This window comes from Thermobia domestica, chromosome 8, assembly GCF_964235325.1.
Source record: "Thermobia domestica chromosome 8, izTheDome1.hap1.1, whole genome shotgun sequence".
Lineage (NCBI taxonomy): Eukaryota > Metazoa > Arthropoda > Insecta > Zygentoma > Lepismatidae > Thermobia > Thermobia domestica.
In genome coordinates this window covers 88,896,131-88,957,078 of record NC_137461.1, presented here as the reverse complement: position 1 = coordinate 88,957,078, position 60,948 = coordinate 88,896,131, and the positions used below count along the sequence as shown (strand labels likewise).

Here is a 60,948-nt window from a genome sequence, read left to right as displayed (position 1 = left end):
TACAGAAGCTTGACCCACAGGAGTATCTCTTCTAACAGCACAACACTGGAAACAACGTCTAGCATGGGCAAAGGAACACTGCCTCTGGAACGTAGAAATGTGGAAAAAGGTTGCCTGGACAGTTTCACCTTGATACATGCCGATAAACCGGTAAGGGTGCGTCGCCGACCGCAAGAGGAAATATATCCATCGTGACAGTAGGGAACTGTGCAGGCCGGTGGTGGTGGTATTCTCATCAGGGGCATGTTTATGTGGACTGAAATGAGTCTCCTAACACGTGTAACACAGTGCCTCACATGTAAACGCTACCGCGATATTCTGGACGACCATGTCATGCCATTTTTTTCGGCTGCTACATCCAGGTGGTGACCTCATCTTGCAGCAGGACAATGCACCGGTACACTGCTCTAGGATGGCAGCAAACTGATTTGATGAGCACTCCTCTGATCTAGCACCACGATCATCGGACCTCAATCCTTTCTAACGCGTCTGGGACATCATGGAACGACGCCTTCGGCTGTATATCCTCTTCCAACTAACCTTCAAGCTCTATGGCAGATGGTCTCAACTAACGAGCCACAACAACACTTCAGGCGTCTGGTGGACTCCATGTCACGGCGGGTAGCCGCCGTTATCAAAGCGAAAGCTTGTGTTACATCCTATTAGAAATGAAATATTTGAGTTTTTCGCCCATGGTTATGCCGGCTAGGCTAAAGGACACGGTGATGATGAGAAATGAATGAAATGGTGGAATCAAGAAAGTGGGAGGAAACGGGAGAACCACGAGGAAACCCACGCACACGGTGTTGGTCCACCACAAGATTGACTTGACAAGAACTGAGATTGAAACTGGGAAACCAAAGGCCAGAGGTAAACGCTCTATCACTGAGCCACCGCGGCCGCTACATGCTATTAGGTAGGTGCCTATAAATTCAACTGATGATCAGTGTATATTGTCTTCCTTTTTATAACTACAATACTTTTAAGTTTAGCACTTTAATAGATGCGCAGAGGATCCTAAGCACAATTATAAAAGCTAGTACCTATAGTGAAATAGTGAAAATTATGAAACAGGATATGATGGTATTTGCTGTAAATCTGATACAAAATTCATCTCAAATAATTCCAGTAAGTATATTTTCCTTCATTTTTAATAATTAATCCCTTGTTTAAATCCCCATTTTTATTTTTTCGTACATCTATATTTTCAAGCACTAATAGATAAAACTGGTATACTGAAGGTACATTGAACTTTTGGTAACGCGCAGGAGGTCCGGACCCTCCTTTCGAAACCAGAAATGGCACATAGACCTACATACAGAAGGCTGGTGCGAAAGTCTTTCAGGGTTCTTGTGCACCCACTGACGACACAATTATTTCCGAACTATTTATTAAACTAACCGGAATTCCAAACTTGTTGATACTTAACGAAAATTGCAATGAAAAGCCATCTCAAATCACTAAATATCTTTTTCTTAATGTTAAGTGATTCTTATATATGTTTCTACAGTAATTGTGCGCACTCCGATGACGTTTAAAGCTTCATTGCGAATCTCTGACATTGTATGTAGTGACAATATATACATCGTTTTAAAGCTTATGAAAGTTCAAACAACTTTTATTCGAGCACTTTTTTTATATTTCTACTCTCTTAAGTTGTATGAGGCAATGAAAAAAGTATGTCCCCTAATAGAGATCCCAATTTATCACTTTATCCTGAAGACATGCAAAAATGGTTACTCGGAGGAAAATGATAACTTGTTACATTGCCTATAATATTAGAAGTATAATAATAAGAAAGAATGATCCTTCTACGTTAATTAGTTTTAGAAGTTATGTGGCATAAACTAAGTGAATGTGTGAAATCCAAGATGGCAGACTATTTAAAATGGAGGAAAACCCGCAACTGGATTTTTTATATATATATATATATATATATTCTGCAGGTTAATGAGGAAGAGATCATGAACAAATTCCAGAAGGTTCCATCTTTTTATTCTAAATGTCTACCTCAAGTCTTATTTTGACTGCACTATAATGTAAGTATTGTATTCTCACTATAGCTATAACATGTTCGAAATGTCCAAGGGCGCTATGCTCAGACTACTACCACCTTATGAATCAAATTTGCACCAAATCGATGAACTCAAATGCATTGCTTAAACGAATTTTTTATACATGTGATAATAATAATAATAATAATAATAATAATAATAATAATAATAATAATAATAATAATAATAATAATAATAATAATAATAATAATAATAATAATAAAGCAGTTACGTGAGCATTGCTGAACACGGTATACTCAAAATCAGGAAACAAGGTGCACGTCGCAAAGTATAATGGAAAGACAATAATTAAAGTCGTTTTATGCTATTAAACAAACATGAATTTCCGTCTTTCACACGACGACACGACTGAATCACAAGATGAACAGATCTTAGAACTCTCATTATCATTAATAACATATTATATTTTTCCATATATTACTTTTATATTAAAAATCCATATAAAATATGCCACTTTTCCTTGAGGTATGAAACTGTAATTTGAGGTAAGTTTGTATTTATTAACAGATACACACAACACTTAAACCAATAGAAAAAAAAAGGGTTAGTGTTCTTCGTTGGGAGATCGGAGTCGATATTCTGGTGTGAACACAATGATTTCGATCACATTAAAATGTGGACCCACGTACATGTATCACTTACACTCGGTGTTAAAAGAACATATGACCAACCAACTAACTAGAAATAGCATAGTAGCAGAAGTGATAACATGATAATGATGTTTGAGTGTCTCTGGCAACTCTTTTTAAGACTTTTGATTTATACTGGGAAGTTGTTCTCTTTTGTTTGAAATGAAATTGAATCTTAATGCTTTGGCCTTGAATATGAGATCTCCACAGAGCGTAATAAGGGTGTGTATGCTGTACAAGTTCAACTGGGGTCAAACGCCGCTGCAGCGGGCGGAAGATATGCCAGGCCTTTGGTGAGGGTGTCATGAATACGCGGACAGTGAAGGTGGTTTAATAAGTTATGAAACACTCGAAGATGCACCACGTGCCGGAAGACCAACACATGTACAAAATAAAGATCTTCAGGCAGCAATTGAGGCGAACAGTGGCCAGACATGTGAGGAACTGGTTCTACAATTCAGTGCGAGTGGAGAAACCATTCGGCAGCGCCTCCATCAACTTCGGAATCACTACAAGTTGGATCAATGAGTCCTACATGATTTGACTCCGGGCCAGAAGGCAACGCGAGCAGCCACCTGTGTTTCTTTGCTGTCTCTCTGAGGAAAGAGCCATTTCTGGACAAGATGTTGACATGAGATGAGAAGTGGGTTTTGTACGAAGCTTCACGGCGCTGTCATCATTGCTTAGCATCTCATGAACCGGTTCCAAAACAGCCGAAACCAGCACTGCACCAGAAGAAGGTCATCCTGCGTGTATGGTGAACTGCTCGCGGCTTCGTGCATCGGAACTGCTACCAGCTGATCAGAGCATCAATGCAACTGTGTACTGTCAGCACTTAGGCCGGTTTATTCGTCTTATTGGTTTCAAGTCCTTTTAAATGACCCTTATTTTGTGAAACTAAAATTCTTTGGTATAAAGGGTGTGCAGAAAGAACTTCATTTGCGAAGAAGGCGGTTTTAAAACAACGCGTTTTGAACAAAACATCATTCAAATAGTAGCTTCCACTCTATTGATACATTCTCTTTACAAATCCTTAGCTGTAAAGATATGATGTTCTTCTTACCACGCTATGATGTACACTGACAACGGTACGTACACCGCTGTTCAACAATGTACTACTCTCCACTACTGTAGCATCCGGCCCCTTCTTGAAATAGAATTCTTCGATGCAGCAGAACGGTTGTATTTACAGATTTATGTCTCACACTTGAACATATGATAGTTAAGCAAAATCAAAATTTAAGCGTTGATCATTGAAGAAAATTATTATAACTTTATGTATTATTATTATTATTATTATTATTCAGTTTTTTTATCAATATAATATTCAATGTAAAAACTGCTGTTGTTATTAGTCATCAGTACTCTAATACTACTCTCTGTTACTTATTTTCGGTGAGTTTTCACATATTATTTCATTCATTCTTACATTTCAGAAAAACACAAATACATAATTAAGACTATATTAGGATTAATCCAATGTTCTCGGGATTGCTGCCAGAGTGAGTGTTGCTGTGCTGAGCTTTCGCTACTACACAGCGGCAACATCACATAGCTCTGAAGATGTTGCCGCTGTATGGTAACGAAAGCTCAGCACAGCAATACTCACTCTGGCAGCAATCCCGAGAACATTGGATTAATAGTAGACGCCAGCAAAGCTTCAAGATCATATATTAGGATTACCAACCGTCTGGTATTTTACCGGACAGTTCGGTTTTTGATCTTTTTCGAGTCCGGTACGAGCTCAAAACCGGACGTTAAATGTCCGATAATTTTTCCTCTTACTAGTCCTATTCTGTTCTATTCAGATTATTTTTTAATTCCGTGGAAAGTAGATTTTGTTGAATCAGGATTCTAAACTGAACCGCATTTGACAACCGGCTGATCACGGCCATAGCGCAATTCATTTCCGCAACTAATTTGTTGTTCCGTCGCAGTGATGCTATCGTTTGCCATTTGCTTTGATATCGACCTATTGTGGGCAGAATCTGCTGAAGAGTTGAAGGCAGGAAAATTTACTGAACTTTTCATATTGCTAAAAGTCAACAAAAGTACATTTTCAAGAGCGCAGCTAGCACTGCTTCATTCTCAGCTTTATCTTCCAATTATATAAGGGATCCAGACCCAGTAAAAGTATGTAGGCATTATGAAACATTACCAGTCCCACTGAAGTAATATGAATGGTGGGATAGGTTTTCCCAGAGGTCGCTAGTTTTAGAGGGGCGAGAGATGAGTATTCTCACAGGAACAGACACCAGATCTATGTTGCGCCAGTGGTGGGTAACTAAATCACGGCTTGTCACCAATTTGATGTATTTGAAGCGCTAGGTAGCGGTTAATAAGTTGAGTAACTAAGACAAAGTAGACATAATAACTAAATTCATCAAAGGGAACATTCTTATGTAGTTCTATAAATTATCAGTACTTCAAAGACACGTACAATAAGGGATTTTCAAAACAAATTACAGAATACTTGAGAAAGTGCTCCCCTTCAGTTAAGCGACTTGATAATTAAGGAATGCAAAAATTAGGTACATCGATATACAGAATGGAAAACATAAGATCATAAGATAAATGGTTGTAACCCATCTGAAAACGCATTTGTACATCGTCGTCTCTATAAATTTCAGATGGAGAACTCCTGGGTTACTATCGACGTCACTGAAGCCGTTTCGCGACCACGATGGTAGCACAGATGCAATTAAATCACTTAAAACACAGAAGGTGATGGATGACTCTCACTTGTGCTTCGATCGGCAGAAACACAGGTGATGTCGTTAGGGTGCCTTTATTAGGACTTCGTACGGGATGACATCTTCACAGGACTTTGCACGGAATCAGGAAGCCTTCTTCTTCACAAGACTTCCTACGGGATGATATTCTCCTGGTCTCAGCGTCAGAAAGAGGTAGTGTTAGCTGTTGGTAGAAACGCAGCATCCAGCATGGACAAAGGGCGGTTAGTACCTTGTTCAAGAGGGTGTTCCGCTTCCCCAGTGGACTTGCAGTGTTAATACCACGATGGCGGAGGCATATACTATTGACGTTAGTGTTAAAGTGAAGAGGGTTTGGTGACGTGTACTTGCTAAGATGAAATAATGTAAGCTACGCAGGAAAATTTGGTGTTAAAAGAACTTTATTGAGTTGCTGATTAAGTCCGTAGACCAAGGTACAATTTTAAACATCTTCTGTAAGATCCAAGGAAAGGTTATTAGGTGAATAATGACAGCGTTAACTGCATGTAAGTTAATTAAGAAGTAGCTTTTAGAAATGCCATGTGATACGAAGTATCGCTGAGGACCGTAACAGATCCCGAAGCAATAAAGTTAATAAATAGCAGACTGAAAGAATCGGCTGTAACACAAATTTGAACTTCCAAAATAAAATTCACTGACAAGATGATGAGCACAACACTGTTCGTTGAGTAAGCAAGTGATGTAGTTCTTGATTGACTAGCGACCGTAACATGAAAGCGATCCACTTTATAGTACAGACGCCTAAAGATGTAAACTTGCAAAATTATTCTGAGTCCATACTGACACAAAAAGAAGTTATTTACGAAATCAGTCGACGGCGTCGCGGGAAGATGGAATATTTCTTCCTGACGAGAGACAGTATCTCATCGTCTGAAAGATGACTGACTTTCCCCCCGACTCACAATGGTTCCAACAGGCCTAAAACCTGGACAAAATTGTAATTTTTAAAGTGCGAATATCCTCATTTTTCGATTGCGTATTTTCTCTAGTATATGTGGCAGTAATAAAACAAAGGCCATTGAGAGATAAGCCTCTCGCCAGAGGGCGCTGATAGCTTGAAGTAGTAGGCTGTGTGTTATCGTTTCCTCTGCAGCGTTAGTGTGGTAAAATAGGCCTACCCGTTGCTTCAATACAAGATACTCTCATCTGTGGTTATTATTTCTAGCGAGTAACGTGTTATGTGATTGACTTGTATATTATATAATGTTTACACCTTATAACTTTCTGAAAACAAGAAAGATATCTCCACCTATGCAACACTGCACTCTAGTAGACAAATAGTGAACCCAATAAAAACATGTATTTTGGCGCGCTTCTCCTCCCCGTCCAAAAGTATCCGTTGTTTCGGAAGCGGCGAAACTTTTTTTTTTTTTTTCTTTATGTAGCAAGCAAGACGACTCAGAAAGCTGTATATGGTTTGACTCCTTATAAGATGAAAGTATGTCCCTTTCAAGACTATGTTTACATGGAGAAATATTGTAGGGTTAAAAGATTTATTTTTTATGACAAAGATTCTTGTAAAGTGACAACCCAGTTCAATAAACATTTGGGTGTTTTCGAGGCGGCTAAAGGATTTTCACATGCTTCGTAATTCTCTGGCGCGTATGCGTGTTGAGAAAAAGCAAATGAAAAATAAACACACAAGCTGAACAAAAATAAAAACAAAATAAAGGAACTGAATTCTGTTATAAGAGGGATATCTTTATCATGTGTTCTTAATAATCTTTTCTTAACATATAAAGCTTAGCAACATTGTCGAAAGGAAAGCAAAATAATGGAGCGAGGCAAACATTTTTCTAAAAAATTGGCATGGCGAATTTGCCCGCTACACATTATTATTAAATAAACATAAGTCTTATTTTGGCATTCAAATTACCTAATGCAAACAAAAAGTAGCTACAAAAAAGGTATTCAAAAATATTAAGCTGCATGGAATTAACATTGAACAATAGAACATAAGAGAGAATTGTATATAGTTAATGAAATAATCAATGCAGATCCAATAAAATCTAGCTATCGAGTGAGAAATGAACTTTTCTGACATAGCTGTCTGTGTTCTCCACAGTCCCCAAATCATCCTCACTTTACAGATTTCTAAAATGTCATGGTAATAACTGTAATTAGACTACGTATAAGCCTACGTGTAAGATGTACCGTATACTCTGTATCACCACTCCCAGACTACATCCTCTTTTTCAGGTAAGAAAACTGTAAAATGTCCTAATTAATTTAAATGCTAACAAGCGTTTATAAATTTTATAATTTTATATATATATATATATATATATATATATATATATATATATATATATATATATATATATATATATATATATATATATATATATATATAAAGATCAATGATATGGTTGTTTGACAACGTTACTTGCGAAAGAGCTTTTAACACCGAAAATCCCTGCCTCTTTTTACTCGTACCGGGATTTTTTTTTTTTTTAATTATCGAAGTTAAGCCTCTGACAGGCTTTGAACTAAGACTACAGAAATCTTGAGTATATCACTACAATTTCCCCTCTACATTTACTATATATGATTTACATACAGTACATGATATAGTATATTCTAAACTCTATGCTATAAATACCTGGTGAAATGGAGAGCTGCACTTCAGAAAAATCACATCACTTGGTTCATTTGCTATCAAACAACCATAGTTTCGCCAGTCACCTGTTTGTTTTCGTGTGTGCTGGAGCGTGTTAAAATTGCTGCGCGCATATACAATCCCGCCAGATGAGAGGTCCGCTCTTTGATTAAATTTCTTCATGCCAAAGGACAAAGTGCTGCTGAAATTCATACAGAATTATGTGCAGTGTACGGCGACAGTGTAATGAGTGAAGGAAAGTTACGGCAATGGTGTCGTGCATTCAAAGGCCGTACAAATATCGAAGACGAAGAGAAGAGTGGAAGACCAAGCATTCAGACTGACGACTTGGTGCAGCGAGTGAATGAAAAAGTTAAAGAAAATCGTCGCTTCACCATTACCGCTCTACACATCGAATTTCCAGAGGTTCTGCGCCTAAAACAGTGGCTTTCTTTTCAACGATTTGAAGAACCTGATGAATTGAAAACGGCAGTGTTGAAGTGGCTAAACTCCCAGGCAGCGAACTTCTATGTAGAGGGTATATATATATATATATATATATATATATATATATATATATATATATATATATATATATATATATATATATAAAAAAAAAAAAAAAAAAAAAAAAGAAAACTTGTGCCACGGTACAGAAAGTGCTTGGAAAATAATGATGACTATGTTGAAAAATAAAGTGGATATGTACTCGTTTTAACCCAATAAAACAATGTTGCTAAACTTACTTACCTGTTTCCAATTAAAAATCGGTCCTTTCTTTTGAAATGTGCCTCGTACTTTTGCAAACTTGCACAAGTTTTTGATATTTCTTTCTATGAGGTATTGCGAAGCTACGGATGATGCAAAATTAGACATACTTGCTCTGAATCGCATTGTTTTAAAGGGACCGAACTAATCTTTCATTATACGAGGGTCACTACGAAAGTTTTGATATGTGAAATAACTTACATACTTAAAATCAATATAACACTTACATTTTCTCAAAGTATTCACCATTACACTGTACACACTTTTGCATCCTCGAAAACCACTTTTGGAACCAGTGTTGCCAGTCTTTTTCTTCAAGTGTTGAAAATCATTCTCGTAAGCCACTACAGCTTCTTCAGAGCTGCAAAATCTCTTCCCACCCATGCAATCTTTGATCCTGAAGACAGAAAAAAATCACACGGAGCCAGGTCAGGGCTATACGGCGGATGAGTCATAACTTTGACCTCCGTAGATTCTAAAAACTGAATTGTGATGTTGGCCGTGTGTGCGGACGCGTTGTCATGATGAAGCAGGATCCCACGCAATCCAGTTCTTGGACGCCGTTCCCGAAGCTTCTGGAACACTTTTGTTAGACAAACAGTGGTGTACCACTGAGCACTAACAGTCCTTTCTTCTTCAAGTGGAACAGTTGCAACATGCCCAGATTTGGAGAAGAAAGTTGTGACCATCTTCTTCCCCACACTTCGCGGTCGCTTCACTTTCGTGGGTGGATTTTCGTCTGGAAAGATCCAAACTGTAGACTGGCGTTTATTTTCAGGGTCAATTGATAGATCCAAGTTTTATCACCAGTAAAAATGTCAGAGATGCGTGGAGAATTCCCTCTATCAAATCTTACAAGCATTTCTTTACACCATTCCACACGCATGCGCTTCTGCTGTTCAGTCAAAGTGTGAGGCACCCTACGAGATGAAAACTTCCTGAGCCGAAGATGATCATGAAGAATTTTTGTTACTGCTGGTGATCCAATGTTCACTGTAGATTCAATGTCCTTGAAAGTTATTCGAGGATTTCCTCGAATCATTTGTTCCACAGCGGCAATGTCTTCATCTGACACAGCTGTTGCCGGATGTCCAGCTCTCTCTTCATCTTTAAGCGATGTCCGGCCTCTTCTGAATTCACCAAACCACAGGAAAATTGTAGCACGGGAAGGAGCAAGGTCCCCAAATGCCCCCTGCAAACGGTCAAGGCTTTGTGTCTCGTTCAAACCACTTTTGAAATTGTAAAGGATCATTGTCCGAAAATGCTCCCTTTCGAAACAGCCGAATAATGCTCACATCAACAAACAAGTGAAGGCGATACGAAATGAAATGAAATAAAATCTTTGAGTTTTACGTCCTACGGTTATGCCGGTTAGGCTAAAGGAGACGGTGATTATGAGAAATGAATCAAATAGTGGAATCAAGAAAGTGGGAGGAAACGGGAGAACCCCGAGAAACCCACAAGCACGGTGTTTGTCCACCACAAAGTCCACACGGCGCGAGCTGGGATCGAACCAGGGACCCCAAGCACCGGAGGTGAACGCTCTACCACTGAGCCACCGCACCCCCTGAAGAAAGCCACCGATAAGCGAGGCGAGTTCAAACTTGCTTCGCTTCTTCGCTCTGGATACCACTTTCGAAAGCAATTGTTGGAATTCAAATACTGTGCCACAATGCGTATCTCAGAACTTTCGTAGTGAACCTCGCATGAAAGAAGTTTCAAAAAAAAAAAAAAAAAGTCAAATCGGGTTTATAATGAACATAATCTTCCATTTTTTTAAAAAAAGGGCATTTTTTAAGAATATGCGTGTCAAAGTCAAAAGTAAGAATCTTACACAAGCTTCTATGTGTATATCATTTATTGCGCTTTCAAAAGCGCTTTTAAGACAAAACAAAGAGATCCTGAGAACTATATACAACTATTTCGTGTATTAAAAACAAAACAAAAAAAAAAAAAAAAAGAGGAGAATTAAACCAGTTATTTTAAAGATCAATTAAAAATCGGTGGCATTTCACCAATCAACATTGTTATTACATCTTTAAAATTCATCATACGGATCTAAGTATTTCAAGGATTGTTTACTCCCAGGAAACCAACCTTTATGAACTGAAATGTGTGTTGCAATTCCATTGATTAAAGAAGTTACGTATATCGTCTTTAAAGATGAATGAAATAGAGTTTATCAACATTCTCAAGGTTTGTAATGAAATTTCTAACGAAACTTTAGAAAACAAGAAAAAGTAAAATGAAATAACAATGTTATCTATTAATTACTAAGAATATTTGTGCTTATCAATACTCCCAATGAACTACGATTCTTATTTCACCTTTGATAGCATAGGCTGGTGAAGTCTCGAGAGTCTGATTAGTTGACGGTAAACAAATCTCTCACAAAACACTTATCCTTAACGTTTGTCAGTTATTTCCTCCTTACGCTACGTCTGAATCAAAGAAAACAAAATGTGGAAGTTTGTAATATATCTTGGCTGTTCGGATGTATAAAGACACAAATGTTATGAAACTTTATATGGAATATTTGACTTCTGTACTCTAGTTATTAAAAAAAAAAAAAAAAAAAAAAAAAAACTCACGAAATTATCCATTGTGATTTACTTGAAATCATTAGAAGTAGCATATGCGTCGATGTTCGGATCAATAAAACAATATATAAAAATGTTACTTAACAAGAGGACACGGTGGCTCAGTGATAAAGCGCTTATCTCTGGTGCGGGGTGTTCCTGCTTCGCTCCCCCGCCAAGTAAGTTTATGATGGACAACATCACGTCCGTGAGTTTTCGCGGGATATTCTAGTTTCCTTCCCCACTCTCATTCCACAGTATCTTCTCTCATCAATCATTTGCATTAATTATCGTCTCTTTTAGCCTAATGAGCATAATCGTTGGAAGTTAAACTGAAAGATATTTTTACTTAACACCCAGTACACTGTATAGTTTAACAATATACAGTGCGTGATATACAAGCAATCCAAAGGAACCGGCTGAAACTGGTCAACAGAAAGAGTATCGTATACCACGCTGACAGCGTCAGACAGCTCACATCTTTAACGACCTGTCAAAAATTAAGAGAACTTAGATGGAAGGCTTTAATGCTTCCCCCGAATAGCCCGTACTTGGCACAATTAGACTAGTATTTGTTTTGGTGTCAGCAGAACTCCGTAGATAGTGTTAAAAGAAGCTTGTGAGAAACCACGTGTCATATATATATTTTTGACTAGAAACCACAGCAGATCTATGGAGACGAAATTATGGTGTGGCTGAGAAAATAACAGAAGATCATCGAACAAAATTATGTATACGTATGTGGCTTCGTAACGTTATTTTCAAGTTACAATAAATGCATTCTCAATTTTGACCTCCAAAACCTCAACACCTTTTAGATAACCTGATATTTATTTCTTTGTAAGTTTCGTATTCAATTAGCTGCTTAAACTTTAGTCAAGGGAAACTCTTTTCAACAAAAACATAAATAAGATAAACGGTATATTGCAAAGAGTAAGTTCTCAGAAAGTTATTGAACAATGTCTGAACTACGCATTAACAAAACCATAAGATTATGCAGGAGATCAACGTATAGAAATGGTATCACAACATTTTTTTTTTAAAATAATTATTTATCTCTCTAATGAATGAATGTATTACACAATTCTGTCAATTTGCGTGTGTTGAGAAATAATTATTATCAATGACAATGAACGTAAGGATGAGTATTTTCCTTAAACTAATTTACTATGCTACATAAACACTCCAAATAGTCTGGCGAATAAAGTACAAAATTGTCTATAGACTTTGGTCAATGAACAAGGTAAAAAGAATTATGATCTGTATATAAATGAGGAATACACCTTGACTAACCGCAGAAGACAACAACATTCAACAGCAGAAGAATAATAGTGTCACATACATCAAAACACACAGCAGTGGTAAGTAAAATACTCATTAACATATCTAAGTTGAGAATAAGACGAGTATTAATTCTCAGGTTAGGAGCTGTATACTACCAAACGGAGTTAGGAGCTTTATGTTATCAAGAGAAAATTCATTAAATTTCTAGCTAACTTCATTTCTACCAGTACGACATTATTTCTCTCTATGTGGAAATTGAACCTAAAAGATGTGTGTTTCACTAAATAACACAATTAGACAGAAGTTTCTGTACATCATTGTTGAAGAGCATCCTCTTGCCGAAAATATTTGTGATTAGAATCCTCGTATTTTGCGGGAAAATTCGATTGCTAATGGCTTTCGAATTCCTAGTTAGTCCTTATTTAATACACCTTGCTCTCAAAATGGGCCTTAATCCTAAAATATGAAAACAAACGAATTCACGTGCGGAGATAATTGAACATTCAATGTGTAGACAAAATAAATAGGATTACTTTTCACGTAGACGTATTTGTGACCTTAACTTCCTTCTTATTGTGTGTAATTTTTCAATCGCAAATTGAAACAGTGAAGTAATTCATGTTTGAATAGCTTTACAGTAGCGATCTAAGAAGATTTTAAGTATAAAACTATTGTTTCTATCAAGTAAATAAATAAATGAAATTCAGTGAGAAGTAGTAGTATCCTTAAATGAGATGTAAAAGGAAGACAGATAGTTGATGGATGTAACAAAGTATTTTCTGGTATGTTCGCAAAATGGAATTCCATAATAAGCAGACCTAACATTTTCATTTATTTAATTAATACACATACCATAACCAGTTTCTAACAGAGCGAAATATTTAATTTCATACTGGGAACAATGAGATTTGAGTAGCGATTATGAAATGAAGTTGGCTAGGGTACATATTATTAAATCTTGATTATTAAAAAAAAAAATGAATCGGAATGAATGAATCGGAACGAGGGATTTGAACCTGGAACCTCTGGATTTCAAAACAAAATCACTAATTGTTTATCTCTGCTCTCTCGGTAGTCCTCTACAAATTATTAGAATGTACAGTGCATAAAGAATATATATTTTGGACATTGGCCATGGCGAATCACTATTCTATATAGTATTTTAGCATTTAATGTGAGTGTTCTCCATTATAAGCTATTACTGCAATTACATTGTATAAAACATTAATACAAAGTAACATTTTATGGAAGATTTGAGTTTTGTAAAAGTTTATAATATATTCCCAATAATAATGAATACTTGAACTTGGAAACAATTCTTTAAAAAAGTAAATAAGAGAATATATAAATAAGGAGAAAATTTTCATCTAATGAACAAACAAAAAAGAAAACTTATCAGATACTTGCAATGCAATAATATGTAGACATGTATATTAAACTGTATAATGATTTCAATACTAGTAAAAAATCAAAATGTTATAAACTAAACTCCCCAGAACTACTGTCTATGAAATACTATAGCTAACTATAACGTTTTTATTTGGGTGGTATGCGACCAATACGCACGCTTCCATCGCCATCATTTATGGTTTTTAGATATAAATTTGTCACCTTTTAATTCAGGTAGCTTTTTCGATTTTGCTTCATGATTGCACACACAGAAGGCATATATATTGAACCTCCAGTTACAAGATAGTACAAAGTAATTGATAATATTCATAAGCATAGCCTTTCTGTTAATCAGAATGCAAAAATATTTCAAACACTGAGTGTGCTGAAGTAGAACAAATTAATTGATATCTTCACTAGAGATCGAACTGTCTTCTTTCTCATATTATATATATATATATATATATATATATATATATATATATATATATATTTAACCTGGATAGATAGCATGCGACTCTTTCGCCCCAGAAATTGAGACGTTAATCTGCCAGCTTTAGATAAATAGGAACTTATCTGTATTAATAGATAGCAAACTCCGAAGAAAAAATGTAACTTTTATAGTTTCAACAATCTCACACCGTCTAATAAGTTTTCTGGATGGTCAGAGCTCATCTTTCCCTGTTGTTTGTAAACTATACCCATGTATTACCGTAACTTACAATGTACTAGTCAGAGAATTATTTACTAGTCAGAGAATTTAGCATGGAGTTTAACAAACAAACAAAATTTGAAAATTAAGTGTAATGAAAAGTTGTGTTTTTTTTTTCTTTTTTGTACTATACAATGTAGACACTAAATTCACAGTTCGGAAAGTTAAAAAAAAACACACACACAATTAAATAAGTGCGGAGTATCTTTTTCATGCAATTTATTTGGGTATTACGTATCACATCGAATTAATTTGGATTCAAATAATGTTCACTTTTCAATGTAAATTGGATTTACCTTATTATCTCTTGTTCATAGTTCATTTTTGTTCTCTTCTATTACAATTCACATAAGTAATAAAATATTCTTTATGAAATGAGTAAATCGATAAATATTTCACTACATTAACCCTCGAAATAAAAATCAACTTTTAAGAAGTTGCACCCTTAGTTCTTAACTATAGTAGCACTTTCTATAAGAAACGATTTAGTAGACTGTTGATGTACCCACTATTTTGGCCTCCCTTCAGTATATAGAACCAAGACTACTAACAGTACATTTTAGGAAAGTAAATTCTAGCAAAATAAATAGATAGGATGTATATATATTCGTTCGCCAATTTATGGGTTAAATAATTTAAACCTTCACAAATATTCATGCCATTTCTTTAATTGTTACTGTGACGATTACTTAAGTGTTACAATGAAATTATATCAAAGTAATTATTTTACTACGTGGAACACAGAAATTAAATTTAGCGTTGTTTTCTCGTTATAGAATTCCTAAAGTTACATTTCCGATATGTACAACTTTCAATACTATAATATCACTACCAAAGTTGTATAACAAATCAATAACCATGAATGCTTAAGATATAAGCATAAGTCGTTATCACACAGTTCCCGATACAGCGCACAAAACATTTAGTACAAGCATTGACAAGGTATCAAATCAACACTCTACTCTAATATTTATTTGTCCGTGATAGTACAAAATCAAGAAGATAGCTCTAAAACTCAAATGAGCAGAAAATTATTAGTGAATGAGCTGGACATTACTTCATTACCAGCAAATGTGTTACACCTAGTGTTAAGAATTGCAAGTACTTTAACACTATTGAATGTGTTGCATAGGGTGGTGTTTCTAAATAAACAAACAATAATTCTTTTTTCTTATTTCAGGCTACAAAATAGTATTCTGCTTATTTTAGTAATCCATACAAAATGGAGACTTGTCACTGTGACTTCGCCGATACTACAGTATGGAGCAGTGTGTGTCCTCTGCCTTTTATGCTCACTTTAGAAACTCTCTTTCACGTCACCAACAGTATATCCGACTCATGTAATAGACTAATTCCCTTGGATGAACCAGATGATGATTATGATTTCATCGTAGTTGGCGCTGGTGTGGCAGGAGCTGTTGTAACAAGTAGACTACTAGAAGTTCCCGAATGGAAAGTGCTACTAATAGAAGCAGGGCCTCTAGAACAAACACTGACTCATATTCCGTATTTCGTTAGTTTTCTTGTCAATTCTTCCTTGGACTGGGGATATAGTACAGAGCCAGAAGAAAAAGCATGTTTAAATAATGTGGATAGAAGATGTCCATGGCCAAGAGGAAAGTCAGTTGGTGGAACATCAGTGTTTAACGGGATGATGTACACACGAGGTCATCCTGATGAATTTAATCAGTGGGCCAATGATAAAAATATTACTTGGGATTATTGTAACACTCTTCCCTATTTCAAAAAGTCGGAACAGAATCTAGGGAAAAGTTTAGATAGTAACTATCACGGTTTCACAGGACCTTTACCTATTAACTGGTATGAAGAGGAACCACAACTAGCTCAAGATATGATTAAGGCTGCTGAAGAACTGGGATATCGACACAACAAAGATGTTAACCATGGAGCACAAGTAACAGGTTTTACCCGTGCACAATTTGTAACTAGAAACGGAACAAGATTTTCCACGGCTAGAGCTTATCTTCGACCACACAGAAGTAATCCCAATTTTAATATCATTGTTAACACAAGAGTAACTAAAGTTATTATAGATCCAGATACTAAAACGGCTACTGGTGTCAATATCACATACACGGTAAACGGAAAACAAATCTCGAAAATTGTAAAGGCTAAACGCGAGATTATTTTATCAGCTGGCGCAATTAACTCTCCTCAATTACTTATGTTGTCTGGTATTGGGATAAGTGAACATCTCACTGCTCACGGAATACCAGTAATCAAAGATCTTCCTGTTGGACAAAACCTTCAAAATCATGTAGGAGCCAGGGTAAGATTCACAATCGACGATACATTTCAAATGGAATTAAATGATAATTCTGTTTTACAGTATGTAACAAATCACACGGGACCTTTAGGTTCCAATGGGATAACACAAATTACAGGATTCCTTACTTCCTCCTACGGTGAAAAGGGACATGCAGACTTACAGATCTTTATGGATGGCTATGTCAGCGGTTGTCCAACAGAATGTTTAGATGGAGAAGGACCTAAATGTTCAAGACGACCAATTGTTATAAGACCAACACTTCTCGCTCCAAGTAGCAGAGGAAATATAACATTGAAATCTTCAGATCCATTTGATCCACCCCTTATTTATGGTAATTACTTTCAAAACGAGACAGATTTGGAGGTTTTGAAAGAAGGGGTTCATATTATTATGAACTTAACACGTACACAGGCATTAAAACATTGGGACTTTCAATTAGATAATTCAACAACAATGGACGTCGCTGGATGTGAACATCTTACACAGAACATAACAGAATATATAGATTGTGCTATAAAGCGAGACACAGTTCCCGAAAACCATCAAAGTTGTTCAAACAAAATGGGATCACAAGGGGATCCCACAACAGTTGTTGGCACTGATTTCAAAGTTCATGGAGTGAATAATCTCAGAGTTATTGATGCGTCCGTCTTTCCATTCGTCCCCCGTGCTAATCCTATTTCATCAATAATTATGTTGGCTGAAAGAGGCGCAGATTTTATAAAGACCGATTACCACAAACCAATTGATACTGATTTGAGTGGTCTAAGTACATGTGTTTACTAGAAGCTGCACTAACTATTTTATTCATTTAGCTGGCTGATTTCGTATTTAGCGTTCCTTCCAGTACCGAGCATAAATTATGAAACGTGAATCTACAAGAGGTGGGATTGTAACTAGACGAGCTTCCACCGGGAAATGAAGTCTGGTATTCCGTACTAAAGTGTTAATTATTTAATATGAGAAAGATGATCATTAACTGGATTGTAGTTTTTTTGTAATTACAAAGTATAGAGACTGCCAATATAAATCAAAAAATTTCTGCTATGAAGCATACATTGTAATGTAATAATAGTTTTCTATATACTTGTATCTACTATTGTATTTATTCCTAGATAGTCGTACAATATATATTTATTGTGTAATTTATAATTCTTCGAGATCTTCCTTCAGAAAAAAAAAATAAACGGTTAAAATTATAAGTTTAACTTATTTTTCAAAGGTGTCACAATTTATCTAGTTATTAATTATGATTAATAATATGTCGAAAATTATCTTATACTTTGTGAATCAATTTCATGATGTATTCATTTTAAACTATGAAGTTGAACTCTCAACAAAATTCTGACATTGGGTTAGCATCTTTACACAATTATATTATCTTTACATAATTTGAATGTCAAAATTACTATTCTATAGAAACACAAAAACATTACGAGGCTTTAAAAGTACTGTTAATGTAATTTTCAAATGATTATACATTTTATAGAATGTTATAAGAAAATTATATATATATATATATATATATATATATAAATTTTCTCACAACTAAACTTTGAATGGCTGTGTGCATTGTATAAATATCTTGTAATATATCATTTAACTAATAATGTTTATATATATATATATATATATATATATATATATATATATATATATATATATATATATATATATATATATATATATTACATAAAGTTTTATTATACAAAGGACTTGTTTTGAAGCACTATTTATTTAAAATATTGTGAAATGTACTCTGCATTTATTTTATGATAATAAAATTGTCTTATAAAATGATTCTGAGTAATTATAATTCAGGTGTTTGTATAAAAAAATTACAACTTATAAATTACTCCCAAAATAATCAGTATGTTTCAAAAGAACATCAATAACGTTTTGGAAGTGGTTCTTGATACCAAAATAAGATAAAGATGAAATATAGTAGAAGCCCGATATAAGCGGTTGGTGGATGATATGCTTTACGTCCGCGTTATAACCTTACTGCAGTATATCAAAATGTGACCGTAGTGACAAAAAAATTGATCTCATGGAGCAACCTAATATTGCGTTGTTTAAAAAAGTCAATAAGTTTTATTTGGGAGACTAGGCACTACGTGGAATATAGTGGTCATAGTCAACCTGAGGGGATGGTGCAAAAGAATCTAACGATGTTGTAGAACCATTCCTTACAAAATTTTTACTGCTTAACTTAAGAATATATATTAGGGATGGCCAATTCCGGAATTTTTACTTTCCGGAATCCGGAAAGTAAAATCGGGAAAATTCCGGAATTCAAAAATTCCGGAATTCGGAAAAATTCCGGATTTCGGAAAAAATCCGGAATTCGGAAAAATCCGGATTTCAGAAAAAAATCCGGAATTCGGAAAAATTCCGGATTTCGGAAAAATTCCGGAATTCGGAAAAATTCCGGAATTCGGAAAAATTCCGGAATTCAGAAAAATTCCGGAATTCGGAAAAATTCCGGATTTTGGAAAAAATCTGGAATTCGGAAAAAATCCGGACTTCGGAAAAATTCCGGAATTCGGAAAAATTATTTTTTCTTTTTGTAATCCTAAGAATTTTGTTCAAATGCAAACGAACAAATTTCCTTTTTGTAATATTAAGAATGTATGATGCAAGTTAAGCTGAAACTTACATCCTAAAGTATACACTACTCAATCTTCCCATGGTTAATGAGATGTAGTCCAAAAGTACGATGTACTCCTAATATTTAATTTTTGTTTTACTGTGATATTGTCCAGAGGTAAGACATATATCACACTGAGATAAACAACTTGACATAATGAAGATGTTATCATACGTAGTTTTCCAGAAAATCGTGAGAAACGATTTTTTATGAAGTTAAAATATGTGTCGCTTGTTGCCAGTGTGATGCAATTGATAACTTTTATGCTGGAATAGTCTTATTATTATTATTATTATTATTATTATTATTATTATTATTATTATTATTATTATTATTATTATTAGTTTATGTACTGTAAAAGAAAAATATAAACCGTTAAGTAGTAGATTTTATCTGTTGTTTTTTGATATCTTCTAACAGTAATAACAAATTGCTTGTAAATACGCAATGATTATCAAGGACAATGGCATATTAATGTAAGGACTACTCTGCAGATTAACAATAAACAATAACAGATAAACAATAGTCCCCCCCAAAATAAAGTAACTAACTTGGGCACGTCAGAATGTTCGCGAGAATATAGGGACGCATTGAGACTAGCAAAAAACGTGGTGTTATTATTACTCAAAGGGCCGTACGATGGAGGCATTAACGTTAATGTTAATGGCACCAATGAGCACTTACTTGCTCTAACGGTTAACCTCATTTTTGAGATGATTCTTAGAAGTGGGCGTGTTGGCATGCAGTTGGAGTACTAACGATTTGCGTCAATATCGAACACTAACGTAGCACTAGCGACGTTTAAAGTCGAAATTGGAGTCTGACATAAGTGGCTTGTCAACTTCACGGACATTATATTTTCCTTGAATGCGAGAATTTTGCGCCCGGGAAATTTGCGCCCTACCACAAAAATAGGAAAAAATGCGCTCGCAATATATTTGCACTGTGATGTTTGCGCCCTACCCCAAAAAGAGGGGAAAATGCGCCGGCTATATATTTGCACTGGGATGTTAGCGCCCTACAATTCAACTTATTATTGTATTGTGTAAAATAACTTCCACTCGCACTTGAACTAGGCTTGCCTCTCATCGTCTCAGTGAGTTACTCCATCCGTTATAATATTCCGAACAAATGAAAAAAATGCAATTTTAGTTCACTAAAGGGCAATCATACAAATACAATTTTTCATTATACTACAAAATTTACAATAAACGTATAAATGACTGACATATAATTATTTATTAATATAATCAAAGAGTCTAATTTAATCTACAAAAGGCTGTTTGGCTCTACCCAGATATCTCTGTTCACAATCCTTGCGAGTTGTTTGGCTTTTCAGGACACAAAATATAGAAAAGAAAATGTAAAGTGAATGTAAAAGCAGTTCAGTAATATTATCAAGAAAACTATGTACAGTGTGTTTACTTGCTGGAATTACACTTCAAACACACAATTGCGTTCAGTCGTTCTTTCAGGAAAAATGTTCCGGGGGACACATTTAGTATTCCGGAGGGGGGTCACTGCTGGTACTATTCTATTTATTATTATATTATAGACGTATTATTTTGGTCTCCTCCGAGGGGGCACTCTGAGAGCTCTGGGGAGGCCAGTGTTCCCCCAAAATCATCTCTGGAAGAAGCAGTGATTGCGTTGATCCGTTGTGATCTTTTGGCTTATATTGAAGTTTATTCTCCCCTTATATAGCCACAATGAAAATAAATCACAAATGGCATGGTTGTGGGGGGAGGATTGTTTATGTTGTAATGTCAGCCCTCCGAGGAAATGCGTAAGCTCCAATAGGTTCTTTTATTTCGCAGGGCTCAAACTTCCCGATGGAGGTACATCGCAGGCGCAATTTTCCCTGTTCTTGAGGTAGGGCGCAAATTTCCCAGACGCAAAATTCTCGACACCGTTCGAATCACCTCGGAAGACGATATCTTTTTCAATACTTTTTTAATATTCTTTTACTCGAGATTTCTTCATAGCTTCTTATTAAAATACTTACTAATATATCCTCATTTTATTGTCCTAACCAATCAATATGGGTATGTTGTCAGTAAAATATTTAGATTGATCGAGCCTCTGGTGTGTAACCACAGTATTTCATATCATGCCCCCATTAGAAATCTTGGCTAAACGAACCAATATATGTTGCCAATAAAATAGTTTAGAATGATTGAGCCCCTGGTAAATAACCACAGTATTTCGTGACAGACACCCCCCCCCTTCCTATTACCATATTCTAGCTACGTGCCTGACTCAGCTAATTCTCTACATTCTTTACCAAGCACACATTTTCTAAAGCGGAAAATGCTCTCTAAATACCTAAGCTCATTATTTTCAGCAGATGCACAAACTGGGTAACATTCTATCTACATGAATGTTATATATGTCGATTACTGGAAACCGCTTCTCGCTATCTATTACCATATTTACTATATAATGATTAACGTTAAAACCGGAAATGGTTGATTTGTACCGCTTCCGGTTTGAATATTACATTCATCAGGGAACTCGATTCTTAACTATTGACTCTGTACATCATGGCCAAAATTGATTGGTAATCCATCAGATAGTTCTTGAGACTGTTTGTTTCACTGACGGACAGAATGAATATATGGCTATAGAGTTCTGATAAACTAAATTCGTTAATGAGTGATGATGGAACAAATATAAGAATGGGAACCAAGAGTACCACCGGGAAAATTTTCGAACACAAAATTAGCCATCGAAAACCCACATGTCCTGGGTTAGAATACCATAGATGAAAACTCTACCACTGAGTCATCAATCACCCGCTTATTAGTTTTGTTAATTATTATATTAATATAAATTAATGAATGCCTGCTTATGTTAATTATTGAACAATTACATTGTATACTTCGTAAAGTCAAAAATTATAAATTTGTATTTACTGTACATACAGTGAGCGCAGAAAGTGTTCGCACACCTATGCTATTGAAACGAGAATGCCTGCGAAAAAGAAACAGAAAATTTAAGAAGTGTAATAACACACACAATATGAATAATGAAAACTAAGCTTTATGAATATATCAATAAAGAACCACAAAGACAAGTTTAATGGTCAGAAAGTAAATAAATTCCGTAGAAAATGTATAGAGTAGACGCAAAAAGTGATCGTACATCTGACGTACGAATACGAAATAAAGATTCCACAACTGGGGTTCACTAGTATTCATCTGAGTATACACCTCTGTATAGCATGACGAGTAACAGAATGAGTTTAGTTGTGAATAGGAGTGAAAAAACTGCACGGTGGGCTGTCGAAATGGGAAGCAACCGAACAGAAACAAATGAGGAGACAAGAAAAGTAATTATTAAAGTGCATAAGAAGGGTAAGTCTTTGAGAAAGATAGCAAACCTCAGGGACAGATCCAGAGGGGGGCGATCGGGGCCATCGCTCCCCCCCACAAGAGGAAACTTTCTTATTTTATATATAAATAAACCCATCCATAACAAGTTTGGAGCTCTTAAAAGTAGCAGTATTACTGCCGACCGCCCCTTCCCCAGAAGTCCGTCCTGGATCCGCCCCTGTATAGAGTAGCCACAATCGAGTATTTTCCGCTGTATGTTTGGAGTCGTTGTCTTGCTGAACAATAAATTGTTTTCAAGAACCATCTTCTGCGCACTAGTATGGAGATATTCCTTTAATATGTTAATATACACTTTGTGGATCATCACTCCATCGATAAGGTGGAGACGACCCACTTCTGAGGCACTCATACAACCCCAGACGAGCACGGACCCTCCTCCGTGTCTTACTTTAGGGACGAGATTTTGATGGACGCGATAAAATTAAATTTACTTTCGTCCGAAAATATGACCCTATTCCAGAAAGAAGCCTGATCCCTTGTCTTTATACTCTTTTTCAAACTTTAGTCTCTTTATACGATTTGTCTTGTTCACCCAGAACATTTTCCTGGCTATCCGACCATGATACCCTGCAAATATTCCGCACTGTACTGGCTGATACTTTAACACCGCGTGTTTCCAGATCCGTTGCCAATTGCACAGCACTACTTTTTGTAACCTTTTTTTCTTTCCCTAATAATGTAATGTTTAACTTGTTCACTCAACACTCTTGGTCTTCCAGTTCTTTTTTTTATTATTATTTTTATTATTTTTTTATTATTTTTTTATGGTTTCGCACAGTGATAGAAACATTATACATCGCAATTATTGTTTGTACTGTTGAACGAGGCCTGTCTGCAAGGTTTGCCAGGGGCGGATCCAGGACGGACTTCTGGGGGTGGCGGTCGGCGGTAATACTGCTACTTTTAAGAGCTCCAAACTTGTTATGGATGGGTTTATTTATATATAAAATAAGAGTTTCCTGTTGTGGGGGGGGCGATCGCCCCCCTCTGGATCCGCCCCTGACTCTATAATACCTTGAAACAGCTTCACACACCTCCCCAATCCCCAGACATGAACCCCATAGAACATCTATGATCTGTTCTGGAGACAAGAATCAGAAGGCACAGCTTGTCTACTAAAGAAGGCCTAAGAAAAGCTATTCAAGAAGAATGGGACAATCAGTAGCGAAGCTACAGAACTACGAACTACTACAGGTGAAATCAATGCCACGAAGACTACAGACAATCATTAACGCACAGGGTAATCCCACAAAATATTAAATAACGTAATATACTTTATAAGCATTAATTCAAGCATAAGTGTACGGTGACTTTTTGCGTTTACAAAAAAGGAATTCTCTCTTTTCTTCTGAACGAAACAGTGATTGTGTTTGTTTGGCCTTTCTCTTGTATATAGAAATAAAATGTATGAATGTGTAGTCTTAATTCTGGTTATATATACATATATTCCACCTCTCGTTCTCATGCTAGCTGTTTTCAATATAAAGTATGCACGGTGTACGAACACTTTCTGCGCTCACTGTAGGTATGTTGACAATAAGCGAATGTTATTAGAATATTTGTTGAGATTTCTTTTCCTTCACTGCCTTTCGCCTGGTTAAAAAGTAGTTTGCAGTGCTTTGGAGCAGCTGCAGGTGGGAACGCGATAATGTTTGAGACATACCGGCGACTTTTTTGTGTGTGAAAATAAGACCTTTCTCATAAAGTAGTAAATAACTGCAGTAGCAATTGTCTACGTAAATGATAAAGACATATCCAACTACAAGAAATTAATACAGTATATATAGCCTATTCATTATTGTGTTTCTCTTTTAACAGCTACTAGCTAAGGATGGCCAATTCCAGAATTTTTACTTTCTGGAATCCGGAAAGTAAAATCGGAAAAATTCCGATTTTTTCTAAATTCCGGATTTTTTCCGAATGTCGGAATTTTTCCGAAATCCGGAATTTTTCCGAATTCCGGATTTTTTCTGAATTCCGGAATTTTTCCGAATTCCGGAAAGTAAATTTTCCGATTCCGGAAAACAAAATTTCCGGAATCCGGATTCCGGAAAATTTTGGCCATCCCTATATATATATATATATATATATATATATATATATATATATATATATATATATTTCAAACCCTGCTCCCGCCAAGTGAACTTTGTGGTGGACAAACACCGTGAGCGTGGGTTTTCTCGGGGTTCTCCCGTTTCCTCCCACTTTCTTCATTCCACCATTTCATTCATCGCTCATTATCACCGTCTCCTTTAGCCTAACCGGCATAACCGTGGGACGTAAAACTCAAAAATTTCATTTCATTTCATATATATATATATATATATACTTAACCTTCGGGCGCTCACATGGGCGGCATTTACACCACCTTCACCACACACTAATTATCCTAATGTGTTAGGTTAGAATGGCAGTCCATCAGGAATTCTCTAGTTAACTATTAACACGGCATATAACACTTGCCCCATTAGTGATACTGAGTTGAAATAATTATCAAAAACGCAAGAGGGTTGAAAGTGTCTCCACGCGAATGATAGTTTAATTTCACTACAGGTGAGCGCCTGAAGGTTAAAAAAAAAAATGTATTTCCTTTCGACGCTATGACCAGCCGGATATCCGTTGGGCAAATGGAAGGACAACCATATCTCTGCCGTGTCGTGACAAAACGCTGTAACTTTGGCGAAGAAGTTTTGCGAAAATGAGCCTTAAAGTTTTCATCCGAAAATGTGATCTGTATCGTGTAGAAATAGTGTATCTTGACTTTGGAAACACGTGGTTACATGTAATGTTACGTAAATGCATGTTGTGTGATTAAATTTGGTGAAAATTGATTGGTTGACCATTATTGCCTAGTTACACTGGTTCTACACGATACAGATCACATTTTCGGATGAAAACTTTAAGGCTCATTTTCGCAAAACTTCTTCGCCAAAGTTACAGCGTTTTGTCACGACACGGCAGATCTAGAGAACAAAATGTCGGTTCGAAGTCGAGTAAAGGGCAATTTCATTATTTTTATTCGTAGATTGTTTTACTATGTAATTCGATGTGATGCAGGGGGTGGCGTATGGGTGACTCCCAAAGAAACTAGAGAGTTTCTGGGGTATGTTATCAAAAGCTGAATGAGGAAAATAAACAACTATCAAGTGCAATATTTCACCGTGTAAAAACCATAGTACATTTTTCAAGTTAGGAGAACAGTGTTTAACTTCGAAAGACGGAGAGATTCAAATGATCAATTACCCTGGTTTGTGTCAGTACAGATTAAACTGTCAGAGGAAGAACTGGAATGAAACAGTCTTTGATGTCTCACGGTTATGCTTCTAGGCTACTGGAGACGGATGATTATGAAAGTTAATAGTTATTATAAAATATTTGTGCAACAAGTATGGAAGAAAACAGAAAACGTTCAGAAATCTCATTAACACGATGTTATCGATTACAAACTTTTATGTGCGAATGTCTGGAATCGAACCAGGGACTCTTGTACTAGAAGTGAACACTCTATCACTAAGCAATCGTACTCCCTTCGAAAGAATTATGAACCCGATAGACGTATCGGTCGATTAAATACTACACGTGATAAACCAATGACCAAAGAGTACTGACGCTCAAAATGTGGAATTCATAGTTTCTTTCGTTCTGAAACGGTAAGTACTGTCTTCTAGATCAGTTATTCTTAAACTGGCAGGTGGCGATCCTCCAGAGACCCTCACAGATTGTCGGTGGGTCGATGTTGAGATGGTTTTAAATACCTTTTATTAATTATTATTATTTGTAAGAAGAAGGCAAGCAACAGGGGGTCGAGAGGTTGAGAACTACTGTTCTAGTTTAATTGTAATAATTTGCAAATTACATAAATCGTAATACGAAACACATGAATTGCGAATTACTAAATACATCATTTAGGTTTGGTTTATGAGTCTTAAGCATTATTATTAGTATCCAGGCCTACTTAAAAAAAAAAAAAAAAAAAAGTACGATGGGGAAGTAAAATGGAGTGCTGCACTGAAGCACTATTTGATAAAGGACGTACTCCGCACAAAAGTAACAAAAATATACCTTAGCTCCGGAAAGGAAGGAGCGGCTGGGTAAGTCCGAAGGAACAAAGTTTTCCCCATCCTGGAAGTATACCTAGAAAAAACATGATGGAGAGACGGGTAAATTGAATTCTGCGATGCCGAAATGAAGAAGCTCACACTCAGAAGGCAGAAATATTTTGTAGTGACAGGGACTGTGTCAACAAATAACATACGTAACTTTAATTAATACCTACGAGGATATTTACTGAATGCCTCTTGTATTAGCACCCGCACCAACATTGCAGCGTTGTCTCCATTTTATACATTCACCGTGACATTATTTCATACACCTGACGATTAAACGTAGTTAGTAGCTATACAGTACTCAGTTACGCAGGGCATCCTAATAAAATAAAACCTAAGATCAAATCTGGACATGACAACAATTTTTATTATATAGTTCATTCTTCCGAATCTGCATATTTACTAATAAATTGAACATCTAGATATAAATAATCTTTGAAACAACGATGAAAGCGATGAAATAAACCAAGGATGTTATCAAATAGGATAATATTTTATAACACCCTTGAAATAAACAAACAATTTCAAACTTTCAGATATGCAGATAACGTAGGAGTTGATGCATTGGATTTCTATTACAGCATAGGTTTACTGTAAGGACCGTGTGTCAAAATGGTCCGTGACAAGCTGATGTAACTGACCCCCTTGCCCTACTCTGCGGGCTGCCATGCATACAACAATAATTATACTTTAAAATGTGTTTTAAAATTTTAAAATAAAATATTTGAGTTTTACGTCCCACGGTTTCCGGCACGGATAAAGGAGACGGTGATGATAAGAAATGAATTAAATGGTGGAATGAAGAAAGTGGGAGGAAACGGGGAACCCCGAGGAAACCCACGCACACGGTGTTTGTCCACCACAAGGTTCACTTGGCGGGAGCTGGGATCGAACCCGGGACCCCAAGCACCAGAGGTGAACGCTCTACCACTGAGCCACCGCGGCCTCTTTTTAAAAATTTAGTAAAAGCTACCAACAACCCTTATATTGTGGAAATATAATAGAATGACGTCTTAAATGGATCATAATAACTAGAGACCGGATATTCAGGCATGAAAAGCTTGGAAAATAGGCAGGCAAATAGGCACTTAAAATTGAAAAAATAAGCAGTAAAATAGGCACTAAAATGTAACTCGAAATAATGAAGATAAATACTCAATACAATTTAAAAAATAGATTCGTCATAAATAGTGTTCATAGAATATAGCAACATAACTGTCTCTTAATGTCTTCTTTCATTCTATATGTAAAAAACGAAGCTTGATATGTATTTCATATTTATATATATATATATATATATATATATATATATATATATATATATATATATATATATATATATATATATATATATATATATATATATAGAGAGAGAGAGAGAGAGAGAGAGAGAGAGATTGTAATGTACCATGTGCTTGCCTTATTTACAGTATATAAATTATATATATATTTCCCAATTAAATCTTATTTCAAAGAAAATGCATAGAATACGCAACATAAGGCACTAAAGCAATTATTTAGGCAGTGAGGGGCGAAATAGGCAAAATAAAGTTGGCTTAAATCGAAACTATAATCCCCGATATAAACTTTAAAACGTTATTTTTGATAATTTCTTTAGCATTAAAGAGTAGGCATGTTGCCTAACATCCGGTCTCTAATAATAACTATAAATATCATAGTTTCTTTGTCAATTTGACCTTACACGAATTGACTTTCGAAAGTTATTTTGCAATTGAGGACCGTTTTAACAAAACTCAACAAAAGCCATTTATAAAATTTTGCAGGAGAGGATTTTTAAAATTGTACTCAACATCTTTGATTCAAAAGATTTCAAAAATTTAATACTGGTCATCCATGTAGATAAGGAATGATGAAGGAATAACTGAAGATCATCACTAACGGTCTTTATTGAGGGAAAAAGATAGAAATTACAATTTTTTACAAAACTCAACATATCCAGTTTTTCATGTATGTTTCTTCTTTATTTCTATTAAACCAGGTGTTATAAATATACATTCTAAGCATTTAAATTAAATGGACTCTTAAGCATATTACATTTTGTAGATAATATCAGAATAAGAAGTTAACCGTGCACTAGTAAATTTATATTTTCCTTTAAGTTAACACATGAACAGAAATTTCAACAGTAACAAACTCTGTTTCTCACATCTTAAACTTATTATGAATCTCATAGTCATACATTGAAATGGCAACTAAAGCAACAGTACATAATACAATGTTGAGATTTTTAATGCTGTAAACAGTCTTCTTTAATGTAAAGGTTCTTCATAATACAGAATTTTGTCTTCAGTATCACCAGCATTCCCTTGTACAACTTTTGAATAGAACTCTTTACTTTCATCTGAATCATTGTCAAAATAAGACATCAACTTCTTCACTTTTATTTTTGCTTACATGATTCACTGATTTGCTTACATGAAACATTATTGAAGCACTTCTCTTTCCATGTTTAAGCACCTCAACATCTATCGGTAAAGCAAAGTAAGTATTTTGAAAAGGCATTGTGCCCTGGTCTGAGGTCTTACATAATGCAGTACACTTGCCTCAAATGTCTTAAAAGGCAATTTGACTTTCAATAAACGTTTAGAGATTGATAATTATTATTATAACTATACCACTCTATACCCCAGACTTTAACCTCCCCAAACTTTCACAATATGTCATAATATTCTGAGGGCAGAGAGATTGTTTCGTGTGTTCAAGGTCAAAAACCCTGTAATGAGGCAAAAGCTATGCCCACGTATTGGGAAATAATCTTGAAAATGGAGGTAATTGTAGAAACTTGAAAATGGAAATGTCGAATTTTGTGAAAATTTGCTAGGTCTATATTAACTCCCCCTTTACAACGGCAAATATTCAGTTTCGTTGTATTTTCTGTTAGCCATTGCGTGAGACTCCTATTAAAGTGCCAGAATCCGTTAAAAAACGCATTTTGAAAAAATGGCGTTTGTTGAGTTTTGTTAAAACTGTCCTCAATTTAAGGTTAAAGTAATAGGCCCTACTTGCACTGTGTTAACATGACTGAATAAAACAACACCTGCGTACAATTTCTTACGAAAAGTTTATATTTGTAAGACAATGAAATACACATTGATATGAATTTGTTGGTTCAACGATTTCTTAACAGCTGTACTGTTTTGAAAAGAATTCAAGTCAGGAAAACCTAATGTATACTAGTGAGAACATCGTAGGTAGCTACTTATGAAAGGTATAATCAGCTTGAATTCGTTATAAACTGCAGACAAAATGAAATGGTGATAAGATGATCACAAACCTTAAGGAACTGATGGAAGATGGATGACAATATTTTCTATTGGGTTATTCGAGTTAGAAGACAAACCTCCATAAGCAGCCACCTATTCAGTACACACTAGTATACATTCGGTTTTCCTGACTTCATAATTTTAACATACATCCACGGGATTTTCCGCAGGAGAGGGCAAAGTTTGTCCTCTGGTTTTATATTTTTAATATAGCTATAATAAGAAAAAGAATATGCAAAGAAATCGCAATGAGGCTGACTTATTTGATACCATCTCAGTATTCGCGGTATATCACATGACATAATCAGTAAAAACACCAGGAACTTTTACTTAGTGGGGTGTTCAAAATAAAAGAGGGTGTGCACCCAGAATAATAAGCATTTTTACACAAACTCAAAGAAAACAACATTTTTACGCCCAAGAATGTGTGTATGGAAATTTGGATGAGTGTTAGGGGTGTTAGGGTGTGCGGAATATTTCCTGGACATATCTATTTTTAGAACAAAAGTGTAAACATAAAAAAATAAAGAAATTACTGCAGCATTAAATTCAGAAAATATTTGTTTATGCCCGGAAACTTAATACAAACTATTCATTTACTTGTTAGGGAGAGGCCATATCCTTCCTTGTGGAGTCCATGGATGTACCTGTATTGCAATATGTTGTGTGTACTTAACAACCGAGATTAGCAGAACCATCTTAACGGTGCCATAGCCACTTGACCGGGGGGGCCGCGAGCAGAATGGCATATTAATTACATGTATTAGGAGCAAAATTTAGTCATAGGGATCACAACACACTTGCTTGCTCTGGGGACAAATATGCTGTTTAAATGGCACTAAAGAGTAAAGTAGACGGTACTAGCACGGGGCCCGATTGGGAGCAATCGGTCCAATCGGCTTAAGGCCGACCCTGCCGGTCGCGTGGCTAGAACCTTGCCGTCCAAAACCTCGCAGGACGTAAGTAGAAAAAGCACTCTACCAGAAAACCACTGTGCCCCTTCGCTGGCTGACGTTGAAAGGTACTTAAACTAAGAACGCAATCCCAGTTTCGAATCGTTCAACATAACCTAAAATTTCTCTAGGCCTCGATGTACCCCCCGTTCTGCATCACCGAAATATTTGAAATTCACAGAAAATTCTTAGCTCCCAATCGATTCAAATCATGCAATTTTATGACCTTTCAACTCAGTTTCCATCTCAATGGTCTTTCCAAAATTAGATGAGACGAACCTGAAGAATTTTTGCCAGGATTAAAACAAGATTCCAGTTAAGACATGTAAAACATGGCGGTGAGTCCAAGATTTGGCCACGAGACGGGACGAAATCTTTGTGACGAGATAATCCTCTTTCAATACAAAACAAATATATTTTCGAGAATAAAAATCTCTTTCATGATATAATTCAAAATGAGACAGGCTCAACTCTACTCTGTGTAGTGAACCGTACTATTTAGTATATTCTGTCCCTAGCACTTACATTCCCAATGAAGAATTATGGCGAGGTTCTCCAATTATTGTGCCTTTGGACACACCAATAAACTCAGTGTGTCTTAAATGTTTTCTTTTAGATTACATCTTTCAAATCTACTTGCCAAAGGAACACTGACAATACCACTAACACGGTACAGTATCGTAAATATTCTTAAACATCCAAGTTCTGGAGGTCTTCACAGCTATAACACAAACGAAGCGGACATGTCAATGTACATCGGAAGTACCTTAGTGTCGATTACTATGTCTATGATATGACAGATTTCTAACAACACCAAGTTCAAAATGTCGCTTACAGCAATTTGACACTTCAATCCATTGTGTACTGAAACATATCGGCAGAGATTGTTGTGCTCCTTAAAGTGACGTATTTGTGGATAATTGTTTATAAAAATATTGCTTGCGTCCGCTTCTTTAGCATTACAGCAATAGTTTTTGAGAGCTGTGATTACAGCAATTACATATTTTTATGCAGCGTTGCAAACTTTAAACATTCATCATATCTCTGGAACAAGGTAATAAATCAAATTGCAGTAAACATCATTATAATCATGGGCGTCTCTGGCGGGGGGGACGGGGGGGACGCGTCCCCCCAATATTTTGAGTGACATAATCTAAAATTCCGCTGAGATACTAGCAGTTAGATCATTTCCTTTGATGTCCCCCCCAAATTTTACATGCCAGAGACGCCAATGATTATAATCTTCACATCTATTGTAAACCATTTATGTGATTGGATGTGATTCTTGCCTAAGTCCCTTCTCGAAATAAAATCTTTAGAATAAACTTAAGTATTCAAACCTTTGCAGCTTCGTTACTACTTCCTAGAAAAATACGTCATATCATATTAATGGTTCTCGACGCTAAGTTACTTCCGAAAATCATTGACACTCGCGCTATTACTGCTGTAGAGGACCCCAAAATTTGGATGTTTACGGATGTTTGTGGCATTGTGGCATCCCTAGCTTCTCACACAAATTAATAAATGTTGTATTGTACGTTTCCGTTTAGCATGCAAACTTAAAATATGTAATAAACTAAGTTGTGCAACTTAAAAAATACAAGTTGATGTTGAGTTGAGTTGATTTTGAGTTTAACGTTGCTTTCAGCAGCGAGACTATATGAGACGTGAACCTACTGATTAAAGTGGAATCCGAACCACATGAGCTTGCAGCTGGAATCCGACCCAACCCGGGTCTCCTACACCAAAGGCGCGTGCGCTAACCGCGTAGCCACGAAGGAGCTCTAAGCTGATGTTGAGTTGGTAACAATGTGTATCTGGCGGTATTTCCGAGTATGTCAAACAATGTGTTCTGCATATATTTGCAACAACCCTAACAGTAATTTTATCAGTATCTCAAAAATTACAAGAGCGTTTCAACATAAATGGTCATTCTGTATATAGTATATTGCAGAGAAATTTTTAAATAAAGTTATTGAACAATACCACAAATATGTACAAAATCACAACTTTCGGTAGAGAGATCAACGAAGATCAAACGAAGTATCAGATCTTTAAAAATATTTATTTCTTTCTCTAATGAATCAGTATTTGTTATCAGAACTTGTGCAAAAAAAAAAAAAAAAAAAAAAAAAAAAATAGCCAACAGTTATCTTCTAGTTGATAGCTAGAAAATATAAATTATCTCTCTCGTATTAAGAATCCACTTTCATTCATAAAAATAAAACAAATTATTCATCTTTCCATTCACGGGACATAGTTAATTTTGTTTATCCAATCACACAATTCTGATAACTGTCCTCCATTGAGAAATAATTATCATGAATGACAACGCAAGGATCAATGAGTATTTTCGTTAACTAATTTATTATAAACACTCCAATTGATCTGGGGAATAATGTAGAAAATTGAGACTTTGGTCAATGAATGAAATAATCAGAATTCTGAATCTGTATATAAAGGGGAAATACACCCATGATTAACATCATTCAACAGCAGAGGAATATAGTGTAATTTGCACATCACAACACACAACAGTGGTAAGTAAAATACTAAATTGAGAACAATACGAATACTAATTCTGAGGTTTAGAGTTGTATGCCACCGAACGTCGCTAGAAAGCCTATGTTAACATTTTTTTATTATTTTATTATTTTTATTTTTTATATTATTATTTTTTATTTTTATTTATTATTTTCTTAAAATATAAATTTATAACTAATCGTAAAGTGCAATTTTTCTATGATAAAAATTAACTTACAAGCAACGAACTTCAGAAAATAATACATTTGTACAGAGGTTCCTATACATAATTCTTGAAGAGTGTTCTTGTGCCGAAATGGTTAGCACTTCGCATTTTTGCCTTTGAGCCGAATTTGATTTGCGGTGGAAGATAATGGGCTTCGGATTCCACGTTACTCCTTGTATTAAATATCTCTTGTTCTGAAAGGCAGGGACGTACGGAAGGGGGGGGACACGGGGGTCCGGACCCTCCCCGAAATTTCGACTTTTTAAAAATTTAGCCTAATTTTAGGGGCAATTTTAGCAATTTTAATATAAAATAGCTTCATATTTAGTTTGGACCCCCCCCGAAATAAATTCCTGGGTACGCTACTGCTGAAAGGAGCGTTTAATACGAAAGAAACAAATAAATCAATAGTGAATTCAACCCGTATGAAAATGCATTACTCTTCATGTACCGTAGAAACAATTGATGTAGTTTTTTATATATAATTTTCACACAGAATTGAAACAGTGGGGTATTTCATATTTGCATAGCTCTCCATAGCTCTCTAACAAGACTTTATAGATGAAACTAGTGCTCCTAACTGTATTCTGCAAACTGGAGTACAAACAAATAAAAAAAAGATACCAACAATCGGTAGATGTTGTAAAATGTTTCTAATATATTTGCATGATGGTGTTCCAGATTATCTCCACATTATAAACAGAATCGCCATTTTCATTTATTTTATCAATTAAATACAGTCCTAATATAGCCATTTGCTCCGAATACAGGGCAGTAAATGATTTAATACTGGTAGCAATGAATTATAAAGAGCAATTTCGGGAATAATACAAAAACATTCACAACAAGAACACTAACTGTTCACCTCATCTCACCTGGTAGTCACAACGGAATATATATGTCTTGGAAATAAACCCACAGCGAATCACCATTCTACTTAATATTCCAACATTGCAACGTAGATATTCTGCAGTAGAAGTCATTAGTGTAATGACATTGTATAAAAGATCAATGCCTAGTAACACTTTATGGAAGATTTGAGTTTTTTTGATGTAATATATTTACAACAAACATAACTGCCCAGAATTCTGTCTACGAGAAACTATCACCGACCAGAAGGTTTCTATTTGGATGTTTATATGACCAATATATCGTTGTAATTTCTGATTTCTAATTTCAAAGTTGTTTCATTTTAATTGAAATAGCCCTTCCATTGTTTCATAACTCCGCACACTGAACGCATTAGCGTTAACCGCGGAAGCGGAATCTTCATGAACGATTACGTAAATGATTTATTTTGCTGCTAATGAAAATGAAACAATATTTCAAGCAGTTGGTGTGTTCAAGTAGATAGGAAACCTTCGTTTCTCATTAACCTTTTTTGGCACGCCTCCTTTTTTTGTGCTAGAAATTGTGATGTTAACATACCTGTGTGAGCTAACTGAGGAGATAAGTAAATTAATGGGTAGCAAACTCTTAAAAAAAAAAAAAAAAATGCTAATAGTTGAGATATCCTCAAATTATCTAATAACTTGTTTAGGGTCTTAAATGCTTTCTAGGTTGTTTGTAAGCCGTAATACCGTAACATACAACGTACTATTCAGGGAATACTAGCATGGGTACTAACAAACAGAAGATCTAGAAATTATGTTTTATCAAAGAATTAAGATATATATATATTCTTAATATAAATACTTAAATATTTTGTACTAAATAATATAAATACTAGATTCAAAGTTCGAAAAATTGGAAAAAATTAAGTGTCGGTAACTTTAACATGAAATTTATTTAAGTATTATGTATCACAAGTTATTTTAAATTCAAATGATGTCAATTTCTCAATGTAAATTGGATTTAACTTCTCTTACTTGTTCATAGCTACAGTTTACACCAGTAATATTCTTTAGGAAATAAGCAGATAGTTAAATTCTGTACCTTTTCCACCCTCAAATAAAATTAAGTTTTGAGAAGTCGCACACTTAGTTCTTAACTAGAGTAACATTCCCCAAATGAAACAGTTCACTAGCCTCTTGATGATCCAGTAACTTGGCACACTATCAGTATACAGAACAAAGACAGTATTAACAATCAATTCTGATAAAAGCCGTTGTTTAATAACGCTCTTAAAAGAAAGTAGATACAGGATATAGCCCCTTTCTATATATGGGACAAACAATTAAAATCCTCACAGATATCGGTATGATCATTCAGAACGTTACTAAAAGGAGCATGTAAGTCCAGTACATGATTCCAATAAAATAGCATGAACTTATTATTTTACTACTATAAATAAAGAAACTAAACTCAACGTTACTTACTCGCCATCTAATTCACTCTTATCTCTACGGTACGTACGAACTTCGATATTTCAAGATCATTATCAAAATTGTATCACACATCATTAATCACGACTACGTAATTAAACGCAAAATATATGCATAATTCATTAACATATAGTTGACAATTCAGCCCTAGAACATTTACAATCCGCTCTCACAAAGGATCATATGAAAAATGTACACTAATATTTCTTTATTTGTTACTGTTAGTGAAAATAGAATGCAAATGATGGGTCTAACACTCAGAACGAGCAGAAACGTATTAGCGAATGAGATCGTCATTGCCTAATTACTATATGTTACATCTAATGTTAAGGACTTTAAATGCTTTCATTTAAAATTATTGCATGTTTCCATGGGGTGGTGACACTAAATAACTAAACAACAATTCTTTTTGCTCATTTCAGGCTGCAAAATAATTCAGGTTATTTTAGTAATCCTCACAAAATGGAGATTTGTCACTGTGACTTCGCCGATACTACATTATGGAATAATGTGTGTCCTCTGCCTTTTATGCTGACTTTAGAAACTCTCTTTCACGTCACCAACACTATATCAGACTCATGTAACAGACTAATTCCCATGGATGAACCAGATGATCATTATGATTTCATCGTAGTTGGCGCTGGTGTGGCAGGAGCTGTTGTAACAAGTAGACTACTAGAAGTTCCCGAATGGAAAGTGCTACTAATAGAAGCAGGGCCTCTAGAACCAACATTGACTCAGATTCCATATTTTGTTGGTTTCCTTGTCAACTCTTCTTTGGACTGGGGCTATGTTACAGAGCCAGAAGAAAAAGCATGTTTAAATAATGTGGACAGGAGATGTGCATGGCCAAGAGGAAAAACGGTTGGTGGAACATCAGTGTTTAACGGGATGATGTACACACGAGGTCATCCTGAGGAGTTTAATCAGTGGCCCAGTGATAAAAATATTACTTGGGATTATTGTAACACTCTTCCTTATTTCAAAAAGTCGGAACAGAACCTAGGGAAAAGTTTAGATAGTAACTATCACGGTTTCTCAGGACCTTTACCTATTAATTGGTTCGATGAGCAACCACAGTTAGCTCAAGATATCATTAAGGCTGGAGAAGAACTGGGAATCCGACACAACACAGACGTCAACCATGGAGCACAAGTAACAGGTTTTACCCGTGCACAATTTGTAACTAAAAACGGAACAAGATTTTCAACAGCTAGAGCTTATCTTCGACCACAAAGAAGTAATCCCAATTTTAATGTCATTGTTAACACAAGAGTAACTAAAGTTATCATAGATCCAGATACTAAAACAGCTACTGGTGTCAATATCACATACACGGTAAACGGAAAACAAATCTCGAAAATTGTAAAGGCTAAACGCGAGATTATTTTATCAGCTGGCGCAATTAACTCTCCTCAATTACTTATGCTGTCCGGCATTGGGATAACTGAAGATCTCACTGCTCACGGAATACCAGTAATTAAAGATCTTCCTGTTGGACAAAACCTTCAAAATCATGTAGGAGCCAGAGTAAGATTCACAATCAACGATACATTTCAAATGGAATTAAATGATACTTCGGTTTTACAATATGTTACGAATAACACAGGATCTTTAGGTACCAATGGAATTACACAAATTACAGGATTCCTTACTTCCTCCTATGGAAAACCTGGACATGCAGACTTACAGATCTTTATCGATGGCTATGTCAGCGGGTGTCCAACAGAATGCTTAGATGGAGAAGGACCAGAATGTTCAAGACGACCAATAGTTCTTAGACCAACACTTCTCGCTCCACGTAGCAAAGGAAATCTAACACTTAAATCTTCAGATCCATTTGATCCACCCCTTATTTATGGTAACTACTTTCAAGATGAGACAGATTTAGAGATTTTGAAAGAAGGAGTTCACATTATTATGAACTTAACACGTACACAGGCACTAAAACATTGGGACTTTCAATTAGATAATTCAACATCAATGGACATCGCTGGATGTGAAGATCTCACACACAATATAACAGAATATATAGATTGTGCTATCAAACGAGACACCTATCCCGAAAATCATCAGAGTGGTTCAAATAAAATGGGAGCAGAAGATGATCCCACAACAGTTGTTGGAACTGATTTCAAAGTTCATGGAGTGAATAATCTCAGAGTTGTTGATGCGTCCGTCTTTCCATTCGTTCCCCGTGCTAATCCTATTTCCTCAATAATTATGTTGGCTGAAAGAGGCGCAGATTTTATTAAGACCGATTACCACAAACCCGTTAATACTGATTTTAGTGGTTTAAGTGCGTGCGTTTACTAGAAGCCTATATATATATATATATATATATATATATATATATATATATATATATATATATATATCAATCAATATGAGAATGACGTTCATTATCAGATTGAAAATGGCGTTATACTTTATTTGTAATTATAAAGTTTAAAAATGAAACTAGAAAAAGTGAAAATTTTTCTTTTCTGTGTTAAATCTTGCTCTGTAATAGCACTTTTGTATTTGATTGTATATACATTTGTACTTATGTATTGTAATATGAACATACTATCGCATAATATTTATGCATTTTGAATGTAAATAAAATTCTTTTACATCTTATTGTAAACTGCCTTGTAAGTCTGACGATGAAATCAGGATGACAATTATAGTCATTTTATTAATTTTTAAAAAGAATTTTTATTGATTATCGTTTGCTTGGAAGTACATCATGTTCACTATGTACGATTTTGAATTATGATAATGTACACTTAATATATTAGCATTAAATTTACATAATCCGTATGAGCCAAACTATTTAATATATATATATAATATCAAAATTTAACAGTATTGTTAATATAATTATTACTGGAAATATATATGGAACGATAAAACAATAATTTAAGTATGAGTCTATATAGCATTACAAGAAGACCGAAATTGTAATTCTTTTCTCACAAGGCAACTTCGCAGTACAGAACGTATTTTATAAAGGTCACTAATATGTCCAGTAACTAACGATATTGTATATATTATACAAATCTTTATTGTAAAAAAAATTGTATATATTATTATACAACTCTTATGTAATTTGTATTTATTTTAAGTTAATAAAATTATTCTATAAAAATAGTCAGGGTGTTTGTAATTCAAGTGTGTATGCATAAATCATTACATTTCTATATAGAATTATTCTTGACACACACACACACACACACACACACATATATATATATATATATATATATATATATATATATATATATATATACTTAGAAAGTATTAACAATTGCTGGCATGCTTAAAACCTACCAAGACTCAGAGGATAATTCCTGAATGTATTATCTGACTAGGGTTGACTCCATATAACATGAAGGAGTACATTCGGCTTATTTCCATATCCCGTATAGCTTGAGCGCTGGATACGAACGTGAACTACAAATGGCCATTAAAATACAATAAATTCCATAGCACTGCATGGAAGTAAATCCTGTGCCTTTCAGAAACTCTACGACTTGGTAGCAGGGACGAATAAGGACATTTCTTGAAGGGGTGGTATGTACTATACAAATCCAAATCAAAAATATTAAACTCACGCAATGTAGTTATATTTTGCAACTAAATCAGAGATGGAAGAACAGATATAAGTTCTGCTACGAGCAATGTGTTTTATCACACTACTAGATCTATAAAGTCCAAAAGTAATTAAGTATGTTAACCAATGAAGACCAAATTTCTGTCTGATATGTTTGTTAGAAAACAAATGCAGTTTAAGACATTAACAGTTTTCAAAGTACGACAGGGGAAACCAAAAAACCAAAATATTTAATTACTATTATGAGCAAAACTGTTCTCAAGTCTTGCTCATTTTTCTTCCTCTCTTTTTGCATAGCAGTCTAGCAGCAAAACTCAAAAACAGAAGGCTGAGGGTCGATCGTTTTCGGGAGAAATAAAAACATACACCACACGGAACCGTATTTATAGAAGTTACAAGGATGTAACATTCGCCATGTTTGTTGTATAATATATAAGTTTCAAGTTAGGGAATCTCAGAAAGGGCAGATAAGAGATCTACTAGCATCAACTCAAAAAAGGTAGCATATTTGAAAGATTTGCATACCATGATAACTTCAATTAGAATTCTTTCTACTCTATAGGGGTTGAGAGTTTGATCACAGGTCACTTCTTCACATACGTTCCATAATTGTTTGTTCGTTGATCTTGGCTTAGGGACTGAAGCAAATGTTAGGATTTAAATTGAGTTTTAGGTCAATATTCTGTCTCTGGAGGCGGCGGAAAGCTCTGACGTATTAACAATGCCCGGAACCTAAAATGTTTCGAATCACTAGCTTAAGGCATTCTCATATGCTTCTAATTTTCCATTATAGGAATTAATAAATTTCGTTAATCTAGATATCAAAATTACAACAGTAAATATTGTATACTAGTAGTAGATTAGTACATTTCTAGAATAGGGGATCTAACTAACTAACTCTGTGGCCTATGGAACCCGAAGGTTCAATGCGTCGTTCAGAAAAGCTCTCTACTGACTTCTATCCTTAGCCAACTGGATCCAGTTTCTACCATCTTAATATTGTCCTCTCATCTGTGCCTAGACCTTCCTAATGATCGTTTACCGATCGGTTTTCCAGTTAAGACTTGGAAAGTGTTCCTACGTTTTTCCATCCTGACTACATAACTTGCCCAAGTGAGTCTCCCAGATTTGATGACCCTAACAATGTTTGATGAACCGTACAAATTATGTAGTTCCTCGTTATGAAGTTTTCGCCATTCCCCATTCCGGTTCCTCTCGGATCGAAATATTCGTTTCAGGATCTTGTTCTCAAATACTTTCTGCCTACGTTCTTCCCTCAGAGTAAGCGACCGTGTTTCGCAACCACATAAAACAATAGGCATGATTATCGTTTTATATATTTTAAGCTTAAAATTCACGACAGAATTCGCGACAAGAGATTTTGAACTGAATAACAACATGAATTTTCTGCTTTTAGTCGACATTTAATTTCTTCGTGAATATGGTTTTGGTCTGTTAATATTGATCCTAGATATTTCAAAGTATCCACTGTTTGATAATTTAACGCATCCATAATTTGTCGTATTACGATCCCAAGGAACTTCCATGTACAAGTATTTAGTTTTTTCTGCATTTACTTCTAAACCCATGTCCCTTCAAGTGTTTGATAAAACCTCCGCATTTTAAAAAAGGGATCATTTTTTTAAAATGTAAGTATTATATTTAGTTCCTCAAATCAAAAGTATGATTGTAACTGTTTACACAGTCGCTCAAGAGCCTTAGCAAAGTAAAGAGTTATAAGAATATTCTGACTTATATTGGACATGGCTGTTTTCAAGTAATAAGTTGAATGTTTTAGTATTATGTCATACACGTCGCATAACTGAAATGAAAATTTTCGTTAACGTCACTCTGGAACGTTTTGTAGACTACAGGAAATCATGTTCTCCACCATGCTCCCATGAATGGAATTGGACCGCAGATCACTCATACCGCTTATTGTCTATGAAAATCAATAACAAGAGGTGGTTACAACCAGAAGTACAAATACATTTTATACCTTCTGCTTTTAGAAGACTAATACGGATAGAGATGGATTTTTTTTCTTGAGACTCTAACTCTATTGAGAACACCGCTTCTCGCTATCTATTACTATGTTCATTCTATGGTATTCAATGTTGATACCAGGAAAAGTTAATTCTTAGTATTTTTAGTTTGAATAGAAGGTTAAAAGAAGAAACGATACCTATTCCTGGGACGCTGAATCGATTCCAAAATAGCGCTTTTCGATATCCTTTATCGTTCTTGCTTTATGCAGATCAATACTGAAATCGAAAGCAGTAGTAAAATTTTACCACTCCTGATTTTAGTAGAATGTTACGGTAGAGGTAGTATCTTTACTTGAGACGCTGAAAACAATCAGTTGTCGCAATCGTTCACCGTTTTTGCTCAATGAAAATTGAAACCAGAAGTAGTAATAAATTCCTAGAGCTTCTGGAGACTTCTAGGAGACTAATACAGGTGAAATCTTTTCTTCAGAAACTGAATCGATTTCAATAACCTACTTGTCGCTATCTGTTACCGTTTCCGCTCTATGATGATTAACGTTGAGAACGGAAATGGTTCGTTTCTATCACTTCCGTTTTGAATAGAGGGTAAACGGATGAGATGAAGCCATTACTGAAATTTCAATTGATTCCAAAATATCGTTTCTTGATATCGCTGTTCCTCTGATATATATGACCAGCCTGACGGATGGACACAGCCGTTCTATAAAACTTCTGATACTTATGTATAGCATAATTTGGAAATCTTAATAACTGTATTGTTTACGCCTTTTCGTCATGTTCGCAAAGATCTATAGTAGATTAAATTTGTGTTTCACTGACAGTAATGATGAGGAATATACCAATTTTTCAATGTGGTGTCACATATAAAGTGTTCGTATGTTCCTTAGAATAATTTCTAATACACTATTTCGTGAATCTAACACTACAGCAATTTCGGTAATTATGAAAAATACTCCCATTTCTACACTTTCCCGTTTTGTAAATGCTCTTAAGTTAAGAAGTATTTCAATATACTTAAAACTAAGTGTTCAAATATAAATTAATATGGCGGTTGTAATATCTAATAATTTAACTATGAAAATACTCTCTAGTTCAGTGACCCTGTTTATCGCTGTTTGAAACATTGAATGTGCTTGTAGCTCTGTGTAGCGTCAGATGTGTGTCCTCAAATTTAATTCGTTGAAAACAAAGGGAGGAAAACCAAAACTCCAGAACAGAAGTAGAATACTGAAAATCAAGTATTGTCACTAGCAATTATTGTTTCTCAGTAGGTGTTTGTAAAAGCTAGATAACATTTTTAATTTCTGAACCTGGAAAGGTAAATAGAAGAAACTAAGTTTCCTATAGGACTACTAAATTTGTACATATGAGCTCCTACTGTGAAGATACCGTGTCTAGCACGATTAATGGTATGATTTAAATAATAATGATAAGTTTTGGACATGTGATATATTGGATTGAACTGTAAAAACGACAAACATTATTTACGAGGAGTGATCAGCAATTATAGTACCTTATATAAGACATCAGTCAAAATAGATGAAATTGTACATGCAGCATAATGTATCCTTTGAAGTTCAGAGACAAAATTTCAGGCATATCAGGTGTATAATGTTAATGTTCTGCCTTGTGTCTCAGGTCAAGGTGAGCGTCGATTGCGAAAATAGACAAATCTGGACAAAGAGTAGTCATTATGTACCTCCAGAGGAAGGGATTAGCACTCGAGGGAATTTACGAAGACATGTTGAATGTATTAGGTGATGGGAGCCCCTACATAGCAAATCATCAAGAACTGGTCACGTGACTTCCCGTGTGACAGGAAGAGCTGTGAACATGCATCAGCTGCAGGACTCCCCATAAAGCCGTGCACACCAGGATACATTGACATGGTTCACGACTTGATAATGACTGACAGACGGCTTACTGTGCGAAGGTTAGCTGAAGTTATTTGCTTGTAACTCAGTTTAATAAACGCAATTTTACACCAACACTTTGAGGGCACAAAGTATCAGCTCGTTGGGCACCACGAATGTTAACCACTGATAAAAGCGTGAACGAGTCCGTTGTTCAGAGACAAATATGGCCTTGCTGAAGAAACACCCTGGTAACTTTCTTGCCAGATGTGTGATCGTAGATGAAACCTGGGTACATCATTACGATCCAGAGTCCAAGCAACAGAGTATGCAGTGGCGGCACCACTATTCTCTGCCCCATAAAAATTCAAGACAATGTCATCATCTGCACTGTAACCAATAACCGTGAAAATAAGTGCCTCCTACCATAAAAAATATACGGTTTACCGTTTTTCTAAAATAATGGTAGGAGACCGTTTTCCTGTCAGATGTTTGTGTCGGGCATGCGCATTGGAGAGAAAAAGCACATGTTCGAAGCGAGGATTGGTGGCGCGTAGGTTCGGATGTGTTGTGCTTTGTTTTGTTTTTTTCTTTTGTTTGTTTGTTTGTTTAGTGTGTAGTTTTGTGGTGTGATATATACAGTAGATATACTCTACTGTTGAAGATATCCTGGAAATTCAACATTAAGCAAGGTAATGTATGGGAAAGCACCATGTTAATATTTGAACTTTGTTCAGTGACAAACAAAACTTTAGTTGCCTATCGTGGCAAGCAGATCGCTCCAAAGTGCAACGATTCGAAACCAAGAAGCTGCTGGATGTATAAAGTCTTATGATAATGTAGCCAACTACGAGTGGTTTGTGAAGCAAGAATTAAAATCACAATGTTGAAATACCTAAAAAAAAAAAAAAAAAAAAAAAAAAAAAAGAAAAAAAAACTTTTAGGAAAAGTGCTTCGTAGTTTACCGCAACAGCATTACATAAATTGTGTTGCATCAACTGGAATTTTTCATGTTACAGAAACAAAAGTATACTGTCACTCATGTGTGCCCGAAGGAGGGGCAGGGGGTCGCTCCCCTAGCTAGTGAAAACGTATTAAATTTCTTAATACAAATAAAAAATATCAGGGTATATAGTAACCAGGGAGTTGAGTCCCCTAGAAAATTTTCATCGGGCGCCCTTGCTGTCATTATTTTTTCTGGATAAATAAATTGTTAGATTTGAAAAATATTTCTGTAAATGTTTTTATCTTTAATTTTGTTCTGAGTACCTATAATCTGTTCTGGTGTCTTGAGCGTTTAGTAGTCTAAATATGCAAAAGTTCGATACTCTGGAAGTTTGGTGACTTTTTTTTTTTTTTTTTTTTTTTTTTTTTTTTTTTTTTAGCATTGATGCCACTGTTACACAATTATGCAAACACGTATTTATTAATTTGAGATAGCGGATACTGAATACTGTAGGCAGTGTTGTGAGAAGTCATATGGTTTTACACTTGTTTAGTCGTACTTCTGGTCATTCTAAGCTATGTTGTCGAGTGCCTGCTTGGTTATCTGAAACCGTAATAATGCGACGAATCGCTGATTAGAATATTTGAGGTCTATTAGTCTACTGATACTCATAGCGAAAATACATGCAATAATGCTAGTCTTAACACTGTAACAGAATATCGATTTATGAATATCTTAAAAGGGCATGGATGTTTGTTCCAAATACATCTTCAAAGCGTGCAAAAACTCAGCTATAAAAGTCAAGATTTTTTTTTTTTTTTTTTTTTTTTTTTTTTGTATGTAATATCGAATCCTCTTCTAGTGTTTTGTTCAATACATGACAAAATTAGTAATTTTGAAAAGAAAAAGCAATGTATGTTCAAGATGATATCAGAAAAAGGGTTCGATATTACAAACTAAGAATTAATTTGAACTTTTATTCTTATGGATATTATGTAGTCCTAGGTGCAACGCTTCTTTCGTTCACTTTTGTTTTCTTTAGTTAAGTAGTCTTTAACAGCAGTGGACCAGTGTGCACTCTAGTTGCATCCATCCAGAAAAACTATTGCTAGCCAGTGTGTGTACTGATACAGTTTCCAGCAATTCGATGAAAATTGGGTCAATATATTGACCAGCAAGAATTCTTACTGGATTTAGCAAGAGGGCACAGGTGTGTTATTACCGTAAACCTTGTACGGTAATAACACACCTGTGCTTTTTTTTAAAAAACGACCCCTAAAAATTACGGTAAATTACTGTAAAATATACGGTACCAAATTTGTTTCTAAACACGGTCAATATTTTATTTTGCTTCTAAATATACGGTCTGCCGTTTTTATGAAAAAACGGTGGTCCGTAAAATTTAGGGTAATCGGATGGCAGCGAGAGTTGACGGTAATCGGTCAGTAAATTTAAGGCGAAATTTTTTACAGTGTGGCAAGTTTACGACCACGACTTTTTCGGACAGTAAGGGCGTACTGTCCAATTGATCATTTCTAGGGTCAAAAGACAACTACACGTGATTATTATTCAAAATTGAAACCGAAAGTTAGGGAGGCAATCTAAGAGTAATGCAGAGGAATGCTCCACAGCAAAGTGTTGCTGCTGCAGGACAATGTTCCTGTTCACAGAAGTCACTTTACCGCCGCCGCTATTACTGATCACTGGTTTGAAATATTTCAGCATCCTCCCTACTCTCCCGATCTTGCCCCAAGTGACTTTCAGTTGATCCCGAAATTTAAGCAGCACCTGCGAGGAATACAGTTTGCCATCAAGGATCATGTTATGTAACTTCCAGCATAGCCATAAAGTTTTTTTTCTTTATTTTCGAAACTGATATTCGTGCTCTAGAACATAAGTGCGAGAAGTGCACTACAGTGAGAGGGGATTATATAGGAAAATGACAGATCTTCTATGTCAGGAACAATAATTGCTGAATACCCCTCCTATTTGAAATTTCGGATAGTGAATTTTCATTATCAGATGGATTTTAAGATTATATTTTAATTCCCATTTCTTTCAGCACTACTTAAGTTCATACACATGTTGAGACATAAAAGAATTTCTATTTTGTGTTGAGTGTTTTATATTATTTTTTTCTTAATGAATAATTATACAGATTGTTCTTTTGTCCGCATTTCTTAAAATCACCGTATCTGATTTCAACCTACATATTTTGCATTTCATCAGCCTGCCATCCATTCAATGAACTAGGAATTTAAAGATCGATGCCTTGGAACAAAACTACAGAGAGAGCACGTTGTTGTAGTTGAACATCTAACTGTATTTTGGCTATAATGTTGGCGGTTAACGGCGACGAGGTAGAAAGAAATTGTCGACTCTTGATTTTGGAACCTAAACTTTACCCATGCTAATAACGGTAACGCATATAGTTTCCTATTCCTTTGTTAATAGAAACAATGATTTTGTTATTAGAAAGCGTTCGTACTCTGTGTCATTCCACGCTATAAAAGTTTATTTAAATTTTGCCGCTTCCGGGCCTCTGTTTGACCTGTCTGGCCGACCATGTTTCTGAAAGTAAACGACAGTACACCGAGAGAATCGTCAATGGAGAATCGCCGAATGTTCCAGGCAAGTGCTATATAGACTTTTACCTAACCTAAATTCATCCTTCATCTTTCACCTTCTTTTCACTCTCTAAAATCACAATCTGTTTCCAATTGAAAAGTATTCAAATTCATTTGTTAAACAATCCAAGTCCCGAACCCAATACCTCTGCAATAAAGATTTCAGTTTACGAATTCCTGGGATAGGCTTGTTAGTTCTAAATCCCCAAATTCTTAATTTTACTTCTGTCATGTCGAGTTACAAGACGTGATGAGACCATATTTTACAGTACGATAATAATAATGTTTATCATTATAATTATTATTTCTTTGTAAGTTGATATTCAATTATTTGCCAGAACTTTAGGAACTAAAATACATTTGCACCGAAGGCAAATATTCACAAAAATTCAAATAATATATAGGGTCGACCATTCAAACCATAGGTATCCAAGCGTCCTTGTAACTTTTAAATTAATTAATAAAACTTCACGATATTTTGTACGATGCAAACATCGACAGAGGACATCGTTTGACAAAATATGTAATACCACAAGACTAACAGTGTTGTCAACTGAGCATAAAATTTACTTTTTAACAATATAATAACATTTTATTACATATTTGAAATTTACATTCCAAAGGAAAACTCATAATACCATATTTATTATTCACTGTTACAAATTAAAGACATTAAGTATCACAAATATATCTAAACATAAAAATTTTGAAGGCTTTCACAACAATAATAATCCAAGTGAAATGGAAATGTCAATGTATATCGGAAGTACCTTAGTATGAAATATTATGACCATAATATGTCGAATTTCTAACAAATAGGAACGAAGTTACAAGTGATTGAAAATTTGACTTTTTTCCAAAGGATTCATTTATATAAAAAAGAATCTAGTTAAATATCAATTTAATCACGTAAATGATTTTCAGTAAACACAAAGATCATAATGTCGTTTACAGCAATTTGATACCCCAATCCATTCTGGACATATCAAATATGTAGGAGAGATTGCTATACGGCTTCTGTAGTATTGCAGCAATAGTTTTCGAGAGTTGTAATTACAGCAAGATCTAGCAAATACAGAATTTTAAGCAGTATTGCAAAGTTTAACAATGTTGAACATATCTCTGAAGTGAGTTAATATAATGAATTGATGTAAACATCATTCTAGTCTTCAGATCTATTGTAAGCCATTTAGGTAATACTTATCTAAGCACTTTTTCGAAATAAAATAATATTTAGAATAAGGTCAAATGAAATGAAAATGAAATTAAATTTTTGAGATTAACGTCCCACGTTTATGCCTATTTGGCTAAGGAAGACTGATGATTAAAGCTAGTGAATGGTGATGGATGACTTGGTGGAATGAGGAATTGGGAGGAAACAGGAGTACCCCGAGAAAACCCACGAGCACGATGTTGTCCACTATAAACTTACTTGGCCGGGGATCGAAGAAGGGACCCACGCACCAGAAGTTGATGTTCTACCACTGAGCCACCGTGCCACCTAGTATAAAATGAAGTACTCAATCCCTTCTAATGATTTGGATGTTTACGGATGTCTTCGACACTTTACCGTACTTAGTTTCTCATATTGAATAATAAATGTAGTATTGTAAGTTTCATTTTCGCACGCAGACTTGATTATGTAATATATATATATCTATATATATCTGAGTAGTACCATTTAAAAATAATTTTACATTGGGTAACATTTTATATTGGTTGTTCTAAAAATGGCTCCCACGTGCCACAGAGCATTATTCTACAAGTCAAAATAAAGCTATATATATACCTTTTAAGTCCTTGTCTGGAAACACAAATTGAACTATGTCGCAATGTTGTAAACAAAGAACCATAGATTAGATTTATCAATCTATCAAATAGTTATATCGAATTTTTCCAGATGGTAGCTAAATTCGATATTCATTGGCACTAGCATTACTTATTAGTGTAGAAATCGATTCAACTGCTTGTTGTGTTCGTAGAGTAATGCTAATGGAACCAAGTTAATCTTCGATGTTGTTACATTGCGAAAATTTGATTCCCCATAGCGGCTGAGGGAGACCTCGAAACCACTTAATCATATAACAGTTTCGCTTTATTTTGGCCTGTAGAATAGTGTTCCGTGGTCTATGGGCGCCATTTTTAAGACACCTGATATTCTACATCCTTTATAAACGAACTAATCTGACAGTAAGCTGGAATTTCCATAACAAGGCTAGGAGGAAAGTATTAAATACAAACAACGTGGTCCTATTTTGCCACCACGTCTGCCATCTGCAATCTATTAGAGATCAAAGAAAAATGTTGAATTATATTGCTTCATATGCAATGGGTTATAACATACAACTAAATCTGTAGGAGAGGCAGGCTATCGACAGTTTAACTTCCATCAAATCCTATATAAATCCTGAAGTAATTAATATATGTTCACCAGTGAAGGCTAAATCCTGGTCAATGTTCATTAAGAGAAAGCAACTGCACTTAAGTCATCAACTATTTGCAAATTAGGTCCTGGAAAGAAAGCAAAATAAGTCAAGTTTCTTTTGGCACAAATAAACAAGTACATACGCACTTATACAATAATATAAACTAAGTTGCTGAATAATACGAATGGATGTTAACTTTATGTACTATTTCTTTTTAAGCTGATATTTAATCAGTTAGCCAAATTTGAGTAACCGTACTGAAATAATGCTCTAACGATCAGAATATATTCTATTCAACAAAAATACAAATAACGTACACAATATATTGCAAAAATCAATTTTTTTAAAAAGTTATTGAACAATACCTGATGTATGCAAATTGTATTTAAAATTACAAGCTCCTTAGAGAGTAGAACAACGTATCTCAAACGAATTATCAGAGTTGTTATCTCTCAAATGGATAAGTGCTTGAGACCAACTGCCAACAATTATCTTTTAGTTGACAGAAAATGAGTGTTATCTCAGTCTTATTGAAAAATCCACTTTCATTCATAAAAGTAACCCAAAATTATTACTCACACGTCTCTACACGAGACACAATTTTGTTTATCCAATCAATCACAATACTGGCAAAAGTTCTCTATTGAAAAAAAAAATATCGTGAATGACAACGAAAGTATGAATGAATGTTTTTTTTTTCTTAAACTATATTTACTATAAACACTTCAACTCGCCTGACGAATCAAGTACCGGTACAAAATTTATGACTGGTCAATGAATGAAATAAACAGAATTGTGGATTTGTATATAAATGGGAAATAAACCTATGACTAACATCATTCACCAGTAGAACAATACAGTGTCACTTACATTAAAACACACAGCAGTGGTAAGTACAATACTTATTAACATATCCAAGTTGAGAAAAATAATATCGAGTATTAATTCTGAGGTTTTGAGTTGCACACTATCTAATACTGATAAAAGTATATCTTGTCAGAGAAAATTTAATAAATTTCTTTCTAACTTACTTACTAACAGTAAAGCACCATTTCTTTATGTGAAAAATCAATCTAAATCAATTTTTCACAAAATAACATATCTAGACAATACTTTCTGTACATGATTGTTAAAAAGTGTTCTTGTGCCGAAACGGTTAGCTCTTAAAATTCTTGTCTTTGAAGCGAAGATTCAATTACAGATGCGAGATAATACAGTTCCAATTTCAAGTTAGTTCTTATCTATTATATAAAAGAGAACGCACAAATCCTTTGTTAGCTCATCACGCTAATACGGCTGAACCAATTTCTTTCATTTTTGGGGGGTTATTAGGATTTGGACCCTAGATGGTTTTTATCATATCACTTTAATTTTTAATTACCAGTGTCTTGAGATAATTGACCATTCAAGTGTCCATAACGTACAAATCCTTTGTTAGTTCATCATAGGTATAAAAATAAACGTATTTATATGCAACCCGCATGACCGTGTCACTCGGCGGGTTAACATAAATGACAGGCGCTATAATGTTAACATTTACTGCAATTTGAAAGCGAAAAAGTAAAAATTATCTAAGTAACAAAGTTTATTGCGTTCCGGGGTGACCGCAGCGAAGCGGGGTGAACGCTGCTAGTTTGAAATATATCTGTTCTGAAAAAGGATTTTAAACTCGAAAGAAACAAATGAATATATGCTGAATTCTTACAGTATGAAAATGACTGAATATCAGTTTCACAGACGAAAGAAGGAATTACTCTTCATTGAGAGAAACTTACGATATGAACATTTTTATTCACAATTTGAAACAATCGATTGTACCGATAACTCTCCAAAAATTATCTAACAAGAATTTAAGGACAAAGCTATTGTTTCTAACTATATTGTACAAATTAGTAAATAGGATACAAAACACACTGCGTTTTACGCAGAGTCGTTTTAACGTATGATTAGCGTCATACTAAATGCCTGACTACTGCAGGAAACATATATTAGTCGAACTTTTTAGTTTGGTACTAATCACGCGTCAGAACGACTCTGCATAAGGCCCACTAAGTCTAGAGCTGATAGACAACTTAGCGAGAAAAATAGTGTCCTTAAATGATGGTGAAAAATCGGGACAGACAATCAATGGATATAGTAATGTTTTCTAATGTATTTGCACAGTAGTATCCCAGATTATCTTCGTATTGTAAGCAGAACCATAAATGTCATTTATTTAATCTATTGACATAGATCCCAATACAATAGTAAAGCCGTATCGATCTGTAGCGTGAGACGCACTCGACACATATGAAACAAGTTTGGAAGTCGGCTACAACCTCATTGGATTACTAAATATCATGAAATATATATTTAAAACAAAATAATAAAGATAGCTGATCTAGGGAATAGAATACGGAAACTTCGGATTTCAAAACAGGGACGCGAACTTTCATTACGCCGGTCCAGTAGTAATACACAAATTACTCCAATAATTAAAATGACGGAGTATACATTTTCGAAACTAAACCATAGCGAATTCCAACTCTATATACTAGATTGTACGGTCGACCACGTTTCGACCACATTCGCTCAAATCACCGTCATTTCTGGTTTATAGATCTAAGTTTAATTCTAGTTCACGTAGCATTTCCATTGCTTCATGAGTGCGCACATTGAATATAAAACCATTATCAGAACTTCCTGTAAAAACCAATGGATTTGAGGCATGTGTAAAAAATTAACATGAATATGGTAACACAGAGCCAGTGAACTAAACACAGCCATATTTTGTTGTGTAGAAATGCTATCTTTATTAAGATCTAATTGTTTTCTTTGTCACAATTTTAATCACGATTGCTACCTTACATACTTTCGTATTAGGAATTTTGGTGTTAAAACTGGTAGCATGAGGCAAGGCGGAGCTATTTAAACAAATAAGTACCAAACTCCTGTCTAACAAGCCAAAGAAAAGAAGAATGTTAATAGTTTCGTTCACCTCACACCATTCAATAAGTTATATGGTTGGATAGATCCCTTTGTAGACTGTGTACAAGATTCAGTATTGCAATCTACAGAATATTTTATATTATTATTATTAATAGAACATTTCTATATAAAATGGACTTATGGTAACATCTTTGACTTATTCACAGTCAGAATTCACACAACTAAATCTTGAAATGAGGACATCGTTAAATATTATCTCTATTTCATGCTCGAAATAAAAGTAGTTGTTCTCTTCATTTTTTACTATATACCAATAATATTTCCTAAATTAAATGGTTAGCTGGAGTGTTGATATAACCAATACCTTCAGCTCCAATATCAAACGAATACCTACAAAAAAAGACTCAATTATTAAACAATCTATCTCGAAAAATGCTATTATTTCGTAAAAATTCTTGCAAAGTATATAGTTGTAAGATATACTTTCTTTTCACTTTCATGCGTTAATCAATTGAAAGCTTCGCAAATCCCCCTGACACAACTTAAATCATTACCGGAAAATTGCAAAAACAATATATAAAGTATATCTATTTTGCTACTTTTTGACACACAAGTTAATTTATAAGTTATTTTCCCGTTATATAATACCCAAATTTATATTTCCGGTATTTAGGGACAGCATTTAAATACAACTATCAAAGATGTATCACGCATTAATAGCCATAATTAAACAACCAATACCAGGAAATACGCATGAACAATCATCATACAGTTTAAATGCGGATCATAAAAGATTAATTACCCGCATTGATAATGTACCATACCAAAAATGTACTCTAATATTTCCTTATTTGTTACTGGTAATACAAATAGAATGCAAAAGATAGATCTATCACTCAGAACCAGCAGAAACGTATTAGCGAATGAGTTGGTCATTACCTAATTACTACATAAAATGATCAAATACTAGTCAAAGTGGAAAATACACAAATGTGTTACCATGTACAAATAGTATTAAGGATTTCAAAAAAAAAAAAAAAACAACTTTCATTTAATATTACTGTATGTTTCCATACGGTGGTGGTACTAAATAACTAAAAATAAATATCTTTTCTCATTTCAGGTTCCAAAATAATTTACGTTATTTTAGTAATCTTCATAAAATGGAGAATTGTCACTGTGACTTCACCGATACTACATTATGGAACAATGTGTGCCCTCTGCCCTTTATGCTCACTTTAGAAACTCTCTTTCACGTCACCAACACTATATCAGACTCATGTAATAGACTAATTCCCTTGGATGAACCAGATGATCATTATGATTTCATCGTAGTTGGCGCTGGTGTGGCAGGAGCTGTTGTAACAAGTAGACTACTAGAAGTTCCCGAATGGAAAGTGCTACTAATAGAAGCAGGGCCTCTAGAACCAACATTGACTCAGATCCCATATTTTGTTGGTTTTCTTGTCAACTCTTCCTTGGACTGGGGATATGTTACAGAGCCAGAAGAAAAAGCATGTTTAAATAATGTGGACAGGAGATGTGCATGGCCAAGAGGAAAGACAGTTGGTGGAACATCAGTGTTTAACGGGATGATGTACACAAGAGGTCATCCTGAGGAGTTCAATCAGTGGCCCAGTGATAAAAATATCACTTGGGATTATTGTAACACTCTTCCTTATTTTAAAAAGTCGGAACAGAACCTAGGGAAAAGTTTAGATAGTAACTATCACGGTTTCTCAGGACCTTTACCTATTAATTGGTTCGATGAACAACCCCAGTTAGCCCAAGATATCATTAAGGCTGGAGAAGAACTGGGAATTACACACAACACAGATGTTAACCATGGAGCACAAGTAACAGGTTTTACCCGTGCACAATTCGTAACGAAAAACGGAACAAGATTTTCAACAGCTAGAGCTTATCTTCGACCACAAAGAAATAATCCCAATTTTAATATCATTGTTAACACAAGAGTTACTAAAGTTATCATAGATCCAGATACTAAAACAGCTACTGGTGTCAATATCACATACACGGTAAACGGAAAACAAATCTCGAAAATTGTAAAAGCTAAAAATGAGGTTATTTTATCGGCTGGTGCAGTTAACTCTCCTCAATTACTTATGCTGTCAGGCATTGGAATAACTGAAGATCTCACTGCTCACGGAATACCAGTAATCAAAGATCTTCCTGTTGGACAAAATCTTCAAAATCATGTAGGAGCCAGGGTGCGATTCACAATCAACGATACATTTCAAATGGAATTAAATGATACTTCGGTTTTACAATATGTTACGAATAACACAGGATCTTTAGGTACCAACGGAATTACACAAATTACAGGATTCCTTACTTCCTCCTATGGTGAACCCGGACATGCAGACTTACAGATCTTTATCGATGGCTATGTCAGCGGGTGTCCAACAGAATGTTTAGATACAGAAGATCCTGAATGTTCAAGACGACCAATAGTTCTTAGACCAACACTTCTCGCTCCACGTAGCAAAGGAAATCTAACACTCAAATCTTCAGATCCATTTGATCCACCCCTCATTTATGGTAACTACTTTCAAGATGAGACAGATTTAGAGATTTTGAAAGAAGGAGTTCATATTATTATGAACTTAACACGTACACAGGCACTAAAGCATTGGGACTTTCAATTAGATAATTCAACATCAATGGACATCCCTGGATGTGAAGATCTCACACACAACATAACAGAATATATAGATTGTGCTATCAAACGAGACACCTATCCCGAAAATCATCAGAGTGGTTCAAATAAAATGGGAGCAGAAGCTGATCCCACAACAGTTGTTGGCACTGATTTCAAAGTTCATGGAGTGAATAATCTCAGAGTTATTGATGCGTCCGTCTTTCCATTCGTTCCCCGTGCTAATCCTATTTCTTCAATAATTATGTTGGCTGAAAGAGGTGTAGATTTTATTAAGACCGATTATCATAAACCTGTTAATACTGATTTTAGTGGTGTAAGTGGGTGTGTTTACTAGTCGAAAAAATTCTACCATGCAATATGACAATCACGTTCATTAGCGAGTTGAAAATGTTATTAAAGTTTATTTGTAGTTAGAAGTGTTAAGATGGTGCCAGTATAAGTGAAAAAAAATCTACTTTGTGTTGAACGTTGGTCTGTAATAGGCAGTGTTGAATTCAGGAATGGTCAAGGGGGGCTGAGCTCCCTAGAATATGTATGCGCCCACCCTAAAATATCTATATACATGCATTGAAATATTTGCTTTTTTTTCGTTTAATTTTTTCGGAAATAAAAGTCTTAAAAGCAAATATTTTTGGCAGTATGTTGGTTATTGCAACCAACCAGACAACAACAAGTCGCGAGTTTTGTTGCGACAAATTCCTGCCGCTCTATTGCAATTATAACAGAGCCCCCCTTAAATGTTTATTGTCCCCCCCTTGTACAAATGTCTAAATTTAACACTAGTAATAGGTCTATTGTATTTCTTTGCATCTAGTTTTCTACGCATATATTGTACTATGAGCATATTCTTGCATAATATTTATGCAGTTTCGATATAATTTTACATTTTTTTTACTTCCTCAGAACAGTCTGAAGGTCAAATGAAGATTGTAATCGTTGCAAGTAAATCATGTTCATAAGGTACAAGTTTAACATTTCGATAATGCACAAAGTTGAATATTTAAAGCGTTGGCATTAAATTTAAGTAGTTCGTATCAGTCAAACTATTTTGTAGATACACGCAGAAACAACAATCTTTAAGAATATTGTTAATACAATTATTACTGCAATACACATTGAAAGATAAAACAAGTATTAAAGTATACGTTTATGTATCATTGTAAGGAAATAGAAAAAAACGAAACTATTTTTTCACAAGACAACATCACAGTACCTGTACATATTGTATAAACATCACTAAAATGTCCGTTAACTAGCGATATTGTATACAATTCTTTGTTATACAAAGTATTGTATATATTACTATAGAAGCTATGTAAATATATATTGTACACTATTATTTATTTAAAATACTGGGTAACATACCTTGTATTTATTTTATTTTAATAAAAAGGTCTTAAAAGAAGATTCAGTGTGTTTCTAATTCAAGTGTATACATAAATCGTTACACCTCTACATTTAGAAATAATTCTTTATATTTAACCTCAGAAATTATCAACAATTGCATGCTTAAAATCTACCGAGACTGAGGCGAGAATTTGTGAAGGATAAAGTATTATTTGACCAGGGTTGACTCACTGCTTCATGAAGGAGTACATTTGGTAAGATGCATGCGTATATCTTTAGCGTTGTGAAAACGAACCTAAATTACAAACGGTAATTACAAAATAAATTTCAAAGCACTTCAAAGTAGTAAACCATTTGTCTTTTAGAAACTCTCTTCTAATACAGTGAAACCTGTATGGAGCTGGCCACCATCAGCTCCATTGAAAAGTGGCAAACTTAGAGAAAATAAGTGTGATTTGTATATTTTCAGAATATAATTTCTAGTATTACTTGATTGTAAAATTTTAGTAAGCAATGGCAGGACGGCTACATTGACTTTTTTACAATTGACTTGTTAAAAACCTCCGTATAATTCAATTTGAAGTCCAGATTTCTATTTTTGTTTAATGTATCTCTGGCCAGTCTGGAAAGGTTTATGTTCATTTTGGTGCCAGGGATCATTTGGGTGCCAGAGCTTAAGATCACAAGAACTGTCTCGAATAACTTTTATATTTTTTACCAGTAAGTCAGACATTTGACCTAAGAAGGTTTATATTTCATTATTCTTGCACAAAAGGATGGTAGGTTTGGAGAGGACGCACAATATTACCTCCTGCAATACTCAGAGATATTAGCCAGTTTGTATTAAATAAATTCAGAGCAGATCATTTGGCTAACATATTCACAGAACAAAATAAATCTGTAGTCGCATATTGTTGAAAAACCACAAATATATATCTATATATTTAAGGGAAAGGCGCAACCTCTTCTGGATCCATCACTAATGCACAAAGTTAATATTTCATCATTAATGCACAGAAGAATGGAAGTTCAGAGTTTCTGTATTATTATTATTATTATTATTATTATTATCATTATTATTATTATTATTATTATTATTATTATTATTATTATTATTATTATTATTATTATTTTAAAGGAAACACATAGACTCATCGAAAGGTGGCATGCGTATGGTATTATAACTATGTTCTGCTAATTGCTAAAAATAACGGTATATTCTGTTTGGAATTGCACCTACACATATTCTTTCAGTTCCACGTGTTGCACGAAAGCTAGCAACGTTTATTACACGCTACAGAGAAACAGCTGTTCTTATGTGAAATCCAAACGAAGTGAGACTATTGATGTCAGACAACAAAAATCTTCATGTTCAGCGGCTGTACCCCCTACTCAACACCTACCCCTACACCTACCCCCTACTCAACCAAACTCAACTCGGTATAGTTCACTGCTTAGTTTGTTGTGTCTTAGGATTAGAAGCACAACAACGAAGATTGTAGAGGCATTAACAATATCCAGTGTTCTTATTGTCGAGGGAATACAGAATAGCTTTAAAGAAAAGATCATAAGAAAGTGTTAAGTGTACTTAGAATAATCTCATGAATTGTATATGCCTTGGTTTCTAAAATTTTAAGGGCAACTAACTAAATGCATGTAACTGTTGCAATCGATTTGTTGGGTCGCTACAGTAATCACTTACCTTTTCACTCTGGGACAAACTTCTATATTTATTTTAATATTTAACTTTTATTAATGTAAATGGCATTTCAATACTCGTGAATACTGTCACATTAGAACACATTCTTGACAATATTCAGAAGAGACGCTGTACAAGAGAATCGTTCACAATAACTTGCATCAAAATACATACAACTTTAGATGAGCAGTCCTTATTTTTGCTTAGCCATCTAGAATTGTCCTCTTTTTTTAAGATACATTAACAGCTTCTCGAGCAATTGTAAACACTGTTGTCAAAAACTGCATTCAAAAAATGTCTAAATAATACACAGAATCTAACGAAAAATGGTTAGACTGTTTTAAAAATACGGCTAAATTGATAACTAACACAATCATACAGCCAGTAGAGATTTCATAATTTGCTGTAATCATCAAAAGCGTAGGGAAATATTCTTCCTGAGATATTTCATATTTAAAACTATTCGTAGTACATTTTACAGACCTATTTGCCAGGGATGTTAAACATCTCTTAAATTCTCTAATTCATTTCCAATTCTTGCGGTAATTGCCTATGGTGGTTGTGTCTATCAGTACACTATTGATACCGCACACCGCTAATAATACACGTTTGTAATTCAAAATATACACGAAACATTCATACTCAAATTAACTAAGGTTTGAAATTACCTATTGGATGGCGGGATATGTAGATTCTTTACTAGATCTTGATACTTAACATTAGCAAGCTACAGTTCTTAAGATAAATTGTGCTGGCAACGTAAAAAAGCACTACTGCCAATTGGGAAGTCACATTTTATTTTGTCTTTATTCATTTACAAGAAATTTTGATTTAAAAAATAGTAAAGTACCAGTAAAGACAAATGGGTAGAAACTGGCAATAATGAGTACAAAATTAGTCTAAATTAGAACTAAAAAGAGTTGGGAAATATGAGGAAATGTACAAGGAGGTAAAATCTATGGAATTTTTAGAGGAAACAAGGAGCATTACGAAGGCAGTAGAAAATAAGAATCGCAAGGTAGTCAGCGAGAGAAGTTAAGTCGTAGGAAGATGGAAAGAGTAGGGATAGACCATGTAGCCTAATTGTTGAAGTAAAAAATGAAATAGGCGAGGATGATAAAGGGTTTAGGATTCATCGGGATGCGTTTGGAAAGGCTATATCCAAGATTAGGAATGGAAAGGTAACCTGGGTAGATAATATACCAATCGAATTCATTAAAAATATGAGAGACACGGGCAAGAAAGAATTGTTCCGAACCTGCAATGAAACATATAAAACAGGAGAGTGGCTGAAAGACTCCCCGAAGGCGATCATGATATCGATGGTTACGAAATCGAACTCAAAGAGATGTGAGGATTATAGAGCTATTAGTCTCATATCTTATGCAGCTAAAATTCTACTCCGAATACTGAACAGAAGGTTGTGTAGAAGAAAAAACGAAAAAGCTGAGGAGGAACAGTTCGTGTTGAAAGGAAAGGATACAAGAGATGCAATTGGATTATGAAGGGTGATTGGCGAAAGGTTTATAGAAAAAGGAAGAGGTGTATGTTGTATTTATTGATCTAGAAAAGGCTTTTGACCGCGTGAATTGGAAATTGTTGTTGGGAGTTCTAACGAAGATTGGGTTGGAATGGAAAGTTCGAAGACTCATAAGAAACTTATATATGAACCAACAAGTAAGTGTTAGGATAGGGGAGGAACTGACAGAGGAAAGTGCAATTGCAAGGGGAGTTCGACAAGGGTGGTGTGTCTCTCCAACATAATTTAATATCTATTTAGAAGAGATAGTGAAAAACAGAATACAAGATGAAGACGGCATTTCGGTAGGAGGTACACTGATTAGATGTATAAGATTTGTACACGATATGGCACTTGTTGCAGAATCTGAAAAGAAATAGGATGTTAGAAAACTTGAGGAAGGGCTCTGAAGAATATGGGATGAAAATAAATTTTAGAAAGACAAAAGCCATGGTGATTGAAACGAAGCGGTGTGTGTCAAATATAAAAGTGGAAGAGGAGAAAATAGAACAAATGAATAGTTTTCGATGATTGGGTAGTATTCTTAGTAATGACATTAAGCGCAAATGTGAAATAAAAGCAAGGATAGGAATGGTAAAAGAAGCGTTTAGGAGGAAGAAAGCTATGTTTTGTGGGACCTTGAATAAAGAGTTGAGAAAAAGACATAAAAAGCTTCATGTGGAGTGTTGTACTGTATGGGGCGGAAACATGGACAGTACGTAAAAGAGATGAAAAATGACTGAAAGCCTTCGAAATGTGGGTGTGTAGAAG

The 60,948-nt window shown here is 34.9% G+C and overlaps 3 pseudogenes across 1 annotated transcript; all 3 read left to right on the top strand.

Annotated features, from left to right (window-relative positions):
• The first annotated feature begins 12,701 nt into the window (after positions 1 to 12,701).
• LOC145693047 (glucose dehydrogenase [FAD, quinone] pseudogene) lies at positions 12,702 to 18,631 on the top strand (annotated as a pseudogene). Its single transcript, XR_014132703.1, has 2 exons — positions 12,702 to 12,764; positions 15,969 to 18,631. The product of XR_014132703.1 is annotated as a glucose dehydrogenase [FAD, quinone] pseudogene (transcript).
• Positions 18,632 to 37,004: 18,373 nt separating this feature from the next.
• LOC145692208 (glucose dehydrogenase [FAD, quinone] pseudogene) lies at positions 37,005 to 38,858 on the top strand (annotated as a pseudogene).
• A 15,234-nt stretch (positions 38,859 to 54,092) lies between these two features.
• Positions 54,093 to 55,946, top strand: LOC145692207 (glucose dehydrogenase [FAD, quinone] pseudogene; annotated as a pseudogene).
• Positions 55,947 to 60,948: the final 5,002 nt, after the last annotated feature.